Source organism: Phocoena phocoena, chromosome 17 (genome assembly GCF_963924675.1).
Source record: "Phocoena phocoena chromosome 17, mPhoPho1.1, whole genome shotgun sequence".
Taxonomy (NCBI): Eukaryota; Metazoa; Chordata; class Mammalia; order Artiodactyla; family Phocoenidae; genus Phocoena; species Phocoena phocoena.
The window spans coordinates 40,437,166-40,509,254 of NC_089235.1; the positions used below are offsets into that span (position 1 = coordinate 40,437,166).

At 40.9% G+C, this 72,089-nt stretch overlaps 1 protein-coding gene and 1 non-coding gene across 3 annotated transcripts; both read right to left on the reverse strand.

Moving 5' to 3' along the window:
* Positions 1 to 7,826: 7,826 nt before the first annotated feature.
* On the reverse strand, positions 7,827 to 28,748 carry CFAP418 (cilia and flagella associated protein 418). Of its 2 annotated transcripts, XM_065895707.1 has the most exons (6): positions 28,588 to 28,748; positions 23,808 to 23,895; positions 20,426 to 20,490; positions 19,828 to 19,893; positions 11,872 to 11,967; positions 7,827 to 7,980 (listed from the first exon to the last, which is right to left on the reverse strand). In XM_065895707.1, the coding sequence occupies exons 1-6, from the start codon at positions 28,746 to 28,748 to the stop codon at positions 7,827 to 7,829; spliced, it is 630 nt and encodes a 209-aa protein (XP_065751779.1). The 2 variants fall into 2 exon arrangements, with proteins under 2 accessions (XP_065751779.1, XP_065751780.1); XM_065895708.1 differs by lacking the exon at positions 11,872 to 11,967.
* A 480-nt stretch (positions 28,749 to 29,228) lies between these two features.
* Positions 29,229 to 29,310, reverse strand: TRNAS-AGA (transfer RNA serine (anticodon AGA)). The gene has a single exon. It is a non-coding gene; the product is annotated as a tRNA-Ser (tRNA).
* Between the last annotated feature and the right edge of the window lie 42,779 nt (positions 29,311 to 72,089).

Consider the following 72,089-nt stretch of genomic DNA (forward strand, 5'->3'; position numbering starts at 1 on the left):
CAAGAGAAGGGATCTGGAAGGCCCTTGCCGGGTCCTTCCGGGTCCAGATGCTGAGGCTGAAGAGACTTATAATGGGCTATGCCTCAATCCACTGGGAAAAATCTCGCTTAATCCCCTATCCCTTAAGAAAAATGTAAAGGTAAAACATTATATTCTTTGATAGCAAATCTTTCATAATTTCCCCTACACATCTTGTGGATGTCAATTTTAAAAGAAAAATCTTGAATACAAGATTATTATTAGTGCTGCTCTTTGCAGTGGAAGACGGTGCCAGTGGCTCACTTTCCGGAGGGCACATTTCTGAGATGCCTCTTCTAGTGGGCAAGGATCTGCACCGTCCACATTTGGAGGTTGCTATTCTTATCCATGTAAGGCGAATGAGTCGTTATGGGACTCAAACCTCAGACTCAGCACTGACCCCACGCTGTTCCTAGGTACTAAGAGAAACACTGATGACAATACACCCTGAGCCCTATATGAAATAATTACTTTAAAATGCTTACATCATGGAAAGAGATCCATGAAAATTTAATCCTGGGACGTTAAAAATCACTTAGTACAACCTCATAGTTTTATACTGGCAGTAAGAGCTCTTAGCAAATAATTTTTTTATTTTTAAAGCAAGTGAAGATACTAAAGCCCAAAGAGCAATGTGACATGCTCAAGATCTTATCACTGCTAGTGAATTATCAACCCTGGCCGTGCACTGAAATAAGTGGGAGAGTTTTTAAATAATACTGATACTTGGGCCTCACTGAAGACAAGAGTTTCTGGGCCTAGAGTCTGGTTACTGACACTTTTTTTTTTTTTTTTTTTTTTTGCTGTACGTGGGCCTCTCACTGTTGTGGCCTCTCCCATTGCAGAGCACGGGCTCCGGACGTACAGGCTCAGCGGCCATGGCTCACGGGCCCAGCTGCTCCGTGGCATGTGGGATCTTCCCGGACCGGGGCACGAACCCATGTCCCCTGCAATGGCAGGTGGACTCTCAACCACTGCGCCACCAGGGAAGCCCTGGTTACTGACACTTTTTAAAGCTCTCCAGGCAACTCAACTTAAGCCAAAGTTGAGACCCGCTGAGGCTAGACAAGAACCCAGGCCCTAATATTCTCCCAGGGTTAGCAAAATTGGGGCAGGCTCTCATTCCTCATTCCTGAGCACGTGGAAGACTTGACTAAAGAATTCTGAAACTCCTTCCTGCTGCGTCTAACCTGGCCTCCTTCTCATTGGAAGCTACCACCTGTACTTCAGTGTTGGGAGACAACCTGAAGCCTAGCTCCACCTGGGCACTCTATCTTGCTTCCTCTAAACAAAGTCATGGAAAATATCTGAAAGTATTATTCTGGTAAAGCTGGGATTGTGTATTCTCACATCCAGTGTATTCTTCAGTGAGTCGACCAGGGCTCTGCTGGGGAATACCAGGGTGAAAGCCCTGGGTTACTCAACTGAGGTTCTGCTTTAGCTCATCTTGCAGAAAGCAACTTCTCCTTTCCCTTTACACACAGATGTAGAGTCAAGTGGATCTAGGTTTGAATCCTATTCTGCTATTTACAACCTATGTGATTTTGGGCAAGTTCTTTGTGTCTCAGTTTCTTCCTCTGTAAATAAGAATAATGATAAAACTATCTCCTGAGTCCAGCTTTCTTGCCTCTCCTCTGGTATTGATCTCTAGCAAAACTGAAGCCTGGGCCAGCCGGTCTTCTTTATCTGTCTGAATCTCGATCCTTTCAGGCCCCTGAAAATAACTTGTTTTGATGAACAAATCCTTGAGAAGGAAGGCCTTACTCACTAGTATTCAGAGTTCCTATAAATGGCCTTCTGAAGACGATGACTACATTACAAAACATCTTTTCTTGGGTACTTTGTACTCTTCTAGCCAGAGATGAGCTCTGCAGTCTCCTAACAATTTGGATTTTATCAGAATCAGTTCTATTCAAACCTGAGAGTAAAGGGTAGATGGCTGATGGATGCAAGACACAGCAGTCCAGCAGCCTGGGTCATCACTCAGGGACATGAGCCTATGTCATGCATAGAAACCATCTTGCTTCTAGTTGGAACCAGAGTTTGGTTAGATCTGTGAGGCCAGCCAACCCCCCAGGTGTCTCTCCCTGTTGCTTTTTGGCTAAAATGTAAGTTCCTTCAGGCTCTCATCTCAACACTGCTCGACATCTCTAGCCATCCCCTGCTCACTCACCTCCCCCCAGTGTTGCCCCTGGGCAACTTCATTCCCCACACCTTCCAGAATGCCCTTTTGTGGTGAACTCCACATGCCCTTACACTGCCTTAACTAACAAGGCTTTCTTGGAATGGCTCCCTGAGGTACTTTCATTCTCAAAGTTTGAGATGTCATTCTTCTCCCCCTGAGTTCAGATGAGGACATGCAGTCCTCTTGGAAGGAAGGGGAAGATTAATTGTGAACAAAAGTTCCACATAAATAGTACGCGTCACTCGGAAAAAGTGTTCGTCATCTTTCTCCCTCGACTGCATCTTCCAATTAGTTCCATTTCCATCTCATGGGACTACATGGGGCAGGTTCTTAATCCAACCCTACCTCCCCAGTGCAGCTCTTATCTAACCACACCACTCTGCCATATTTACGGTATAAATCAAGCCAAAGAAATTTACTTGCAGCTCTTTAAAAACAACTTAAGAATCATTACCTACCAGAAAGAAGAGCCTCCTTCCCTCCCACTTGGATTTCAATGCCTGTGCTCTGTAAGGACCCTGATTACTTCTCTCAGAGCATTCACGGCCTCAGCAGTCAGTGGTTCACTTCTTTCTGCCACTGACTGAAAGCTCCAAGGGGATGCAGATCACGCGTTTTGGAAACCTGCATCACTCTGACCCCAGAATCTGGGCTCTTCCTCACAACACGAACGCCATCTCCCAACGTATGGCTAGCACAACACTGGACCCACAAGGCATTCTAAGAGGAACGGTATTCAAGTATCTCAAGCTGGAAGGAAACTCAAATGTCATTAAATTCAACTCACAGTTTGAATTTGAAGCCCAGGACACAGTGGCTTACCCACGGTGCACCAGGAAGTTAGTGGAACACGGTCCCAGATAGCTTCCCCTGTACCACTAGGAGATCGTTGCAGACTATAAAGAGATTGCAATCTAATCTCCAAGATGAATATAAAATAAGCACACAGATAATTATAATACAAGGCATTATATGAGAAATAGAAAGTTTGAGAGCAGATGGGAGGGGGAGAAATCACACCTTCAGGCTGGGGTGAAGTAATCAAGAATGTGCAACAGTCCTTAACCTTTTTGGTCACAGGACCCTTTTACTGTCTTAAAAATTACTGCAAACCCCAAAGAGCTTGTTTTTTTTGTGATTATATCTATTGATATTTATATTAGAAATTAAAACTGAAAACATGAAAAACTGACTGAAATCCACTGCAAATCACTTGTTCGAATCACTACTAGTCTCATCAGTAAAGTCTCGTGCTCAGATCGGTAGATACGAGTTTTCCAAAATTCTAATTTTTGCTTGAAGACTTACGTTTTGTCATTGGCATCAAATACTAACCAGTAATTTTCCTGGAGGTGACTCACTTTGTTAATTTTTGAGAAAATGTGTGCTAAGTAAGTCTGAATACCCCTAGTTTGTCAGTTGTTCTTTCAAGCAAAAGTGGATTCCATGAAAAAAGTGGTTTGTTCAGCTCACAGATTGCACAAGTGCTTTTCGTGTACTCCCCATTTAGTCACACAGAATATTTAAAAGATATGCTTTATTAATCTTACTGCCTTTATGAAGGACATTCTTAAGTGAAACTGACTTTTTCTATTGCAAGCGCATGGTGCCACTGCTTTGAATCGTAAGGTGCCAGCAGTTTTACCTATTATGTGCACCACGAGTATAAATGTCAACAAAGTGAAAACGTGTAAAAGCACTGACGTCTTAGTGTTATGAAAATAGGTTTGACCATGTGCGCCCCCTGAAAGACTCCTGGGCACTCCTCTGTGAGTGGACAACACTCTGAGAACCACTAGTGTACAAGACACAGGCTTTGAAAAAATGAGTCGGATTTTGATAGAATAAGATGAGGGAGGGCAGGAACATTAAAAGACAGTAAGATGTGAAGTATTATCTAAGGAACAGTGGGTGGGCTAGTTGGAAGAGGAGGGAAGAAGAGGCAGAAGAAGCCAAAAAGATACTGTGAAAAGCCTGGAAGGCCTTCATGAAGATCAACTAGGTTTAAACCAGACAGGAAGAAGAGGCTAGGGTGAGCAGGTGTTTTGTTTTTTGTGTTTGAAAGTTATTTCAACTTATATAAAAATAAACCTAGACATGTTTACATTTACTAGTTATAAAATAAAAGTGACAGCAGAGCTACCTTTCTCATATGGAATATTTAGGGAATGAATAAACAAACGTGGTGAAATGCTTTCCTATAAGAAACATGTTGTACTAATTAATTTAGATAGTATTACTTTTAGAAAGAAGAATGAGAGAATTTATTAAGCACTTATTCTGAACTAAAAACTATACTGTTATATTATTTTCACATGTTATATGATTTAATCCTTACAACAAGCTTACAAGAGAGGTATCACCACTCATATAGATGAGGCAAAGGAAGCCCCAAATGTTTAGTAACTTTCCACAGGACATGACTTTCGACTCTGATTTTGTAACACTTCATATTGTCACCCATTATCTTTGGGGAAAGTCTGAAAACAAATTTAATTATCAACCACATGTATATCTATATATTTCATGCAATATTTTTAAATAGGGCACATTTTGGTGTCACAAACCCAAATAAATGTGATACAATGTAAAAGTCTCTAAAGAGATTGTATATTTTGAATTTTTTCTTTCCTTCCAGAATTACCTTAAACAGTATGTAAAGCTGATTACTAGCTGGTATCAGCTGATAGAGGTTTTGTTAAAACCTAACAGCTGAAAAAAAAAATCAACATCTGAGTTACTGTTGAGCTTCATCACAATACTTACTGGATTCAAGCGCTTTTTCCCACCACATTTAAAAATATCAGATGCGTAAGAAAAGGAAGGAAAACGATTAGAAACCATAGTTTGATGCCATTTTCTTTGGCCCAAGAAAATAAGTGTTAAGTGTACTGACATCATCGTACAGGTCTGGATGCACACCACCATATCAACATGGCTCCTTCCTGCACTTGGACCTGTTCTTTCAGCTACTACACTCTTACACGTGCATGTACACACATACACGCTTACACACACACTAAAACTTATGGCATGCTTCTCTTCCCCAATGAAAATAAATAAATTCTTTGTTCAACTGGATGGTTGGAAACATTTTGTTGACATTTTAAAGGAAATTATATCAAATTAATCCCCAAATGAATATTTTATTATAAAACAAAAAAATACACCTAAATACAGAGTAAAGCTACTTATTATTTATTCATTTCTAGGCAAGATAAGTGTCTGAGAGTACAATGCAGTTCAAATAAAGTAGCTACCTGGCTTGATAAAAAATAGATACTCATTAAAGGTAGAAAATTATTATGAATATTGAAAATAAATATGCAAAACATCTTGAAAGTTTTACAGACTTTGTCCTTAAAAATTATAGTTGATTAGAAACTATACTGTTCTTCTACATTGATACTAAAATAGCTGCATTTTGGCTTAAATTACAACTGGTAATAATCTATACATTTGTATATAAACATAATATTCTTTCTACATTTTCGATTAAAAATTATACAATATTAAAAAGTTTATAAAGTAAATTGCCAACAAAAATATGAACTCATTTATACATTTCTGACATTAGAGAACTAATTATTATAATTATTATGTTATGGAATGCCAAACATGGGCAACATATCTAAGTTATAGAATAGTTATGATGAAATAATAGAAGTGGAAAAAAATTTCAAATCCATAATTTAGTAAATTTGCTCATTTAAATTAAAAAAAAATCACCATTATGATTAAATGTGCCAAATTCCATGAGGTTCTGAATGTGTGGATCTTGTTGCCTTGCTAATTTTTGAAATAGGCAACTTCAATCCAAATCCCTGTTTCCTTTTTTATTTTCTTTAAAAGGATCAATTTTTTTTTTTAATGTATTTATTTATTTGACTGCATTGGGTCTTCGTTGCTGCACGCGGGCTTTTTCTAGTTGCGGTGAGCAGGGGCTACTCTTCACTGAGGTGTGCAGGCTTCTCATTGCGGTGGCTTCTCTTGTTGCAGGGCACGGGTTCTAGGCATGTGGGCTTCAGTAGCTGTGGCATGCAGGCTCAGTAGTTGTGGCTCGCGGGTTCTAGAATGCAGGCTCAGTAGTTGTGGGACACAGGCTTAGTTGCTCCGTGGCATGTGGGATCTTCCCAGACCAGGGCTCAAAGCCATGTCTCCTGCATTGGCAGGTGGATTCTTCACCACTGCGCCACCAGGGAAGTCCCCCACTATGTTTCTGACACAATTACATTGAGATAAAAGTTTAGGGGGTAAAAAATTTTTATTGAAAGATAAGATTGGTAAACATATTCTTAATACAAAAAATGTGAGCATCTGCCACAATGAGATTTATCCTGTTGGAATACTAGACTTACTGGAGCAAGTGATCCACATATGCAAATGTGTCACGGTTAGGAGAAGGAGTTTAATGACCAGATCTTTCTTTGCCTGAGTAAAATGGCTGGAACAGATTCAGTATAAGTACGCAGATCATAACTTTGCTTCAGTTCCTCCCTTTCAGCAAGCCTGTGTCATGCATTTGAACGATATATTAGACACAGGCGGTAAAGAGCTTCTGGCAGATTGGAATCTCTTGATGGGGCTGCGAGCTGGTAATTTTGAGGTAACTGATCTTCTGAATGTGCTGCTACTGTAGGGCTCCTCAAGTCTTAGTCATATTAAGAAGGAGCCCAACAGGTTACCTGTTGGTTCAGCTATGCTTTCTTTTTTCATGTACTCACCAATAAACAGTATGTCAACCTGATCCTACCAGGAAGATCAACAGGCTGCCTGAGAAAATATTTTACTTGCTGTTCTCTTTACTTAATGGAGTTTTAGGGCATTAAAGGCAAGAAGGTACTTGGAAAATCCAAAAATGACCTGTCTGTATTAGGATTTTTCCTTGTACTTTTAGGTGCATCAAAAAAACCCACTTTTATGTAGAAATGAATACTTGCTAAAAGAGCAAACTAAATAACTTCTGATATCTAAATGAACAAAAGGAGGAGAAATAAGCTAAAACTGGTTATATATACTTACTACTGTGCATAGTACTGCTTTGAATTGGTGAAGTTAGATCAGATACAGGCAGTGTTTTCACCTACAATGTACCTATACTCCCGAAAACCCTTCAATTAGCCACTGATCACATGGTTTCTGACATGTCTAAATTATGATCTTTGCTAACAACAGATCTGACTGGAAGAGGTGATGTGTACACCCCTCAGTGACCTCTCTGCAGGGCCAGCTTTATCCCTTTTAACTGCTATAACGAGGAATGTTTATGCTAAGTATATTAGCAGTCAGTAGTACTGCAGTTGCTACTGAAAGGCTATATATTTGTATGAAACTCCACAATGAAATTTCTATTTAACAGGGGACAGGCTAGCAAAGGAGTATTTGGATAACTTGTTACCTTATTTACTAAGTGAAATGTCCATATATCAAAAAGGAATAATTCCAAAACGTTAAAGCACATTATCTTCCCAAGTCCATTTGGTCTTTGAAAATTTGTACAGCCATTAAATGAAATTTCCTGTCTTTTCCAAAGGGCATGATACTATGTACCTTTACCTAAATATTGTGACAACAGAGACTGTTCTCATGGATGCATTTGTCTGAATGTGGAAAGTCTGCATTCTTAGTGTTTACCGCAAACCCAGCGAAGGTGATGATCCGTCTGAAGGTCAGTCAGTTCTTCAATGGTTCTCCAGCTGCACTGGCAGGCGTATGCCCGTGTTCCTTTCTTCTTTACCAACTTTGTTTTTAATTTGTGGAATTCTGGCATATTGTTCCTATTAGTAAAATAAGAAGGTTTTAGCATAGTAGCTTTGTTCAGTGCTTAATGACTTAAAAAAACAAAAAAGAAATTCTAACTGCTTTATTTTCCTATCTTCACAACATCCAAACGCTAAACTACCTGGTGCTCTCACATGAAAAACAGAAGATACACTCTGGTGTTCTCTTTCTGAGGATTTCAATGTTTTTAAATGGCAATCCTCTAGGTCTGTTTATTAAGGCTGTTGTAGAACACAGTGACCTAAAGAGAAGAATTATTGATCTGTCTTATCAGAGACTACATGATATAAGAATACAGTGGAAAAGATGGTGGTTCATCTCCTACCTCAAATACTCACCTGTGCCATATTTTAAAAGCCTGCAGTGTGGAGGGGCTTCCCTGGTGGCGCAGTGGTTGAGAGTCCGCCTGCCGATGCAGGGAACACGGGTTCGTGCCCTGGTCCGGGAAGATCCCATGTGCCGCGGAGCGGCTGGGCCCGTGAGCCATGGCTGCTGAGCCTGCGCGTCCGGAGCCTGTGCTCCGCAACGGGAGAGGCCACAACAGTGAGAGGCCCATGTACCGCAAAAAAAAAAAAAAAAAAAAAAAAAGAAGCCAGCAGTGTGGCAAATGGAGGGCATATAAGAGGCATAAAGATAACAGGCTTCTGATGGGTTAACTATAGAAATTTTTCTTTATAGAGAAAAAGTGCTTGTTATTTCTATGTGTTGAATTCATATTATATCTCATTTGTTTCAATGATCTGCTTATTTACGTACACTACCAGAGACAAAACAAATGCCTATCCTGAAATAGATGTCAGTAATTTTAACATAATTAAACCTATGCGCAGAACTCATGAAAAACGATAACCATCAGACTTGAGGCTATTATAAAAAAGACTGCGGAAGTTAAATTTAATTAATAGAAAATCAATTATGATTTTCATAATCCATGTACTGAATTTATGTAAATATTCCATGACAAAAGAAAATGAAAAAATTCAAAGTGAAATGATGAAAAAATACATAGTGAAATGATGAAATACAGTGTAAGTATTTTTAAAGAAAGAAATACACTGTTAACTGTTACTTGTTGATGTCACTGCAACAGAAAGCAGGAAACAAAGTGCCCTCTGGTGGCCAATGGGCACCACATTCAGTACTGCACAAAATTCAGGCACAATTGAGGTTAGACCCTAACAAAACCTAAGAGATTTTCCAGGCCAGCTGTCTGACTTCAGGAAACTGAGACTTTGACCAGCTGAACAACTTAGCTAAGGTTACAGTGAGATAGGGGAAGAACTGAATAAGTTTTACTGCAAAGAAAAAAGCCGAACAAAACTAAATGTGTTTAATGAAAACTAAATGGCTAAATGAAGGGCTGTCCTTTATTCAATCTGCAATATATTCTGACAAACTTAACATGTGACACTTGATTGAATACTTAGAGATTTCAGGAATAGGAATCATGAAAGCCAACGAACTGTCAATAATGAATACATTTCAAGTAGTGCGTATTTTAAAAGCTGAGAAAGAAAACTTCATTATTTCCCATAGAGCAAACACAGTTTAATAGAAAAATAAGAGCATTTTATTTAGCTATTATGGCAGGATGGTCAAGTATAGCTTACACTTCTTTAAGAAAGTTCTAGAACTTGTCAAAGCTAGGATACACTTATTGCCCTCAAGTGTTTCATCTCCCCTCTACTTCCAAGCAGATCACATCTTCATTCACAAAATCAGGCAGTGAGATGTGCAAAGGCCTCCATTTCCTAGCTTTCCCCTTGAACACATCAGTATATGACCTCTTTCCACCCAGGCACAGAGGCGGCCTCTTCCTATCCAAGGCCCACTTTCCATCAGCACTCTAGACCCCAAAGCCTCTAGGACCTTGTTACTCACATGACCTTCCCTTCTCTTGTCTTCCCCACCCCCCCACAATATAAACATCAGAGCATCTCCTATCTTTTTTTTTTTAATATTTATTTATTTATTTTTGGCTGTGTCAGTTCTTAGCTGCAGCACGTGGGGTCTTTCGTTGTGGCATGCAGGCTCTTCATTGTGGTGTGTGGGCTTCTCTCTGGTTGTGGCACATGGGCCCCAGAGTGTGTGGGCTCTGTAGTTGCGGCATACAGGCTCTCTAGTTGCAGCATGTGGGCTTAGTTGCCCTGCAGCATTTGGAATCTCAGTTCCCTGACCAGAGATCGAACCAGCATTGCAAGACTGATTCTTAACCACTGGACCAGCGGTTAAGGGAACCCCTGGACCAGGGAAGTCCCAGCATCTCCTATCTTAACTAAATGATCCCTTAACTCTGCATTCACTGACAGGCTTCCAAGTCACCTTTCTGGGTAATATTATCCAGTTTCATGGTTTCATCTACCACTTTACAGTCTACATTTCTTAATCTGAGCTTCAGAGCCCCAGAGTACGGGCTCTTGACCTGGGATTTTGGGACCACACTAGGCTTTATTTGGGTTGGGTACTATGAAATCTCTCAAATTGTAATTTTTCTATGTATCTGCATATTTGAATTTTTCTGTGCGTATGTTGAGAGGATTCAGATTTTCAGAACAGTTCTTGATGTGAAAAGTTTAAAAACTCTTACATTAACACTAGGGGAGACTCCTAGAGATTTACATGAGAATGGATGCCAGAGAGGTGTGAAGAAAGCCTCTCACTGTCTTCTTTATGCTACTGAAGAGTGCTGCAATAATTCTGATGACTTGTATCTGAAAATATAGTCTTTGCTTAGGTACAGGTTTGGGGGACCAAAAATGCATGATATGTGTACTTTACTAATTTTTAGCCCTTAATTTTTATTTGAAAATGTGAATGTATGGTTCAAATATATTTTTATAACTTAAAAACATTAGGTATTCACTGAGTATTTAAGGATGTACAAATTACAAAAATATAAGTAAGATACTATCCCAACGACAAGGAGGGAGGAAGACATACACCAACCTAAGATATTTTCAGTCTTTTATTACAGTAAGTGCTATAACTGGTACAACGTGCTGTGGACACGGAAGAGGATGAGTTTACTTCCAAGTTGAGAGAGTGGTAAGGGAATCACAGAAGATGAGCAATGAACCATACCCTGAGGGACAGGTAGGGTATAGATAGATAAAATGGTGGGAAGGTAGCCCAAGAGGTGGAGGGTTTATACAAAGTCATAGGGAATGGGAGCATTATGGGAGCATTGTTTTTTTTTTTGTTGTTGTTGTTTTTGTTGTTGTTTTTTTTGCAGTATGCAGGCCTCTCACTGTTGTAACCTCTCCCGTTGCGGAGCACAGGCTCCGGACGCGTAGGCTCAGCGGCCATGGCTCACGGGCCCAGCCACTCCACGGTATGTGGGATCTTCCCGGACCGGGACACGAACCTGTGTCCCCTGCATCAGCAGGCGGACTCTCAACCACTGTGCCACCAGGGAAGCCCCGGAAGCATTGTTTTGATGTAGCTAAAATCTTGCAAAGGTGAAAAGTATACCATGGAAAGACAAACAAAGCTGGGTGATAGATAGTTGGGGACTGGATTATGGAAGGTCTTGAATGCCATGCTGAGGAATTTGGACATTATTCTGTAAGCAGAAGGGTTTTGGGCAAGAGGATGGCATACTCAGAGTTATGCTTTAATTCTCAGCAAGTGAAGGGTGGTCTGGAAGAAGAGACTGTACACAGGAAAATCAGTGAGGAGGCTACTTCTGAACTCCTGTCCAGAAGTAACATGTCCTTAACTAGGCTGACAGCAGACAGATGGAAAGAAGGAGATGATGCGAGAAATATCAAAGAGGTGGAGGCCACACAATCTGGCCAAGGCCATCAAGAGGCATTACTGCACAGTAAGAAATATAAAGTTGTATATTAAGGACATTTTTCACAGAGTGAAGTTCTTTAGAAACATACCTGAGAAACAGGTAATCACATGATTTGTCCCACCCATAGTCATCGTAGCTTACTACCCAGAAATCACAGGCTATACAACGCAGATGGTCACACGCTCTGTTCAGAGAAAAAGAACGTACATTAGAAATTACTGTTAAATTTAAATATGAAAATATGCTGATTTATTCATAGACTATACCACATATTACAGATTACCGAGTAAACAACAGAAAAGTAAAGATGAATCTGAGTATAAATTTTTATACTGTTGGTCTGATTACCGATTTGAACTTTCAGGTTAAATTTCTGCACAAACCTACCTATTCTACTAAGATCTTGCAAACTGATACATATATGCACATATGTATATTTACATATATAAAAGAAAAAAAATGGATGTGTAGATCTTTTAGTTCAATGGTTTTCAAATTTGTCTGAGGGAGATCTTCACTTAAGCTACCTTCTTTACGTGTTTCCCTTCCTAATGAAAATTTCAGGATGCTTCTATCACAGAATTTGCCACATTGTATTGAAATGCTGGGACAATATCTTATCTGTGCTGGGACAATATCTTATTTGTTTCTGTTTCCCCACTACTTGGCATTAATGTATTCATTCACTCACTTAAAAAGTATTTACTGAAAGACTACTATGTGCTGGTGAGATTCTGTCCTCAAACAGCTTAGATTCTAATTCGAGAAGAAATACTCATAAATTATGTAGCACGTTAGAAGGTAAAAAGTGCTTGAAATGAAATAAAAAGTAGAGTCGATAAAATTGAAAGTACTGGGAGGAAGTGTGTTATAATTTTAAATACAAGAGTCTGCATAGGCTTCACTGGTAAGGTACATCTAAGCAGTTTCTTTAAGTGGAGTGGTAGTTGGTAAAGGAAGTGGGGTTAAGAGCAGGTTATATTTAAGAAGGAAAAAGAGCAGGTTTGTACACTGATGGCAAAGATGCAGTGAAGGGAAAAATGTTGCTGATGAGAGAGGGTAGAACTGCTAGAACGATACTCAGCACATAACGGGTACTCAGTGACAACCTGAGGAACCGAAATGCCAAGCAAATCTCAAAATTCATATAGTACATAGTAACTTCAGGAGTAAAATGATAATATATGGTAAGAATTATGAATTGCTGCTGCAAACCATTTGATTTGTATAATAATTGTGATTTAAAGAAAACTTCTCCATTGTTTGAAGTATTTTAAAACTAGAATCAATATAGATACATTTGATCATCTAAAAAGTAAAAGGAAATAACAAGAGTTGTTAAGATACCAAAAACAAAGGGAAAAGACCAATAATAGAGTGAAAGAAAACATTTTCAACACATAGTCAAATACTTATACTGATAAAGGGTGCTTACAAATGACAACAAAGAAAATAACCCTAAAAATATAATTCTATGTCACTAATATAGGTAGCATAGATTAGTAGTTAAAGAGTGTAGATAAGATTGCCTACGTTCAAATGCTGATTCCCTAGCTGTGTAACTGTAGTCAAGTAACTTAACTTCTCTGTGACTCAGTTTCCCTATCTGTAAAATGGGAATAATAATGCACACCTCATAGAAGAATTATGAGGAGCTAACCAAGTTAATATTGATAAAGTGCTCATGACAGTGCCTGGCATACAGCATTCATTAAAAAGTTAAAATACTACATAAAGAATTAAAATTTCAAGCAACCATGAAATATTTAACCCAATTAAGTTAGCAAAAATTAGCACTCTCAGACTATATGTGAACTGCTATAACCTTTTGGGAAAAATCTTGGCATTATTTTATGATTAAAATTATACCTAGCTGCTGCACTAGCAATCCCATTTTGGGGAATATATTACATATAAATAAAAGCACCAGAGTATAGGTGTGTATCTCAAGAATAATTTCTACTGCAGTGCTGTTGAAGTGGCAAAAAACAGGATACCACCTGGATAGCTATCAAAGAGGGAAAAGACTGAATGACATTTATACTACGGAATATTAGGCAGTTGATAAAAGAGTTAATTAGATTTAACTACTGACATAGAGGTACACAACGCAAGGTACACAATAACATATATAACACGATCCTGTTTTTGTAAAAACTACCCCGCCAATTTTCCTGTATAGGTGTTTATAATAAGTTTGTAAGAACATGGAGAAAAATGTGGAAGGTAATATACCATGCAGCTATCACTGGTTGCCTCAGGAGGGCTGGGAATGGAGAGGAAGGAAGGAGAGTACTATCTTTCTCCTTATACATTTTGACTTTTTATTTTTTTCAAAAAGCATATAATACTTCTGCAATTAAAACATAAAATAAAATCCATCACTATATTTTTTTTCACTTATTTCCCTCTAAAATTCAGATAACTTAACTTCAAAATTGCAAATATATTTTGGCCTGAAAGTTTCTTTGAGAATGAATGCTTTGTATTTCTAAAAACATTAATCACAACAATAATTAAACACTTAAAATCTTAAGTTTCATAAAAATTTCGTATTTCCTTTTAAACTGTTAGCAATTTATGAAGCTGAATTTGTACATATGGAAATTCAACACAATTACATTTGTACACATTTCAACTTGGATTTTGAATGTACAAGTCAGGAAATGCAAAATGATGGTTCCCAAAGCTGCTATAACTTGCTTTCTTACGCATATGTATTTACTACATGATTGCACAGAGTGTTAACTTTAATGCCTTAATACATATGTGCAATTTGGCTGAATTACTGCTGTTGTGGGAACTATAATTTAGAATTTCCTGACATTTTGTATGTGTAAAATTTCAACCATAATGTTAAATACAGCTTTTTAATTTAAAATTTAGCAGTTTATTCAAATCTATTCACACTACCACATTTTCCTACAAACACTGTCCTTTGAGAAAAATAAAACTATCTTGCAGCTAAGAAATCATTCTGCTGCTACGATTCACTCTATTAGACCATTATTATACCAGTCTATGGAATAATCCAGGCTTGCAAGTAGTTTAAAAAATAACGAGGAGAGTAAAATTCAATTTGGCTTGAAAAATAACACCTTGGTTTTATCTATATCTTATTAATGCCACCACGCTTTGCTACTGCTCTTCCCCTTTACACCGAGTGGGTAAAAGATTCAAATCTTTACACTCTAAAATCATTCGAGATTACTCTCAAATCAGAGCTTGATCCAAAAATCAAACAAACATAACACATGAAAAATAGGCAGAACACACTCGATTTCCTTCATGCCCTAGGCATGTAAATCAGTGCTTATTTTCAGGGCTTAAATATATTTTTCTTTTATAACTATATATAAAAGAATATCTAACATAAAGTCATGGTTCCAATGAAAGATAAATTGTCAGGTCTTTCCTCTAAAATGTGAGTAAATACAAACGTGGAAGTGTCGTCAACAGCTTTGTCCTTTTATCAGGCAAGTAAGTAAAATCTTTACTATTTTAAAGATGTTAGTGGTGGGAATGTCCCAAATATAGCTCAATATAGTCTTCTACACAGACCCTGGTTCTCAGTCAAATCCTTCAGATCTACACAGTAGACTGGGGAGTCTTGCTGTTTGGGCAGCTGGAAAACAACAGCTGCAATAGCAAAAGCGGCTTCCCTCTTACATACTTATAAAAGCATCTGCAGATTGGTACACTAGAAGGCAATAATGGACTAGGCATCAAGTTACACGTTGGAGTCCTTGCCTTGGGCAAGGCACAGGGCTTGGGAGTCACTCTTGACAACTTTCTCTCGTGCCTCCAACAGCCATTTAATCACTGAATTCTGTCAATTCTATGTTCTAAATATCTCACGTGTGACCCTTTTTCCCTACAGCCACTGCCACCACTTAGGTCACAGCTGCCACCCCTGTCTCTTTCCTGGACCACCGGTACCTACTGCCTGTTGACTGGTCTCCCTGTGTTCTCTCCTGTCTTGTCCCTCCAACTTCCAATCCATTTTCCATTCTGGAACCAAAATTTCTTTCTTTAGAAACACAAATATGATTATGTCATCCCTATCTGCTTAATAAAAACCCCCAAACAACCCAATGGCTTCCACTGCTACAGGACATATTTTTCTAAAATCCTCCAGGGGACCCCAAACCAAACGTCCCCTGACTACCTCTCCAGCCCCACCAGGAGCCATTCTTTCCCCCACTCACTACACTCCAGCTCACCTGGCTGCTCCCTGTTCCTCCCACACCCCTGGCTCCATCCAGCTCAGGGATCGTCTAACACGGTGGGTCCTCTGGCTCCAACGCTCCCCTGTCTTTGCTTAATTCCTACTTATTTATCATATCATAGTCTGATTAAATGTTATTTGCTTAGGAAAGCATTCCCTAACACTTCATATTAGTTAGGATGCCAATTATCTATGCTTATAGTATTCTGTACTTACCCTTCACATTACATATTATGTAGAAATCAAATAGTTATTTGTGGAATTAAAGTCTCTTTCCTCGGCTTCCCTGGTGGCGCAGTGGTTGAGAGTCCGCCTGCCGATGCATGGGACACGGGTTCGTGCCCCGGTCCGGGAAGATCCCACATGCCGCGGAGCGGCTGGGCCCGTGAGCCATGGCCGCTGGGCCTGCGCATCCAGAGCCTGTGCTCCGCAACCGGAGAGGCCACAGCAGTGAGAGGCCCGCGCACCGCAAAAAAAAAAAAAGTCTCTTTCCTCATCTAGACTGAAAGCTCATTGAGGGCAGGGAAGTGTCTATTTATTTGTTCACCACAATGTGTTCACTCAAAGCCTAGGACTTAGCAAGGACATGATGAATTAATATGTACTTAATGAATTTAACATCAGTGCCTCAATTTCCTCATTTATAAAATGGGGTTAAAAATTCTTGCTCTATCTGCATCTTGGTTTTTCCCTGTGAAGCAGGTGAACCAATACACATATACTTACAAAAAAGTGCTCTGGACAGTATAAAGTACTTCATACATATAATATTTTACATGCACATGCGTATGTATGTGCTTATCTTTCTGTGTGTGTTGATCTATGTCATGAAGAAGGTGGTCAATGATTAGTATCTTTGTGATGGGTGAAGAAGACCTGTGAATATAAACATTTACCTGTGCATATATATGCAAATTGTATGTGTTTTCCCTTCTTGTCACTGTGCAAAAGGTAGGAATGGGGTTGAAAGATTGTGGTATTCTCATGGATCAATGTTATATAATAGACATACACTGAAATTCCATCTGGAACGAGAGTCTTCTCTGCTAGAACTAAATCAAAGTACATGTAAAAATATACTACATAAAAGAGAATCTTAATAAAATATTTACTCTTGGAAGTAAACCAGAACACACAGAGATATTTCCTGAGATAAAATGGAAAAGTAGTAGAATATAGGATTCTTGCAGCTGAGGTATAACACAATGAGGAGGCAGCACAAACAGATGAGAAATACCCACAAACAACTCCAAACAACTGTACCTATAGTAGCTAGCTGACCTGCAACATGGGCACAATTTTAATGTATTATTTCATTTAATCCTTACAATAACTCGGTTTCCTCACCCATAAAAACTAAAGTATTTATGGGTGAGGAAACTGAGGTTTTGTAAGATTACATCCCTTCTCAAGGCTTCACAGCTTGTAAGAGGCAGAGTGAACATCTGAACTTAGGTATTCTGTCATCAGAGCCCTTTTTCTTCATGCCCTGGGTATAATCATTTGTTTCTTTATCAGTTTCTCTACTGGCCAGTGTTTTATCTTTTTTTGGTATCTAGTACCTAGGACATAGAGGGCATTCAATGAATATTTAAAAAAAGAAAAGGAAAAGGAAGTTCAAACAGAATGACAAAATGAGTCTACAGTAAGTGAATTAAGCAGGTAAGACAGTGGGGACATGCATTAGGAAGGAGTGTCATTCTAGACAGGGAGTAAGCGTAAAAATACTCCGAGGTAGAAAAATATAAGTGGAAAGTAGAAGGATAACAAGTGTTCTAGTGGAAGTAGAGTATCTAGCCCAGGCTTTAACTGGAGGTGAAAGAACTAAAAAGAGAAGAGGAAGAACAACAATTTGGTAAAGCAAGCAATGAGTTTAGAGTTAATATGAGACAGATGGCAGCTCTCATTTTCCTTCTGAACAGGGGAGAGGTGCTCAAAATGTTATCTTAGGTATATTTTCTTTAATGCTCTATGTGGGTGAGACTACAGAAGATGGAAGTGGATGGTAACTAGGAAACGTTTGCCGTATAGCTCAAGGATGACTTGAGGGAAGCCTGGATTCGAGGCAGAGTGGTCTGGCAATGACTGAGACAAATCCAACTGGGTAGACACAGTAAGTCAGGATTGATAAGCAGCCAGACTGTATTCTTCTCTAAGGGCAGTGTGTGTCTCTAATCCTTTGAATAGACAGTCCTCAACGCACGACGATTCAGGTGCTATCAACTCTTTATTTACAGCCCTCACAGCAGGCATCACCCCTGTGGGGTGCTATAGCCTGTCTGCTGCCTGGTGTTCCTGGTCTAGGCTTCCCCAGATTCCCAGTTTCCCTCTGGTCCTATAGCCCTTTTTTTCCAGGCCTCCTCGGATCTAGGCCAGCTCTACCACAAGCCTCCAACAATGTCCTTTTGGATCCCACTTCCATTATTCAACATAATGGTTATCTCTCCTGAAACGTGATCAGAATGCAATCATACAGCTCAGTCTTTTACTCCTTTTATCAGAAAATGAAAAAGTGCTTTAGAAATAACTAGACAAAATATAATAATCTAGTTAAGTAGGCCTCTATAAAAATAGAACCAAACTTAACAGGACAGTAAAATGATTTGCTGAACTACTTACAACAGACAAGACATGGAAACAAACTAAATGTCCATCGACAGATGAATGGATAAAGAAGATGTGGTACGTATATACAATGGAATACTACTCAGCCATAATAAAGAATGAAATAATGTCATTTTCAGCAACATGGATGGGCCTCAAGATTATATACCAAGTGAAGTAAGTCAGAAAGAGAAAAACAAATACCATATGATATCACTTATATGTGGAATCTAAAATACAACACAAGTGAACTTATCTACGAAACAGAAATAGACTCACAGTCATAGAGAACAGACTTGTGGTTGCCAAGGGGGAGGTGGGTGGGGGAGGGATGGCTTGGGAGTTCGGGATTAGCAGACACAAACTACCATATATAAAATGGATAAACAATAAGGTCCTACTGTATAGCATACGGAACTATATTCAATATCCTGTGATAAACCATAATAGAAAAGAATATGAAAAAGAATGTATATATATGTATAACTGAATCACTCTGCTGTACAGTAGAAATTAACACAACATTGTAAATCAACTATACTTCAATAAAAAAATAAAATTGCTGAAAATCGATCTGTTTCCCCACTTTACGACAATGACAATGGAATAGGCTAGGAGTCTGAGGCTGATAGGGGCTTGGGGTAGGTAGCATCATGACCATAAGATTGCCCTGAAAGAGGTACTGAGTGAGATACTGGGTGAAAGGAGGGTTGGGGAAGAGACAACAAAAGGAGGCTTTCTCCTTTTGAAATATGTAAAATCAAGAGACTGTGCTTAAGAACTCCTTGGGTACTACAGACCCACAGCTTCTCATGCTGACTGGCCAAGGCAGTGTGGGTGACACATCATATAGTTCACCTGTCCTACTCACTGGTTTTCACTGCCTGGAAGGAAAAATGGCAAGATAGAAGCTCAACTCCTGGTGTCTTGTGGAAACCAAGCTGGGATGGAAGTGATCCAGGCACTTCAAGTGGCTCTTAAAGAAGGGTGTCAACACAATGAACAACACATACCCAACACCATAGCTTTTAACAACTATCACCCAATAATAATCAGCGTTTCAGTAAAGTGTTCTTAGTTAGACTGGCTAACAAAATATACCTTTTATTATGAAACAGACTCATGCCACGACGATAAGAACTATGTTTTAACAGGGTATCGATTTGGAAAAAACTAATTAAGAAAAAGTATAACATATTTCTGACATCTTACCTCTGTGAAGTATTTGTCCCAATCCCACATGGAACAGCGCTTCCACCAAGGTATACTGGGCTGCAGCTGGACATGTTCAACAGATGGAAGAAAAATAAAATTAAAACATAAAAGAAACATGAGAAGTTAATTTGGCCTCATTGACTCTATGTTCTTGTAATCAAATTGTATATGTTCCTGAGCAAGCCAACTATTTCAAGGAAGAGGTATTTATTTCAGGGTCAGTGTGTTATTGGATAAAACCTGTACATTCAGGAACACTCAAGGAGTTAAAATGAGTCACAGAAAAATGTGTTTGCCAAATAACGTAAGGGACAAAGTAAATACTGAAGAATATAACAGAACATTAATTTTGAGAAACCATTCACATTTTTTTTTTTATGCAGCAGAAAATTATTTACAATAGCAATAACCTCCCATTCAAGTTCCTTTACACGAAGGAGTCACAGACCATAAGAACACTGAAAAATGCTGCTGTTGGTCTGTCTCCTGAAAGCCGACCAGTGGTGCTTTGTTGCTCAATGTCGTTAAACGGTAACAAAATCTACTAGACCGTGCTCATCAGTGTGTATAATTCACCAAAGCAATCCCAACTTACCTCTTACCAGGGCCTTGAATGGAAGCTCTGACAGATGTGTTACCTGAAGATTTAGATTTTAATTTCTGTTAAAAAAAACAAAACAATAAAAGGCCAAGGGTAACTTAGAGAATTGTAACATGAAAACTAACATCCTTTATTTTATAACAAGGATATTTTTAAAATGGCTTAAAATTTCCTATGATTTTAAAGTTTCTGAAATGAAAACAATGATCAAAACCCTTTAAAGGCAAAAGGGAAGCAGACCTCCCTGAGGAATTTACGAATTACTATGCTAACGTTTAGTCTAGAAAATTGACATACTGCCATTATTAGCATGCTAAGATTTAGAGTCACTTTATAACTCTTCAGTTAATACTAGAGTTCAATGATTTAATGTGAAGGAGCTGCTGTTGAAAACTTCATCCTGGAAAAATTCAACTGAGGAGTAAAAAAACCTCAGACTCATGTGAAAGGCTCTGAATGGTACTCACCTGAGCTAAAAATAAACTAACCAAACTCCTGGGTAACTTCAGGAATATTAATTTTGATCAGATGAAATGGTATCAACCATTAGATGTCCAAGGAAAATGTAGAGCTACCTAGTCACAACCATACAGTAGTTCCTATATGGTTACATGACATCATCATTAGCAAGCATTTATTAAGTGTTAACTGGTATAAGGTACCAAACAACATGGCCGACCACATACTAGGACCACCGCCAAGGAAAGGAAGTAGGATGGAGAAAAGGCAATTTAAACTATGCAGAGACATGCCATCAATTTACCTAGTAGGTGAGGAAATTTAATGGAGGCAAAAATACTTTACTATTTCTCTTAACTCTTTTACTTGTTGAATAAAACTGATGTTAAACAGAACTGGAAACATTTTTGGTGCATAGCTGAAAAGTAATAATGTGCCTAAGTCTCTTTTTGTCTTTGGGAGCACACTCCATGTGCCATCCAGGCTTGTGTTTACAACTCAAGGCTGGCACACTGGGACATCTGCTGTTGTTTCTGGGCTTTCTTGTGTGAGTCTGAGAGCGGTTAACGAACAAAACAACCTGCAACTGATGTAATACTGTAAATCAACTATACTTAAATTAAGGAAAAAAGAAACACAACAGGATGGGCGAGCAATGGAGGAGGGACCAATACTGTCAAGAGCATCTGGCCTCTGAGGACAAGGTGGGCATATGGACGAGCAATTCACAGACACTTCCTTTCCTCATCCAATCAGTGTTTTACATTGATCTGCTTTCCTCCAGAAGTTTACTTGGGTTGCTTTCTCCCCTGCAGGCTGGAAAACTGGATATAATAACTAACTTCAAAAAGGGAGCACACAGGAGAAGTGCATAAAAGCTTATTCTTCATGATTATGAGAGCTATTTTTATTTCAGATTAGTATATCTTCTCTAATACTTCTTTAGAGAAGTATTTCCTTCTCTTTCTGAAATGCCTTGAACCGAAGAGACCAGTGCCTCACACACAGACACATACCCTGTAGTGCTTACTAAATAATGAATTGCTCAGATGATCAATGAATAACATCATGTAGTTTTTCTCCTACCACTAATTAAATTAGTATTGCTATTCAGCATTCATGATGCATTCTGTTCGCAGAGTATTCAACACCATTGCTATTGTGTTGACATGTTATTCAACTAGGCCATCAGCTTATTAATTTACCACAGATGAACTGAAAATGTTAAATGTAGAGAAATTAAGATTTTTTAAACTTGGTTTTATTTTTGTTCTTTCTTTTTCTAATTGAAGTATAATTGACCTACAACACTATGTTAGTTTCAGGGGTAAAACATACTGACTTGGTATTTCTATACATTACAAAATGATCACCACAGAAAGTCTAGTCACCACACAGAGCTATTACAGTATTATTGACTATATCCCTCATGCTGTACATTTCATCTCTGTGACTCATGTATTTTGTAACTGCAAGTTTGTACATCCATCATGTATTTCACTCACCTCTCCCACTCCTCTCCCCTCTGGCACACAGAAATACAAAGCTTAAGATCTATACCAGTCACTTAAATTTTAGTCTGACAAAAAAAGAAGTGGCCCATATCCATAATCTTAACACAATCACTGCCTAGTTATTTTTAGTCCGCTGTCTTGCTTTAATCTTCCCTACCTTAAAAACAAACAAACCAACCCTCTTTGGTATTATATTTATTTCTTAGATTTTTTTCCTTGTGCTCCTTGTAATTTAGACTTCCATTTGGTCTCTTTCTAACAAGTATATATATATCTAACAAATATATTCTGTGCCTACCAAACTGGTAAAAATGAAAGTATATACATTCTCATCACTGCTGGTGAGAAGAATACAAATAAGACAGTCGCTTTGGGAAACATTTTGGCAATGGGTAGAAAAGTTGAAGATGAGCACACCTTGCGACTTCCTAGGTTTATATATCCTAGAGAAACTCTTATACATGGGTTAAAAAAAAAAGACATACAAAGATATTTGATGAAGCACTGTTTGTAAGAGCAACAACTTGGCATAATCAAAATGTCTAATCACCAGGGATGTAGATAAACTGTGGTGGAGTTACGTAAGGGACTGCTATACATTAGTTAAAATTGTTTATGGTTACATACATACGTAATAAAAGTATAAAAGTAGGGATGGAAAGGCTAATGGTTACCTTTGGGAAGGAAGGCAGTAGAATAAGATTTGGAGAGTTCTTAAACTATAATTTTTATTTCTTTAAAAAAAGTCCAGGGAGTTCCCTGGCGATCCAGTGGTTGGGACTCAGTGCTTTCACTGCTGTGCCCTGGGTTCAATGCCCGGTCAGGCAACTAAAATCCCACAAATCACATGGTGTGGCCAAAAAAAAAAAAAAAAAATTCAGAGGAGCAAATCTGGCAAAATGTTAAGATACGTTCAGTATGACCAGTAAATATATAGGTGGCTGTTATATTATTTTATGAGCTTTTATACAGTTGATATAGATATATAAGCATTTAAAAAAATAAAATACTACCAACTTAACTGATTAGTTCATGGGATGAGAGCAACGGCAAAGCATTTGAGATGCTAAGCACATTCCTATAATGAAAGCTGATTTTGTTTGGTCTTTTAGAAAAGTATTCTTAGAGTATACAAATAAATACAAGTAACCAACTTCATCTGCAAGTTGACTTTTGTTCAACGGCTTTTCTAATTTCTCATTCTTGCTGAGAAATGAAAAACAAAACACAGTTTCTAATTCTTTTCTTATTTAAATCTAAGTGGAATAATTTCTTTAAATGATTGTATTTCTCAGAATTCAAAGGACTATAGAGACTTGTGTATTCTAATAAGTTTTCAGACTATTCTAAACATGTCTTGGGATAATGCAAGAATTACTGTACATTTAGAACATTTGACTTACAAAGCATTTTTTGTCAAAGTTGGGCTCTTCAAATATTTCGTTAATAAGACTGTCAAGATCATGTTCTTTTTTAAATGTTTCTGTTGATCTGAAAAAACAAACAACAAACAAACAAGAAAACAGCTGAAGCTTAAGTGCGGATAGAGTCAGCCAGCATCAGAAGAGTTTTGTTTAAATAAAGTCCATTACTAGAGTTCATAACAGAAGTACAAATGTGATGTTCTTTTTTTCCTACTATGGACATAGCCTAGGATTCTTGAGAAAAAGGATGTAGTTCATCAGGTACAAATTCCCATGTGTACTTTTACATACTTAAAATATAATGTTTAAAGCTGTACGTTGTATATAAGAGAAAGGTGGGTATGCACTTTTCTAAATTACATCAACCGTTTATTTAAGAATACAAAATATGTACAATTATAAGTAGAACCTGAGAATTATAAACAAAGATAATTTTAATATGTCTAATTTTCCCCTAAGGGTTCCATTGTAAGTCAAATAATCATACCTCTTTACTACAGGAGCCAAAGGTTATATAACCAAATGATTAATTACACACATACACACAAAAAAGTGATATTTGCTTGACAGAGTATCTCTACCTCTTTACCTTCTGCGGGTAAAATCATCACAGGATTACTGACAAACTGTTACTGCATGAAACTCCTATTTAATAACTAACATTTACTGAATACTTTACATAGATGAAGATATAGGGACTGAGAGATTCAAAAACTCGCCAAGGTCATATAAATAGTGGGAGGAGAGGCTTGGAATTGAGTCTAGGGCAGTCTAGACACCTAACACTAAATGAGATTAACTCTCTTTAGAGTTTACGTTACAGATGCTGTATATCATTATAACTTTATAACTTCATTGGATCATTAAATTATTTGTTTTAAAAGACAGGTTTTTTAAGACGAACTCTCTATTTCTAGAAACATATTTGCTCCAAAACTGTTAACATAAGGATTATAGCCCTCCTTTGATACTGCTTAGAGTAAGATAATCAACCTGATGTAAGAAAATGCAGAGGCTACTGCCTAACACTGAATGTCTGATTCCATCTGTGCCCAGACTTTGCCTCTTCAGTTTTTCCCTTTCTAACTTTTACCCTTAATATCTTCCACTGTATACTGGTTTCTTCCCAAGTATGCTAAGTATGCTTTCCTCTTCAAAGAAACATTCCAAAACCCCTCTTGAAGCTGCCACCCTATTTTACTCACTATTGAAGAGTAGTCTATATCCATTATTTCTACTTCCTTACAAGTATATTGGATTTAGCATCTGCTGGTGATCTGGATAAGGGTTTCTTAACCTTAGAAATACTGACATTTGGGACCAGATAATTCGTTGGTGTGTGTGTGTGTGTGTGTGTGTGATCACAGTGACAGGGGCAGGCTATGGTGCACTGTAGGATGTTTTACAGCATCCCTGCTTCTACCCACTAGATGCCAGTAGCACACCCTTCCCCAGTTATGACAATCAAAAATGTCAAGACATTGCCAAATGCCCCTTGAGTGGTAAAGTCATCACCTGTTGAGAACTACGCACCTAGTTTAAATTATTTAACCTCTCTGAACCTCAGACATTTTATATGTAAAGAGGAAATCTAGACAACTATTTAAAACTTCTTCCAGGTGTAATATTCCATCTCTGGCCTCTATATTCCTCAACTATAGTGAAACTCTTTTTTTCAAAGTCACTACTGCCCAAATCACTACATGGCCTTTCTCAGTTCCAATTCGCTTTAATCTTCAGAAGCACCTGACACTTGTGTACCAATTCCTTCAATTTCTTTCACGACAGCAGGTTGCTAAGATGTCCTCTAGAAATTCTCTCCTCTGGTTTTCATGATGTACTCTCTGGGTTCCCCTCTCTCATGCAATTTCACAATTTCAAGAATCAGATGCATTCAAACTTTACCAGTCTACTCAGTACTGTTAGGGATCCAAACTATCAGCTTCCATAAGATTCTGGTCTGTTATTAGATCACACAATTTCATGATGCCTACACTTGCCTATGCTTTGCTACAGAAATGGGAAAAAAATTCCATCATTTCATTGAGAAAGCATATAAGCAGTATACTTTTTGTCTTTTGATGCTGTAATACAATAGTCTTAATCAAAGGTTAATAAACATTTATTGGTTCCCTACTTAACTTTGCTTACTATATTGAATCTTGATTTAAGATATAGTTTCTGTCAAAAATAAAATATATATTCTAAATAAAATAAATGTAAACACTTGAAACCCACAATTAAATGTGAAAGGTATAAAAGCTTAAATCTGGATGTACAATACATAAAAGCTTAAATCTGGATGTACAATGTCCTGGTAGATTTGGAAATATGAACTTGGGCAGGCAACTATTCTTCTAGGTCTTGGTCAGTGAAATGGGCATAATAATAGTATTCACCATGTAGGGATGCGGAGATTAAATGAAATAACACATATAAGGCATATAAAAAGGACTCAATAAGTATTGGCTATTATTATAGATATCATCTATGAGTTTATGATATTATCTCTAAATATTCCCATCTGTATCATCCTGAACCACTTTATTCTTATTGCAGTTCAATTCACATCAGTCTTTTTTTTAAAAAAAAAACTAATCACATATTTCTCTTTATCATTTTGAACTCTTCATCAAGTTGTATATGTTCTGACCATTTATATTAGCAGTAGTTCCTGGTATCCAGATGTGTCATGGTCATTTATTATCTGCAGAGCTATCATTTTTAAGGGACAATTTTGGTATTTTAACTCTTTTAAGAAAAAGAGATACAGGCTATATCACTACACAATTGGCAGGTAGTCTCCTATTAATAAATTCATAATGTAAATCAGTTCCTAACTTTTAGGTATCAATTTTGGCTCAGGACAAAATTTTAATATTTGACATTATATACTACATTTGTTATTAAGTTTAGGGTCTTTGTTGCTGGTTTTTTTTGCATAATTTACAACTACACTGCCAAATGAAGTGAATGACAACACTTGAATTCAACACATGAGTGGCAACAGTACTGGTTTGTTACAGCTTCTATAAATGTATTATTGAAAAATCTGAGGTAGTAACGTGGGATGGGATGCTACGAGGATTATGGATGGATTTTAGTAGTATAACAACAGGCTACGGAGAGAGGTACAAAAGGACCTGTGCTTGGAGAGGATCCGTCCACCTTAGTAACCCTTTCCATTTTCAGCAGCCTGCTCCAAGACATCCTATCCCTCTGTGCTAGTTCTCCTAAGATGAATAGGCTCTGGAAGGCTCTTTGATAAATTTTCTCCATGCCCCAAAGGAATAAATAAAAAGAACAAAAGAACTTGCAAGGTAACATTGTTGTAGGATAGGAATGGTAGATGTGCTGGGAATGAGTACATAAGAATGTCCAGCATTCAAGATAATAATATACAAATTAGTGAGAGTGATATTTGCATAAACAGTCAAATGAGCGTTAGCTCATTCAAAGCAGTCATCTTTTTTGGCCGAGTCCCCACTAGGGATGAACCCATGCCCCCTGCATTGGGAGCTTGGAGTCTTAACCACCGAACCGCCAGGGAAGTCCCCAAAGCAGTCATTTTAGTCAACTGTAAATAACTCTACAGTTATTTTTTAGAATGCTGCCAAGTACTCAACTAATTTTTAGAACTTCTGTTTCTAAATTTTAGACTCTTTTCAATGTTTTTATTTTCTGAGGGTGAATTTTTATAAACAAATGTCATTAGAGGTAAGTCTTGTAAATTGGGTAGCAATGGTGTTGGGTTCTGGGAAATCACACACAGGTGCGCAAAAACAAAACAAAACCCACAGATGCAGCCATAAATAAACAAGATTGACTTTCTTGGGTTGTTCCAAAGCTGCCTCTGTGTAATTCCACAAGCGTCTCCAAGAGATTCAAGCAAGAGTCACTGCAGAGGCTCCCAAGCCATCACTTTGAAGGACAATACTCACTCTGGCAAAAATTTTGTTTTTTTGGAATTGAGGGGAGAAATGAGATAAAGAAGAAAGTCCTATTATTGAATAATTACACAGAAGAAAAATGACTGACAAATTTGAAAGATACTTTTTCTGGATAAAAAGCCAAGACTTAAGAAAATTCCCCAAATTTCAATTTGGATGCCTGAGATCATCTGGTACCCTTAGCTGGGGCCATGGGGAGAAGGAAGGTGGCTGGATTAATAAAGGCAGTGTTACCAATAATTAAACCTTTTAATCTTAAATCTAATCTCATTCAATTATCTGAGCTTAAAAAAAAATCAACTAATGATGGAATAGAATGGATTCGTTTTCTCCAACAACTGGCCCAAGAATTGTTCTGCCTTGGGAATGGGGTCCCAAGAGGACCAGAGGCAATAGGATGAGGTGCGGGCATCTCAAAAGCGGAAAAGAATCGCTCACGGAAACGGAAGCCCGGGTCACTGTGACCCCCTCGGGGCTCAAGAGAGAGAGCCTAAGCCGCACCCCCTCTCTCGCAACGGAACCTGAGCGAAGCCGCGGGCTCTCAGAGGCGGGGTATCAGCGGGGCCCGTCCTCTGGGGCTTGCTCGGGGGGCGGAGTCGGGCCTTGGGAAGAGATGTTAGGATCCTCCAGGCCGGTGGGCTGAAGTGTGTGCGGCCCCGGAAGTGGGGAATTGACAGTCTGGGCCCTAGTAGGGAGAGGAGCTGGAGGTCGCGGGCGGGGGTACATTTCTTTGGGTCCGGCGGCGGAGGGGTGGCTTTAGGACCTGAAGCAGGCTTCACCAGAACAGCCCACCCCTCCCGCCTGTTAACCTGAGATTCTCTTTCGCCTCGACTCGGTTCTGGTCGTTGCTGAGGATGCCACCGCCACCGCCTCCGCCTCTGGGCCGTTCGACCATACCCAGTCTCAGTGGGTCTGGTCTGCAAAACTTGGACTCGACCTCATCCAAGAGCTCGTCCAGGTCCTTCGCCATCTTGAATCGTCATGTCCTTCCCTTGCTCTGGTAGCTACAGCACCGTGTGGTTTCCAGGGGCAACGCGAGGATCCGCAGGGCGCGCTGGCCACCCCAGCGCATGCGCGAGCCATTCCGAGGCTGTCCTAGGAGCTCGCGATGCCGGGGCGCTGACGCGCTCGCGCGGAAGGATGCAGTGGGGTAGCGAGGCCCCGGGGCACAGGCTTTCCCGCGGGGCGAGAGGTCTGACGGAACTGTCCATTCCTACTTCGCGACGCTTTGCTTTTCTTTGTTCCAGATTGTCTGGCGTGTTTTGTCCCATCTCCCTCTTCTGGACTCAAGTTGTAACCACAATCACACGACTGCCTAGCTCCCTCATCCGCTCTTCATCTTGCCCCATTGGGGTCCCAGTTGTATTCCTGCAGTTCATAAATTCTTTAAATAATCTGTGGAGAAGCCTGCAAAAGGAAAACAAGGATTTGTACCAAAAGGCTGGCGGACCGTAGTCGGCAGGATTCGAACCTGCGCGGGGAGACCCCAATGGATTTCTAGTCCATCGCCTTAACCACTCGGCCACGACTACTGTTGACGTTATTTTTGGCAATGAGATCTATGTAGTCTGCACACAAGTATCTACTCCAGTAACAGGTATGTTTAGATCGTGAGGAAAACATTGCAAAGCTGTTCTGCCAGATAAGAGCATATTTGAATGTTATGGCTCTAATAATTTTACCTTCTTGAAGGGCTCTTAGAGCATATCTCGTCCAACCTTTTACTCCCCATCAGAAAAAACTGAATTTTAGTAAAATCGCTAAAGTTAGCGTCAGAAAACAAGAGGTAAGGAAGAAAGCCTGGTGCTGCTGTACACCTGCTTGCAGAGGTGTGCATTTGCAGGAGGGAACCGGCAACTGTGGGGCCACCGACCAGCCTCCGGGCTTCCTTGACGGGCTCCCAGCTCCACCCCTGCCCCTCTCTCTTGGACAAACAGCTTCCAAGGACTCTTTTTACCCACTAGGCACTAAAATGCTGTTGCCCACTGATTTAAATTCACTATGCAGGGCCAGACTGTCCCACAGTGCCGTAAAAACACTACTTTGAAAAGTGTGATACGTGATAAAATGCAAGGTATTGTCATTTCATGGTACTGCTGTAAATACTGTGCATACCGAAACCTGAACTTTTGAGTATTTCTAACGTGGGATAGCAAAGAGGTTGGCAGCCTTGGAAACTCTGGAGCTAGTTTAATCGAGTTGAATTAGTAGCTTCATTTATTTGGTTTGTTGTTTGTTCAGAATATCTTTAATGTCCCTGAAGAGCAACATGAAGTGGTGTGATGGAGCGAATGTAGAGCCTACCTTTAAATATTCGACTTTTGGGAGCCAGCTGTTAAATGCAACCATTATTAAAAAATTAGATTAAATATATTAAAAAACAAAAGCAATACTCAAAATTCACTACAGTCTAGTTATTTACCTACATTTTACTATAATTTATGCTGCTGAGGTTATTTACATCTATTGTATCTGAAATACTATACAGTGGGTTGTTATTGTGAATCTCTTCCTAACTTCCTGTTAGTGATGTCACTTGGGTAGCTTGGAATCAGCCTTCATGAGTGTACTTGCTCCAGGGAAATTGCACATGCTACAAAATACTTTTCTCACTAGAGTTAGTTGTCAAGCATTTACCAGCACATCACTAATGTTTACCATCAGACCAACCTTGAATATTCCCAGCAAGGCAACATTCCACTTACCTGTCTGGCTGCCCTGGTTATACTCCCTGAAGCTTTCTTTGTTTTAGCTATCAGAATCCTAGCATATTGTATGACTTCCCACTCAATATTTAGAAGTTTTGTTTTGTTTTTCCCTAACTTGCTTTGCTGGGTGATGGTGCTTGGAACTGGCCTCCAAAAAAAGACAGGAATAAGCCACTTGATACTGAAATTGCCCTTGCAATATGGTTCTGGGGGAGTTATGCATAGTTGCCATACAGTTTAATAGGCTTAAATTAATAATTTGATTTTTCTCTATTAAAGATGAAATCTGAGGTATACCACCAGTGGCTGAAAGAATCTTTTAGCATGTAGAAGATTTGCATGAAGGACTATGAAAAGATAAAAGAGGACATGTTTCTAGTTGTGTGTTTTGTTTACATGAATATTGGAAAAAATTGGAGCTTGTTTCCTTCTTCCACTCCCACTCCGGTTTTAATAGAATATCATGTGTAGATCATCCAGAGGTTTGGTGTTTTGAGAATTTCACTTACAGCTTGTTCAACTGTTCATTGGGTCTTCTGACCTCAGTTGTGTTGTCTTTCTGGTTTGCGTTAGAGTGAGAAAAGTCAAGTTCAGTGTCTACAGTGAGAAACGCCACATATCACATATGTGTATGGCTGTTTGATAAATGGGATGATGATAGCATACTATTAAAAATCTGCAGGGAGTTCCCTGGTGGCCTAGTGGTTAGGATTTCAGGCTTTACTGCTGTGGCCCAGATTTAGTCCTTGGTGAGGTAACTGAGATCCCACAAGCCACAGCGGCAAAAAAAAAAAAAAAAATCTCCAGATGTCAGGAGCGATACCAGGTGAACTTCAGCGGCCTCTAAGCAATGGAGGTGGATGTACGTGATGAATGTATACTTGGCTTTGGAAGAGTCTGCGTTTGTGCAAATCATATTAGAAGATAATTAAAAAATATATTGTATATTCCTTTGGTCTTTTTGTTTTCCAAAGTGAAGAATCTTATTTATTCTCTCTATAGTTGTTAATATGTGTAGACAGTGATGTGAATCCTTGTCCCTTAACTCTTTCCCAGTCTTGGAAAGCATGCCGAGTGTCAGATGTTTCATAAAGGAGTATAGCCAAGAGTCTTCAGACAATACAATTATTAAACACGGTAAAAGTGGCGTGCTGTGTATTATTACATTTACTTAGCATTCCAAGGAAGTATTTTAGGGAAAAGGTGTCCATGATAAGAAAACAAAGCCCCGTTGACTTTCCCAAGTAAATAGATAGATAGATAGATACCCACCGCTGGGCAGTGACAGTGGCGTGGGTGTGAGGGGGGAGGCGTCTTCACAGAACAGTCGCCAGCTTCCCAGCAGCTAATGCTATAGAAGAAATGGAAATAGCACTGGGAGCAGCTCTTTTAAGATTCTTTTAAGTCGTCCTGAGTTAGGCCTTGATGCCGTGTAGGTAAATTCAGTCCATAACACGCAGAATCTTTATTGGAATTTGTACATTCATCTCTCACAGCTGTGGAGAGTTTAGACTAGTCACAACTCTCACTGGGATACTATCATCTTTGTAATTTGAAAAAGGATCAGGAGCCTGCAGGCTTGGAACATCTTGAGAAAGCTCTGGCCCTGAAATACCTCATCACACGTGGGGGACACCACTTGCGGCATCATCGCAGAGAGCTTAGGAATGCCGAAATCAAGTACTTCTCTGGCATGATTTCAAATGGCCTGAGAACTGTTTTTTTTTTTTAACTGCAAAACAGATTCTTTCCTCTTCCATCAACCCCGTTGCTGTCAATGTGTCCAGTGTTAGGTGCCAGAAATGAGAATAGCCTCTTAACAATAACAATGACAAAGTTAACACGGCCGCCGGGGGGATCTCTCAAGAATCTGTTAGGGTGTATTTGGATCCACAGGCACGTTCTGAAGATGTGCACCTCTTCAGTCTTTCTAGCCTAAGTACATTTCTCTTCGGCAGCCTGGACAAAACCTGTCACTTTTTTGCCAGACCTTCTCATGCTTTCAGGCCCCTCGGCCACTATTTTTCACGGACCCCCGTGTGTCCATATGGTAGGGCTAGGCTCAAAGTTGGTATATGGGAAGCAGCCTCTGACAGCACGGAGGCCTGGTGAACTATAGTCATTTGTTCAAAAGGCCAGTACTTACAGATGTGCTCTAAGAGGGTCATACAATTTTTGATCCCACCCAAATGGACATTTTAGCACCATGCACATAGCAACCAACAAACAGATCAGCGCGAAGAGGCAAGTGCTAATGTATGTGGCGCAAACCCATCATCCCTCTGAGAAGTCAGTAGTCGAGCCTTTGTTTGAGGCTTTGACGTTAAAATAATTTTTTCACTTCTGTAGTTCTGTGAGTCCAACTCCCTCTTCCCTCCTCCTTGTTTCATATCATTTTTTACTTTATGATTTTCAGCCTTCAGAAAGTTAAACCTGATTCAAGCAAAAGAAAAAAGGATCAGTTGAGGAACCATGTGGGGCAGTAGGAATTTCAGCTAGGCGTTATAACAAAAGCAAATTGAGAACCAAATGGATGGAGGCCATCAGAAATGTCTCACAGGCCAGGGCTTAGGTTTAGTGCCTCGTAGTCTTCCGTGTCCCCGATTGGCCATAGTGCCTCATAGGAAGGAGGTCCGGGTTTTAAGCTGACCAGTTTGCTCCATTTCCTCAGTCACACTTCCACCTATCAATCAATCTTTATAGTTTTAAAAAAGATGCCTGCAGGTTTCTGAAAATCCAAAAGCTCTCCACGTACATGAAAAGCTCACAGAAGTCCCTAAGGATAAAGCCAACAGAACTGTCTCCCTTACAGTGAACTGCCCAAGGAATATTATAGGGGGATGGAAAGGACTTTAGTGATTGTGTATAAAACTCTTTCATTTTACAGACGAAGCAGTTAAGGCCAGAGAAGTGAAGCAATTTAGAAATTCTTTAATTAAGAGATTTTCATTGCAACCATTACATTGTCTTATTTCATTATCATACTGGTTATCCTGGATAATACTGCTTTTAGTGGCTATAAAATTAATGATATAAATTTAATATCAGATTGCCACATTTTGGAATCCTTTCATGCCCAGATTGACCGTATCAACAAAAGCTATTTTACCCCCTCTAGTTCTTTGTCTCTGATTGCCTGTGTCATTTGGAGGTACCCACTGCTCTGTAGTTTTAAGTGATTATGTCTAGACCTCATATTGCATATGAGGACACAAACTCCTGAAGGACAGGGGCTGGAACTGATGCGTATTTGTTTCTCCTGTAGTGCCTAGGAAGGTGGGGGAGAAGTGTGGCCTTTGAGAACATTTAAATTGAAATCCTCTTATACTACTTTTGGGGACTAGGAAATCCCCACCGTATGCTAACAGTGAGGCTGACTCAACGACCTGTGAATTAGAAGCCTGTAGAGATGCTAAGGTCTTCCTTCCCCCATTCCTGCTAATATGGGCACAGAATGGTCTGTTCAAGCCACAGAAACTCTTGGCTGAAGGAGAATGAGTCTTCTGAGCGTGCAGGGAGGTCTCAGCTCCAGGAGAGGCTGTGGAAGCTACAGAGGAGGGCCAGAGCAGACCTTGAGCTCACCTCTGTGCCCCCGGTGCTGGCATGGGCCTGGCCTTTGAATGAAGGGACAGATTCCTTCCATAGAAGGAGCAGCATATTTTCTGGCCTTTGGCTTTTTTTCTTATGAAATGGACATCATCTCAGACTGCACGCAGTCATATTCTGTGAGTTATTTATCATTTATTGACAGAACGTCTCTGATTGCTCTGTCAGTTCCTGTTTGCCCTGCTTGGCTGTGGGTACTGAAATATCCCACCTGCAGGATGAACCCCACCAGCCCCTGAGCCGTCCCAGGACTTGCTCAGTCTTCTTCATCATGGTTAAATCTGGAATTAGTCTGGGATGGCCTAAGTCTGATATCCAGTGAGCAAAATGCCACATTGATGTCTGCCCCATGAACCCCTGTGTGACGGACTTCTACTTTTAGATTGAACTCCATTTCTATTCTTGGGCTGAAACTTTATCCAAACCCCAAACCCTTGTCCAGGGCTCTAGTAGTTCCCTAGGGCTTCCAAAGATAAATTGCTACAAACTTGGTGGATTAAAAGAACAGAAATTTATTCTCTCAGTACTGAAGGCCAGAAGTCTGAAATCAAGGTGTGGGCAGGACCACACTCCCTCTGAAGGTTCCAAGGGACAATCTGTTCCTTGCCTCTTCCAGCTTCTGGTGGCTTTTAGCATTCCTTGACTTGTAGCCTCATCACTCCAATCTCTGCCTCTGTCTTGACATAGCCTTCCCTGTGTGTCTTCTCTGTGTGTCTATTTTATGAGGATCCATCTGATTGCCTTTAGGACTCACCCAGATTATCCAGGATAAGCCCCTCCTTTCAAGATCCTAAAGTTAATCATGTCTGTAAAGATCCCTTTTCCAAATAACATAACATTAATAGATTCCAGGGATTTGACATGGATATCTTTTTTTGGGGGGGTCATTACTTAGTTTACAAAGGCCCTGATAGCTCCTGGCCCATGTTGGCCCCTGCTCCTGGGAGATGGGCCCCTTGTCTTTCTTGTTTCTGGCTAAGTTTCAACATGAATGAGTCTGTCTGGAATTCTGTCACCCACTTGACAGTATCTCCACAGCTGTGGACACATCTTGCGAGTATCTCCACAGCTCCCACGTTCTTACTGCCTTTCTAGGCCTCCAGTTCTAGCCCCTTGGGTATAAGTGTCAGGCTGGATCAGATCCAAGCTTGCCTTTAAATAATGTGATTTTGCCTGGTGGACTCCTTTCCCACAAATAAGCCCAAGGGCAGGTCAGTTCTCTTAGCCTGAGTCGTACTGGAATGGTTTCCATCCTCTTGTCAACCTGGCATTGAGGTCTCAGAATGCCTCATGGCAATGCCTGTGTCAGGTATAGTATTCTCATGTCTATAGTATAATTCATTGCACACCTGCCATATTCTGAGCTCTTTGTATAACTTATTTTATTGAATTGTCACATGTGAAGAAATAGGGACAGAGAGCTAAAGTTACTTGCCCAAGGTCAAACAACCTGGGTTTTGAACTTGGGTCTAACTGCAAAATTCATGTTCATTTTTTTGTGCCATACTACATTTTATGTGTTTTCATTATTTATCTTAAGGTTATCTTCTCTCCTCTCATGGCTAGTGATATCTTTAGCTTTCTATGGTATAATCAACTAAAATAAAAATTTAAAAAGATAACTTTCTTAATCTAAAGGAAACATAATTTAATGAAAGGCAGCATACTAATGGCGGTGAACATGTGGCTTTAGAAGTCACATGGGCCTTGGTTTCAGTCTCACTTCCCCAGTTTACTAGCTGAGGATGGGGGTACTTGAAGGCATTCTTTATCTTCTCTGTCAGTTTCTTCATATGTTAAAAAATGGGGTTAGTAATACAGTAATGGCTTGGCAAGGATGTTGAGAGGGTGGAATGGGAGCCCAAGGTGGAGGCGACAGAATTGCAGAGCTACTGAGAGAGCAGGACAGCCTCTAACAATGAGCCCAGTGGAAAAGACCATCTTTATGGCCTAGCACCTCTCTGGGCTTGCCTAATGTTTTCTCCTTAAATTGATTCCTAATAAGTAGTGACCCACTGTTTGAAGTGTTCTGTCCTTAGAGCATTACTCTTATTATGTCCTTAGTTTCTTACTAAAGCTCTGATGGTCTTACATTGCTTTCCATATGAAGTCTGAATCCTTAGCCTGGAAGGCTCCTAGTGCCCCCTCAGATCCCCCTGGCAGGAGGCAGCAGACTTGGGGCTTTGGAGTCAGGTGGGCCAGAACCGAAGGCCGGTCTATGGCACTCAGAAGTACTGTGGCCGTGGACAAGTTAACTTAATTTTTTATATCCCTGAACCTTCCCTTGTGAGAGGGAATAATGATGCCTACCTCACTGGGCTGTTGTGAGGGTCAGATGAGAGCACACACAGTAAGTGCTCAGTAAAAATTAGTGGTGAGGTTTTCTGCCCAGTATGTGCTCTGGTTCCCAACATACTCCACTTCTGGCTGTTTTCCAGAAGAATTTGGTGCCCTCCTGTATCTGTGCATTTGCTCATTCTATTACTCCTTCCCTGACCTGACTGCCTTTTTTGGGGAAGTCTAATCAATCTTTCTTGACTCAGCCAAAATGTCACCATTTTAGTTTCAGCTGATCGATGAATGAAAAGTGGTCCACTCCTCCCTTGAGTATCTGTAGCCCTATAACCATGTTGTGGCACTTATTGTCTGTCATAGTTATTTCTAGTGTCCCTTACAAGAATGTGAGATGCATGAGGATGGGGAATGTGTTCACCCCATGTGTACTCTCCCAATGTACATCCCCTCAAAACACTTAGCACAAATAATATATTGAATGATTAAGTGTGTAAAATTGCCACTTGCTGTAGGAAGCTGGGATGAATATGGCTCTAAGTTTTCTAGTTAAAATAGAATGTTGGATAACTGTGTATATAACTGAGGATGTCTTGCCTATCCTATATTTTTAATTCCATCAGAAATAAAAATAATCCTTGGTTGATCTGAACCTTTCATATATACATAGACTGCTCATGTAAGTGACCAGCTTGGGCTGTTTTTTTTTGGCTGCATTGGGTCTTTGTTGCTGTGCGTGGGCCTTCTCTAGTTGTGGCAAGCGGGGGCTACTCTTTGTTGCGGTGGCTTCTCTTGTTGTGGAGCATGGGCTCTAGACGCGTGGGCTTCAGTTGATGCAGCACGTGGGCTCAGTAGTTGTGGTGCGCGGGCTCTAGGGCATGCAGGCTTCAGTAGTTGTGGCTCGCAGTCTCAGTAGTTGTGGCTTGTGGGCTCTAGAGCGCAGTCTCAGCAGTTGTGGCACACGGGCTTAGTTGCTCCGTGACATGTGGGATCCTCCTGGACCAGGGATCGAACCCATGTCCCCTGAAATGGCAGGCAGATTCTTAAACACTGCGCCACCAGGGAAGTCCCTCAGGCTGGTTTTTTTATCAGTGATATCAATGTGGTTAATGACCATTCCCAGAATTATCTTGTATGCACGTGTCTGTGTGTGCTTTAATTCTTATATCAGTGCATGGTAGGGGAAAATTAGTTAACAAAATAACAGACTGGTATAGTTCTAGAAGAAATCCTGGCTTAGGAGTACAGCGTGGTGGTTATGAGTACAGGCTCTGGACTTAAACCTCCTGAATTTAAACCCTATTTAAATAGAGTTCATCTATTTACTGGTTGTGCTATTTAATCTATTTAATCTCTCTATGTATCTATGTCCTCATCTGTATAAGTGGGGGCTAATAAGAGTACCTACATTTTTAGGACTCTTGTGAGGATTAAAAGAGTTAATACATGTGAAGTACTTAAATAGTATCTGGTCAGCATCTACCCGTTGAACACTATGCATACCCTATGTTCTAGAAATTCCGCTTCTAGGTATATACCCAATAGATATGAGTACATATATTTACCAAGAGACATTTACTGGAATGTTCACAGTAGCATGATTTATTGATATAATAGCCCCAAACTGGAAGCTACCCCAATGCCCATCAACAGTACAATGGATAAATAAATTCCATTATATGTAAATAATAGGATGTTATATAGCAATGAAAATGAATACACTTTATGTGCATGTAACATGGATGAATCTTACAAACATAATATAGAGTAAAAGTAGCCAGGTATGAAAAAGTAAATACTGTTTACGATTCCTTTATATTAAGATCAAAAACAGGCAAAACTAGAAAATAGAATAATGACTGCCCTAGTTGTGGAGGATGACTAGAAAGTAGCATGAGGAGAGTATCTGGGAGTGCTGGATATGTTGACTTTTTGTTGTGTATACTGACTATGTGGGTGTGCTCAGTTTGTGAAAATTCACCAAGCTGTATACTTGTGATTTCTATACTTTTATGTATGTAAATTATTTTTTAAAAGTTTTTAAAAGCACTGTTGACCTGAACTTAATGGATCACCAGATATTTCTCCAGCAAAGATGGGTTTATTCAGGATTGGCAGAGAATTGCAATTTTGGCTCTGCAACCATGGCAAGCCATGTGCAAGTCCCCACACGACAAGGGAAGAATGCTTTCATAGAGGGAAGAAATAAGTTGGGAGGACTATTGTAAACAAAAGTCCATGGCTTTTTATTGACTGAGTCCTTTCCAGGGAAGAAGAGGAGTCATTCTTGTTCCTTTTGGGCTCTGCTATCGTTGTAGGGCATGGGAGCTCCCTCTTCTGGTCTCCCAAATCTATTTAATTGAGGTTTCTGTTTATTAATTTTTTATATTTCCCCCTTTTGATCAAGATCTTTCTCTGAAAGCATCCCTGATCAAGAGTCAGATTTTCAAGTTTCAGAGGCTTTTTGTCTCTCAGTGTTAAGAAAGATGTAGTGTCTCAGGTTGGAGGGAAAGTGAACAGATTGAAAACTTATTAAGGTCACATTCGAGACAAGGAGGGTTGGAGGGAGAACTCTCAGGCACTTTTAATCTAAAGTCTATATGTTATCAAGATTATAGATGTTAGAGATCATCTGAAGTGTTGTACAATCTCAAAGGTTTGGCAATAAACTTCCAGGAGGCCTGGTCTAGATATCTTGGGAAAGCTGTGTCATCAATTGTCTTCTCCTTCAATTCCAGGAAGTCTTAACTTTCAGGTCACCAGATGATGTGAAAGTCGAGTCACGTTTCATTGCTTTATTTAGGTGTTTCATGTGAATCCAAGAGTCTATTCCCTAGAATTTGGTGGCATGTGGGTTACTTAGCAATACCTGAAAGGGGCCTTTCCAGCAAGGTTGAAGAAGTTTCTTCTGGAGGTGTCTTTTCTAATAACCAAAATCTCCAGGTTGCAAGGTGTGGCACTTAAGGTCTTTATCTCCCGACATATTTTTAATAGAAGCAATTAGGCCTTTGCAATATTAGACTATCTCTACTTTCATCAGTTGTGGGTCAAAAGAAGCAGTAGCCAAGTACACTGGGCATCCCATGACTATCTCAAAAGCTGAGAGTTTATGAGTTCCAAAAGGTGTGGATCTGAGATTTAGAAGCATTAATGGCAATGTTTTGGCCAAGGTATTTGAAAGACCTCTACAAATTTTGCCAATTGAGTCTTAATAATGCCATTAGTGTGTTTGAAAAACCAGAGGATTGAGGGTGCTCAGCATAACAAAAGTGTTATAAAACCAGAAAGCAGTGCAGACCTGTTGAAGTACATGGCCAGTAAAATGCATCTCTCAATCACTATGAAGTTTTAGAGGAGTTCCCCAGATAGGAATAATCTTTTCCAAAAGGACTTTAGCCACAGGAGAGGCAGTAGTCTGAAAGGGAAGGCTTCAGTCCAGTATGAAAACATACAGACCGTGACTAAAACAGATTTATATCCATTAGACAGAGAAAGTTGTATGAAATCCATTTGCCAGACCTCTAGGCTGTTTGCAGTGTTTGGGAGCAGTATGAACAGGCTTCCCTGGTTTGTATCAGACAAGTGTAGGCACTTACTACAAGCATAGTAAGGTAGGCACTTTTTGTGGGCTGGTTAATATTTTCCCTGCAATATTGGTTCAATAAGGCTATCATTTTGTCAGTAGACCAGTGGTTTAATGCATGTACTGGGGTGAGGAGTGGAAATTTAGTCTCCAGTAGGACTAGGTTGATATTTGGTCTAAACCAGAGCTTTCCCTTTTTGTCAAACCAACAGTTGAATTTCCAATCTTTTTTTTTCCTGAGGCCAATTGTTGGGCTTCTCTAAGTCAGTTTTTCTAAGTTATCATTTGGTGAACTATCCCTCTAGACCATGACAGAGGTTTGTTGTTGGTCCCTTTAAAAAGGCAGCATTCCTTGTGGAAATATTAGCAAGGCAATTTGCCTTAGCTTCCAGAGAGTCAAGTTTAGAATGGCTTGGAATCTTAAAAATAGCTAAAGCGGCAGGTAAAGGTATTGCATTCAGTAATTTCTGAATGTAGGAGCCATTTTTAATTTAATTTCCACTGGAAGTAAGAAAGTTACGTTGCTTCCACAACATTCCAAAATCATGAGCTACTCCAAAAGCATATCTACTATCAATAGAAGTATTGGCAGTTTGGTCCTTGGCTAAAGTACAAGCTTGTGTAAGAGCAGATAATACAACCTGTTGGGCTGGAGTAGCCATAGGTAAAGATGCTGACTCAACAACATCAAAAGGAGTTGTAATAGCATACCCAGCACAGTATTTGCTATTTAATCTTTTAAATAAGGGACATGAGTGAACCATTAGAAGTCAGCATTACCCAAAAGATTTTCCTGCAGATTATCACGAGGAATCAGGAAATGGTCTGTTAGGCAGTGGTGAGGGACTTTGTCAGTGACAGAGGGGAGAAGGGTAGCTGGGTAAGGTTATTACATAAAAGAGTTATGTCAGGAGCAGTTTACAAAAGGACTTCATAGGAGGTGAGGCAACTAGCTGAGAAATACTGAATATGAAAAGCATTCAGGAGGACTTCTACAGCATGAGGTACAAAAATGGTTAAAGGGATCCCACAATGATTTTCTCAGTGGCCTTAACCAAAAGGGCAGTGGCAGTAATGGCTCTAAGGCAAGGGGTGTATCCCCATGTCACAGGGTCCAGTTGCTGGTCCAGTTGGTGGGCCTTGTGTTTTTAGGTGAGTACCCAAAGGGCATTTCCTTCCTTTTCCTATATAAAAAGGAAAAAGGGAATTTGATAATTGGGATGCCAAGGGCAGGTAGGTTCATCAAACTCTTCTTTTAGGCACTGAAGTCTGTGTCTCCAGTTCTTCCCATAAAATTGGGTCAGGGATGTTATTTTTGAGTAAAACATGTAGAGGTTTGGCCATAAAAGAGAAATTTGAAATTTAATTTCAGTAATAACTAACTAGCCCAAGAAAACCTCCAAGTTTTCTAAGTTGGCACTTAGTTTTGGGTTTTGGGAAACTTAGGACACCATGAAGTCTATCTGGATCTAGGTGTAACCCTGTTCTGATATCAGATGCTCTAAATATTGAACCTGGGTTTGGACAAACTGCAGTTTTTCCTTGGCGACCTTATATCCCTTTAACATGAAAAGCTTTATCAAGTGGATGCCGCCTTCCTGAGGAGGCTTGAGAAGGAGGGCACAGAAGCAAATCATCGATATCAGCAGTCTCCAACCTTTTCGGTACCAGGGACTGCTTTTGTGGAAGACAATTTTTCCACAGACCAGGGTGGGGGGATGGTTTGGGGATGATTCACGTGCATTACATTTATTATGCACTTTATTATTATTACATTGTAATATATAATGAAATAATTATACAGCTCACCATAACGCAGAATCAGTGGGAGCCCTGAGCTTGTTTTCCTGCAACTAGATGGTCCCATCTGGGGGTGATGGGAGACAGTGACACCCGAAGTGTGTTGCTATGTCCAGTCTACTCTGTAATCTCGTTTTGGTTGCTGTCACTGCAGAAAAACCCTGCCTCACAAAGAAAGGATGTTGGAAATGGAAGCAGGCTTTTCAGTGCTTTTGTGGCAATCTCAGGATATTCTGCTTTGACTTTAATTCAAACATGTGGAGATTTGAAGTTGTCTCAAACATACTTTTAAGGGCACCGTCATTTGCGATCTCAAGCAGTTGATCCTCTTCCAGCACGGGCAAAGTCAATTCACCTGGCTTATTCACAAATGGGTTGCGGATCCATTCCTTCCCAGTTTGGGGATCTTTTGTGGTTGGGAAGTAATGCTCAAATTCTTTTGAAAGCTGAGATAGGTGATAGCTGGGAGAAAGAAGGCCCTGGCTCAGTCTCTTTCCAAATCTCTGCTAATGTTGTTTTTTTTTTTTTTTTTGCGGTACGCGGGCCTCTCACTGTTATGGCCTCTCCCGTTGCGGAGCACAGGCTCCAGACGCGCAGGCTCAGCGGGCCATGGCTCATGGGCCTAACCGCTCTGCAGCATGTGGGATCTTCCCGGACCGGGGCACGAACCCGTGTCCCCTGCATCGGCAGGCGGACTCTCAACCACTGCGCCACCAGGGAAGCCCTTGTCTTTTAAGGTAGGGCACTTGGTCTCCACGTGGCAAAGCACTTTTGAAGGTTTCACGGCTTTGTTGGATAGTGGGCTTGGAGAATGTGAATCACCTGTTGCAATGAACCTGTAATTTAAGTAGGACTCTTGGTATTTTCTTTTAAATGCAGCTTTCTTTTTGTTGGCACTCTTAGTATATGTGCTGCCGAAGCGAGCACTTTGTTGGCACTCTTAGAGTCTTCTGCTGTCTCATCATTGGGTCTTTCCCCCTTTTCAAAGAAGCTCTCCAGCGATATTTGTTTTTTACTCATTTTGACTAGGGTTAGCGTGTGGGCTTACCAAAACTGTGACTGAGACAAGCGCGCAGGGTGGGAAAGAGGCGCGGACAGAAGTGGAAATTAAAATAATGCGCGGGCCATGCACAGACAAAAATAAGTGTCGGATTCTGACTTAAAGCCTGCCACCAGATGCAGATGTACAACTGAAGTTCATCATCTCACTTGCCACCATAAAGCCTGCTACTAGCAGGCTTTTTTGTCTGCTTTTTTTTTTTGTTAATGCAGCTTAATTGTCACTTGCCACTCACTGATAGGGTTTTGATATGGATCTGCAAGCAATTGATTTATTATGGTCTCTGTGCCATCAAACCTCTCTGCTAACGATAATCTGTATTTGCAGCTGTTCCCCAGTGCTAGCATCACCGCTCAGCTCCACCTCTGATCATCAGGCATTAGATTCTCATAAGGAGCATGAAACCTAGATCCCTCGCATACGCAGTTCACAGTAGGGTTCACGCTCCTATGAGAATATAATGCCGTCACTGATCTGACAGGAGGCGGAACTCAGGCGGTAATGTGAGTGATGGGGAGCGGCTGTAAATACAGATGAAGCTTTGCTCGCCCTCCGCTCACCTCCTGCTGTGTGACCTGGTTCCTAACAGGCCACGGACTGGTACTGGTCTGTGGCCTGGGGGTTGGGGACCCCTGATCTACATATTGCAACAAAGTAGAATCTCTAGGGAACTTTATATCATCCAGATTAGCCTTCAGGATTTGCAAGAAATAATAAGGACTTAGTAAAACCCTGAGGCATTACTGTCCAGGTGAATTATTTTTCTTCCCAAGTGAAGGCAAAAAAAAAAAAAAAAAAAATTGGCTAACTTCATCAACTGGAATACTAAAGAATGCACTGCATAAATCAGTTACAGTAAAGAATTGGCCTCTGGTGTAGACGGATGTTAGTAGTGTTCGAGGGTTAGGAACAACAGGGTGCCGAGGGGTAACAATGTTGTTTATTGCTTGGAGGTCCTGGATAAACCTACACTCTCGGCCCTTAGGTTTTCTCACTGGTGAAATGGGAGTGTTACAGGGATTACTACAAGGGATAATGAGGCCTTGAGCCTTGTAATCTTCTAGTATGGGTTTTATACCTTGAAGGTCTTTTTTTACTTACAGAGTATTGATTAATTTTGGGGAGAGATTTTGAGGGGTCTGTTTGAATCTTGGTGGGAGGTACATCATGAATTTTGCCACCATCAGTTGGAGATTTTTCCCGATAGGAAACTGGTAACTGATTCAATAGGGACAGATGATCAGTGTTTCTAGAATCAGCTCTAATATCATCAGAGGCCGAAGAAATAAAAGATGTCAAAGGTATCATTTAATTCACCTGGTTGGTTACTTCCATGACTACTTTAAAATTCTAGATTTATTTCCCCCTTTGGGAGAAAGGAATTCCAGCATAATACTTCTCTAAGAAGTCTCAGTCTAATAAATGGATAGGGGCAGAGGAACTAAGGAGAAAAGGGTGATGTATCTCTCAAAGGGCTCAGAGGCAGGAACCTCTTGAGGTTTATTGGAGATCCCCACTCTTTGAATTATTTGAGTACTCCAAGGCAAGGGCTGTTTTAAGGTAGTGGGCACTGAGTGTGGCTCCAGTGTCAATTAGGACTGGAAGAGAAACATTTCTCTTCCCCAATCTGGAGAACTGTTTCTCCAAGCTGATTAAGAGGGAGAATTGGGAAGAGCCCCTGCACGTCCTTGGAGGCCCGTCATTGAGAATCGGGAGGATGTTGGAAAGGCTGGTTAGAGGGCTGAAAGTGCCTAAAGCGCTTAAATTTGTAAAGAGCTCTTTTCCAGTACCCTAGATCTTTGCACTAATAGCAGAAGCTAGGAGGGTTTGGTTTCATTTAGGAGGCTTCATTTGCTACAGGTGAAGATTAAGAATTTTGGTGGCCTTCCTTTGAGGACATTCATCTAGGAGGAGAGAGAGCTGGTTTGCCAGATTAACTAAATCTGGCGGGAGGTAGTTTCCCATTCCATTCTGGTCCTTTTTACTAGAAGGGCAAGGTCTCAGTTCAGTCCATCAATAAAAATAGAGCAAAAGCTAGCCATGTGGACTCAACATCTGAAGGAAGACCAGAATTTTCCTTAAAAATAAACTGAAGTTGAGTGTAATAATCATGAACACGTTCATCAGATTTTTGTGTGCGAGACTGAATTTTATTCCAATCAACAGGCTTTGGAAAAGCCCTAGGAATTGCTCAATGAAGTCGCTCGCAGTTGCGCAAGCCTGACTATAATAAGCAGGCCAGTCTCCTAGTTGTAATTCTAGAGACCTTTCAGGGTTTTCTCAATTAGCAGTTCCCATCCAGTGTTGAGCCTGGCCTTTACCGACAAGCATATGAATTAGGTGATATAAGTCAGAGAAACCAGTTTGATTAGTTTGAACGACTGTGTTAACATTTCTCAGCGAATCTGTGAAGATCTTTGGTTACTTTGGGAAAATCTTTGACTATGGCTTGCAGTTAGGCTTCAGTCCAGAGAGTATAAGAAATAAAGGGCTTAGCCTCTCAATCCTCAGGACGCTTAATTTTAAAGGGACAGGTTCTGAAAAGTTCAGAGGAAGAGGGAGTGCGGAGAATTTCAGAGAAAAGGGGAAGTTGGGTGAGAGAATTAGTATGGCAGTATTGAAGTTGAAAAGGAGGTGTCGGCAGGGTAGAAAGGAGGGAGGAAAATGGCACTAGAGGCAGAGTCTGGGTTTGAGGAGCAGGGGAAGAGAGACAAGGTGGCTCTGGAGGCGGAGCCTGAGACAGAGAAGCCTAGGAAGAAGAGCCTGAGGCTTCAGGGGCCACTTTATTTTTCTTAAATCGATTGTTTGCCTCAGTTAATCTTAAAATTTTATTTTACAGAGAGGCAATTTTAGATTCCTGATAACACTGGGAAACCTCAAAATCCAACTGAAATAAGCATTCCACTAAATTCTGGAAAATTTTGAGCTATTGTAGTCCAATTTGGTTTTAAGGAAATTAAGTTTGAGGATTTCAGAAAGTTCCCCATAATGGCTATTGATACTTTAGATTGCCTTTGGCTAGGTTGGTCCTTTTAGTTAGAAATGTGCATGAGGAAGGACATAAAATTGGCAGGAGTCATTGTGTGGGTGCACCCTCAAAATATTTAGATAACTGGGATCCCATTTCTCAGAGGTTTTTCTCTAGTCTAAAAGCACAGTTTTCAAATGGTTCAAATAGCTTATAGTTCAAGTCCAACAGCTTGCAAGCCTGAATACCAGCCAATTCAAAGGCAATAGCCTTGTCCCGGAGGAATAGCCAGGCTGAAGTCTTTTCCAGCCAGTTTTTGGAAGATAGCCCCTTCCTGAGGAATAGGCTGAAGGCTGAATGGCCACAGTTTCATTTGAAGCAACTTATTCCTGAAGGATGAGCCAAAGTTTGTTGATACAGTTTGACCTCAAGATCAGACCAAAGTGCTAAATGAGTACTCATATACAAAACAAGGCCTTAACCAGAAAGATGAAACCTTAAAATAGAGCCCAAGTAAAACCTGGAAATCTTTGAATGAAAGAGGGAGTGAGCTTGGATTGAGGATAAAGATGTACCTTCAAACTGCAGGGTTGGTGAGAAATGTAGTGAGCGACAGTGGGCTCGCTTGTGGGTATTGTCCCTGTTTGCTTGTTCGACCCAGAGCTGTCAAGGGTCTTCTCTGGTTCCCATATGGGCTACTAAGATGTTGACCTGAAATTGACTGCTAGACATTTCTCCAGCAAAGATGGGTTTATTCAAGATCAGCAAAGAACTGTAACTTGGGGACTGCAACCATGGCGAACCACATGGTTGGGAAGGGAAGGAGAACACTTTTATGGACGGGAAAAGAAAGTTGGGAGGGCTAGAGAAAATGAAGAGCCCATGGCTTTTCATTGTTTGAGTCCTTGCTGGGAAAGAAGAGGAGTTGTTCTTATTCCTGTTGGGCTCTGCTATAGTCACGTATGGGAATAGCCCCTTCTGGTCTTTCAAGTCTATTTAATTGAGGTTTCTGTTTATTAATTTTTTAAAAAATTTATTTATTTTGGCTGCGTTGGGTTTTCATTGCTGGGCACGGGCTTTCTCTGGCTGCGGTGAGCCGGGGTTACTCTTCACTGTAGTGTGCGGGCTTCTCATTGTGGTCGCCTCTCTTGTTGCAGAGCACAGGCTCTAGGCACGTGGGCTTCAGTAGTTGTGGCACACAGGCTCAGTAGTTGTGGCTTGTAGGCTCTAGAGCACAGGCTCAGCAGTTGTGGTGCATGGGCTTAGTTGCTCCACGGCCTGTGGGATCTTCCCAGACCAGGGCTCGAACCCGTGTCCCCTACACTGGCAGGCGGACTCTTAACCACTGTGCCACCAGGGAAGTCCCTGTTTATTTTTTTAAAGATTTTTTTTTTGATGTGGACCATTTTTCAAGTCTTTATTGAATTTGTTACAATATTACTTCTGTTTTTTGTTTCTTTTTGGCTGTGAGGCATGTGGGATCTTAGCTCCCCGACCAGGGATTGAACCTGCACCCCCTGGACCACCAGGGAAGTCTCTGTTTATTAATTTTTTACAGTATACAGTGAATAAAAAGTGCTCAATAAAGGTTATTATTATTATTGTTAGCCAGAAAGACCAGGTTTTGAATCCTGGCTCTATGATCATTGAGACTAGGGTGTTTCTTAAACTCTCCATTCTTTAAAACAATAAACAGAGATGATGATAATGATACTTGCCTTGAAGAGATGTTAGGTGTTATTGAAAACTGCTGAGATGAGATGTTTAAAATGGTGCCAGCCTCTTTAATAGCCAGCAACAGCCTTGGAGCAGAGTTATTATAATAGGAAAAATCACTTGAGTTAATCCCTTTGCTGTAAAAATGTAAGGCCAGTAGATATCTCTTATCCCTGGGGTAATATTATCAAGGGATTTTTTTTTTTATGGTCTGACAGAGGTAGCCCCCTCACCATAGCCCTTGGTATATAGAACTGGTCTTGAGTAGGAGTTGGTAATTTTTCTAAGTAGCCAAGGAACCCCCTGGAAGCAAAGGGATAAAGTCCTTGGTCCTTCTCTTTTGAGAGTTAATGTCATTAGACATTGATGTACTGGGCTAATATTTGTTGGAAATAAAGAACACCAAGGGGCCTAGAGTGGAATTCACCATGGGCATATCTAGCTTGGATTCAGAATCTGGGTCAGGGCTTAATGGGGCCCTTGGACTGTGAGAAGGGGTGGTTCTACAGCACTTGGGTGAGGCAGGACCTTTCTACACCCAGCCAGCTGGGCATTGTTTCATGCTTAGAGATGATGACTGAGTGAATCCATTTGACTTGAAAGGTTGGGTGGAGGCTTGACGGTGGCCTGAGCAAAGCAAAGTCTTCTCCGACTTCTCTGAGATAATCAGCCATTGGACTGGGTGGGACCAGTGTCTGGTATGACCATGAGGTAGCCACCAAGCGGTGGTACTGGTGAGCTAGTAGAAACTTTCTAGTTATTTCTCTCACCTGGCATTTGGAAGTACGACTGACTCTTTAGAACTGAGAAAGGCCCTAGGATGTTGTACTCTATAGGGATGAAAGAATGGATAAGGCCTCAAAGAAGGAATTTCAGACTTCATGCTGGTAAGGTCTTTGGGCCTTAAGCAATTTACTAGAAGAATAGAATAAATGAAACAGTATTTGTATTTTAAGCTTGTGAAGCATACATCCTGGTTAATAATAATAGCTGTAATAATAGCTATCATTTATTGGGCATTTTATGTCTGGCATGGAGACTGATCTTTGTTCACCAAAATTTGTCCTCTCCTTCTTCCCAGACATGATTAAACTAGCTATCCCAATATCCTTTGAGTCAGATGTGGTCCTGTGACTAATTTCAGAAAAGAAACATTGTGTAGCACTTCTGATCTTAGGCCTCAGGACAATAGGTTTTCCTACAGTGCTCTCCTTCCCTGCTGCTGGTCGGAACCCAGAGTGGTCCAGCTTTGACCAGGTCGATGTTAGCAATGTCCTAGGGGATGACAGAGCGACAAAAAGGAAGGAACCGGGATCCTAAATGACTGTGTGGAGGAGGGCTTCCCTGCTACCCTGGACTGCCAGCCCTGTAACTCTTCTGTGAGGAAAAATAAGCTTTTTTTGGTCATCTAAGCTTACAAATTTTAATGGGCACATGGCTCACCTGGAGATCTTGTTAAAATGCAAATCCTGATTTAGTAGGCCTTGAATGGGGGCTTGAGTGGGGCTTGAGATTCTGCATTTCTAACAAATTCCTAAGTGATGTTAGTGATGTTGGTTCAGGATCTATAATTTAAGTCTCTCTCCCAGGAATTCTGATTTAATTGGTTGCAGTGGAGCTCTGGGACAACTGAAAAAAAAAAACACCCCACCCAGGTGATTCCAATCTACAGATAGGGTTGAGACCCACTGCATGGGAGAACATTTTTTGGGGATGCAGGAATCCTTTCCTGGTGCCCTTCAGCAGAGGAGACAATTCCTTCTAGCTTTTCTAAACAGCCTTGTCATCCTGTCTTCTTATTTATTAACCACTTATGGATAATGCTTCTGGTTGCTTGTGTGCACTGCTGGGAGTACTTGTTTTCCTAAACTTCATTTCAGCCAGAAACTTCTTTTTTTTGACTTCTTGTTTGACATCTTGTTTGGGACGCTGAGCTTTGTGTTTGAACAAAATAATTCAAGATGATAATGTATAGAGAAGCTGATTGTTGGCTCTTCCCAGAATCTGTCTTTAGGGACCACATATGGAACATTTGATCTTCAACACTACAGCAGTGGTTTAACTTGAGCTTTCAGCCCTAAGACAGACAGACGCTCACCATTACTGAGATGGATGATGTAATAATTAAACTACTATTTTGTGCAATCAGTTTCACTTGACGGTTTCAAAGCCTTAAGAACATCTGGTGGCAATTTGTAGTTAACACAACATTATTTTGCATTTATTAAGTGTTGATAATGCAATAGGTGTTGTACAGAATACAGTCCCTGCTCAGAGGTCAGGAGAGGGCAAATATGTCCCAAAGAAAGAATGTGATACTTATAATAGTTAAGGATTTTTCCTAAAAACCCCATGTTAGTTGAAACTTTATAATTTTGGAAAAAGCTGTCACTTGTATAACTTTTCTGCAGTTTATAAAATGCTTTTACATAGATTAGTTTAATCTTTACTTTAGCCTTGTTGCATTGTGATGTAGTCAGTAGCTTACAGTGACTGGTTTGGGTTCCTGGACCAAAGGAAGGGTGGGGTTACTGTGATTGGCATAGACCAGTCAGGATCCTCTCCTGGAGCTGGGCTGGGAGTCAGTTTCCCATGGGCCACGTGGAGGGGGTGGATGAATGCACAAAGTCAGGTCTCTGTTGGGAAATAAGCAGAGGGGAACGGATGCTGGTAGCACTCAGCAGGGTTTAGTGCCAGCATTTGGGGCTGATTTATAGAGGAAAAACCTGAGGGTTATGGAAGTTGAATGACTGCCCAAGATCTCACAGTTAAGTGGTGGCAGAACGGACACTTCTAATTGTAAATCTGTTGTCCACTTTAGCAGTAGAACCAACCCAAGACAATAGTCAAAGCAGAGGTTTGTCTGCAGTACTTCCCTACCCCCTTCTTCCCCTCCTCTCTTATCCTCTTTCCCTTACAATTTAGAAAAAAGGACTCACCGGCCTTGTTGTGGGGTCCCAGCCCATTGATAGTGATGCTCTCCGCCAAGAATGCGTGGGGCACTCGGCAGGCCTGACCAGCATTACTTGTAGGGAAACCCCCAAAGATATTGCCCCCAACCCGGGCCAGTGTTGTGGGTGGACCAGCCCTTGTGGTTCTTATTGTAATCGCAGGATGCACTTCAGCCAAGCCATCAGGGAACTGTGCTGAACAAGATTTATTACTCGTGAGTCCTGGAGGGTACAGGGCACACCTGATGGCTACACAGCCAAGTTGGGGGAATGGGGAAGAGAGAGAGAGAGAGAGAGAATGAGAGACAGGACCTGGGGCTGTGCATACGTTAGGGCCCAAGGGTGGGATGTTGAGGGTTTTGTAAGTTCACTATTGGCTAATTTAAAGCATAACAAAGGGAATTAGGGCACAGGAAGGGAGAAGCGAAGTCACTCACGTGGTCGGTTATCTAGGTTACCCAGGGCTTTCTGAAAGAGGGACCTTCATGGGTGAGGGCAGCCTAACTCCTTATCTGATTTTTTGATAGTAGCGGTGTCAGACAGCTGGTAATGTAATTATTAAATGCGGACGTCTTTGAAATGGATGCCTTGACAATCAAAAGCTTAATATCAGGCACTTACATTAGAGTAATGACGATACCATTTCTGCACTGTCCTGAACCCTAGAACCTTGGCCACAGTTATTTTGTTTCTTTGGGCTTCTATTCTTCAAGGAAGGAATTAGAACTGTTGTGGCATTTGCTAAGAACTCTAATTTTCATGAATTTTACAACTCTTTTCTCCCTCTTCCCCTGTTTCCCCTGGAGACTCTTCTTATCAGTGGTTTCAAACTTTTTTGGTAAATACACACAGTGAGATGTGTATTTTCTGTAACGACGCACATATACTGTGAATTAAAAGTATCATTGGACAATGTTTACCCTCGGTACAGAATGCGATGCCCTCTTCTAGTATAATCTACTGTAGTCTATATCTTATCTCAACCTTCCTAGCTTATTTTATTTTTTAAAATTCTGCAGAAAAAGGACTACATTGATTTCATGACCCTTCCGTGGATCTCAACCCTTAGTAAAGCTGTCAGGGTCAACCTTCAACTGACTCTTTGGGCCTTAGCTAGGCAAGTCTTCAATTCTCCCGATCTCCCCATCCACTACCCGACTCCCAGTAAAATTTCTCCACCTTACATCTCATCTCCTTGGGATCCTGGCTCCTGCTTTCCCCTGTGACAGTCGTCACTTAGATATTCTGACATTTAGCTCAGCTACACACTCTTTATTCTGCCCAACCCTCTCTGGCCCAAGCGATTATGAAATCTCTTAGATCTAGTGACCTCAGATTTCTGTACAATCAGATTCTCTTCTCTTTCTACCTCTCCCTCCTGTCTCTCTCCCTTCCTCCCTTCCATCTTTTCTTCTCTTCAGAGCGAGGTGCTCAAGTCTAAGACTTAGTAATGGTTCGTCCCACTTAAATACTAAACCTCTTTACCACAAATGTTTGACGTTAGCTCTGCCCGTAGAACTGTAGCTCTGCCCAGAATCCCTGCAGAAATGCTGAATTTGTCCAGGTTCACCAGCAACTTTCACCCCCAGAAATCACGTCCAGTCTAGCTCTTCATAAGTACATAAATCATTTTAGGGAAGGTGAAAGTTCATCTGGCCCAATATTTCTCCTCTGTTTTTGGTTTATCTTAATCCCGTTTTGCTATTTTTTCACCACGCCCTCAATCTTCTCTGTCTCCAAAAGAAGCATAACGGCCCCTCCTCAACTTTTACAAATTCTGTTAGAGCCACTTTCTTCAATAACTTATTCCATATGTTGCAGACATAAGCTCCATCAGGATCCTCCCTTCCCCCGCCACTTCCTCATTTTTGTCTGGCATCCCTCAGTGTTTGAATCATTACAAGTAAAAGGAGAAGATACTCTCCAGTCCCATACCAGTGGGGCCTTTCTCCTTAGTGCATTCTGTGTGTTGCATCATTTCAAAGGTTTTGTGGGCGTTTAACCCAGTGAGAAAGAGCTGCTCTGCCTTTACTGTCCTTCTTCTTCCCCTGAAAGCCCCACGTGGCTTGGGCGATGCTGCCCTTCCCTGCTCAGGACACCGTGCTTCCTAGGATAAAGGACAAAAAAGGCCTCCATCTTCCCTGGTGGGGTCCAATGAGAACTCGGAGCAGACAGAGGACACCTCTCTGGTTTTCCAGTCAATTTCCTCTGCAGACACGCTCTCAGATTTTAGCTGTTTTTAACTGCAGCTGAGCATAGGGCTTTTGATTTTTTTTTAAACAGATTTTTTCTTTGTGTAAATAACTCCACTTATCTCCATTCTAGTTATTTTTCTGATCTGTGCCCAGATTTGACTGTTTCGTGAGAAATGTACTCTTGTTCTTGGTTCTCTGCTCCCAGACTAATTATTTCCCTTTTCACTGATAATAATTACTTTTACCTTTGTTGACCTGAAATGGATAGACTGCCAGCTATTTCTTCAGCAAAGATGGGTTTATTCAGGATCAGCAGAGAATTGCAGTTCAGGGTCTGCAACCGTGGCGAGCCACGTGCAGTTCCCCCCATAGCGAGGGAAGGAGAACGCTTTTATAGAGGGGAAAAGAAGGTTGGGAGGGCTAGAGAAAATGAAGAGTCGTGGCTTTTCATTGGCTGAGTCCTTGCCAGGAAAGATGAGAAGTCTTCTTCCTATTGGGCTCTGCTATCATTACAGGGTATGGGAGCTCCCCCTTCTGGTCTTCCAGCTCTATTTAACTGAGGTTTCTGTTTTATTAATATTTTTATACCTTTCAGGTGGATATAGCTTTTCTTTGTGATGAGATCCTTTCTGTGCACCCACAGGCTTTACAACCTTTTACCTTTTTCCACATCTCTCTGAAAGCAGAGAGGGAGCCTTGCCTGCTTTGCCCTGGGGTCAGGGCCCCACAGGCGCTAGGACCTGTAAACAGTTCACAGGAGGGAGGGCTGCGGGTAGGGAGCTGCACGTCATTGTTGTTAATTTGTAAGTTTGACCTTTCTTGCAAAGGTCAGCTGCCAGGAAGCTGCTTTAGAGTGTTGGCCATGCCTCCGAGGCATGGCACCCTGTGGATGTGGTGGCTGTGCCAGCATCCATGAAAGGGAGAGTGTTGCATGCTGAGTATTTTTTTGCAGTACCAATTTCTTCCTTTTCCCCCCCTTTCCAGCCTTTTGAAGATGTCATTGGGTTTGCTCCACAGCTCCAAATGACCACCTCTTTGCAAACACTGGCCTTATGTGCACTGACACCTATCGTTGGAGGCACTTCTAAGCCAAAGGGGACTTGATAGATTCCTTTGTCTCTCATTCGACCCCATAGTGCATTATTTAAGGGGTTTCTTTGTCTGGCCCCATAATGCAGTATTCAAGTAAATAAACTCTGATGCCATACTGCCTGGATAAAATATTACAGCTGAGCTATCTGTTCACTGTGGATCTTGGGGAAATTACTTAATCTTTCTGTGCCTCAGTTTTCTCTTCTGTAATATGGAGCCGATAATGCTACTCTCCTGAGAATGAAATGAGTTAATGTATGGGAGTGCTTAAGAAGAGTGCCTGACACATTGTAAGCATCCAGAATATATCGGCTTTCATTATTTGGCACTTCTGTATTCTGACTCCATTCTCCAAACCCCCCACCCTTGGACCACTTCTATGAATGGACAGTTAGGAGACATTGGTCCTTGGAACTGTATTCTTTTATTTATTTCTTTATTTATTTTTTGCGGTACGTGGGCCTCTCACTGTTGTGGCCTCTCCCGTTGCAGAGCACAGGCTCTGGACGCGCAGGCTCAGTGGGCCATGGCTCATGGGCCTAACCGCTCCGCGGCATGTGGGATCTTCCTGGACCGGGGCACGAACCCGTGTTCCCTGCATCGGCAGGTGGACTCTCAACCACTGCGCCACCAGGGAAGCCCCCTGTATTCTTTTTTTAAATCTCCGGTTTTATTTTGCCAACTTCTGAGATCCTATATCTATGCATAGAATGGACATAGGATTTTTGCATTTGGAGCTCCTCTGATGGACACAGTGACTCCCAGCAGGGAGAACAAAAGAGGCACCCCTGTCTGTGCCTCTCCTGGGAAGACAGCTGTATCACTTCCCCGAGTGCCTTGAGGGAATCAGTAGGAACCAGTTCCATCCAGTTGTCCCTTCCTTTTTTTTTTTTTTTATTAATTAATTTATTTATTGTTGGCTGTGTTGGGTCTTCGTTGCTGCACGCAGGCTGTCTCTAGTTGTGTCGAGCGGGGGCTACTTTGTTGCAGTGCACGGGCTTCTCATTGCAGTGGCTTCTCTTGTTGCAGAGCACCGGCTCTAGGCACGTGGGCTTCAGTAGCTGTGGCATGCGGGCTCAGTAGTTGTGGCTCACGGGCCCTGGAACGCACGCTCAGTAGTGGCACATGGGCTTAGTTGCTCCGCGACATGTGGTATCTTCCCGGACCAGGGTTCGAACCCATGTCCCCTGTGTTGGCAGGCAGATTCTTAACCACTGTGCCACCAGGGAAGTCCGAGTTATTCCTTTTTTATTGCCCATATTACCTGCTCCGATTTAGCTATGACTTTGGTATTTATTAATTATGCTGTGGCTGACCTTTAAGGTATGTCTTTTTTTTATGCAACTTAGCCAAAATCACATTTTGGGGCAACACTAATTATAGTAATACTGGCAGGTGCTATTACTTGGCTTTCTAAGCTCTTTCCATACCTAATTTTTAGCCCGTATTGGTAATTTTATGAAATGGGGTAATCACTTTCTAACTCTTGTTATCTTTCCCTGGGTGAACTTATATTTTAATTTTTTTGGCAAGTGAGCTACAGATAAAGCCTGGGATTATAGCAAAACATATTTAAACACTTTGAATTGAACACAAAGTTAACTGAATCTTTTACTAAGTTGGCAAGTTAATTGAACGACTGATTAACTGGTTCCTTCAGTCAACTTGCTTGAATACTGTGTCTGTTATCATATAGGTAGAGCCTGCAACAGTTTCACTTCCCTAACCCTATGCAAACACAAGTATTATTTTGCTGTGGTTCTTTGTCAAGCAGTACTTGCTCTTAAAACCCTGCTACTGGGGATATTTTCAGGTAACATTACATGGATTGTCTTTGCAACTCTTCTTATTCCATGTGTGAATCAGCTCAGCAGAATAACAGATTTGTCTGAACTCCCAGATTGTTTCTGTGCCTTGAATCACTTGCCAAGTGGTTTTGACCTTGAAGGGCAAAACTTAGTATTGGTTTGTGTCCTTTCTTTATCACCAAGCAGACCAACAACCAATTCCGCAGGGCCTTGGGGGGCAAGAGACGTCTCAGAGGCTGGTTTATTTCTCAGCTTGGGTCTGCTAGTGTGGCAGTCCTTGGGGGTAACTCATTTCTTATAGTTACAGGGTCTGCCTCCTAGATTTATAGGCCTCAACATTTATTTTATTAATTTCCAGGCAGTAATATAATGACTACTACGTAACTCTTACAGCGTGCAGGCGCAGCTCTAAGTACTTTAGATATATTACTCCACTTAATGCTTTCAACAGCCATATGAGGTAAGCTCTATTATTACACCCACTTCACAGATGAGGAAACAAAAAGCGCTTCACACAGATGAGGTTCTTGCCTGAGGTCCCATAGCAAGAGAGTGGTAATATCCAAGGTCCCAGAGCTGGTGACGGTAGAGGATTTAAAAAACCTGGTTCTGGAGTCATAACTATTACACTCTACTGAGCATGGACTTTAACTTTTGCTGAAACCAGAGTGGAAATTGATTTATTTACAACAAGAGATATAATAACCACGATAATAAACATTGATTATTTTCTCTGGTCACTCCTTCCTACTTAAGTGAGCAAATCCACTTAAAAGTCCAAATCATGATCAACTGTTGTCAGATGAGCATAAAACCAGCACAAAGAAATTTTAAAAATTAATCAGATTGTGTGGGTAGGGAACCAGGGAGCATTGTTGGTCCCTCTGGGCTCCAGGTTACACGGCCTCAGCCATTTTTTCGCAGATACATCAGTGTTTGGAGCTGAGAGGTGACGCCTAAATCTTGCTCCATGATGTCTTAGGTCAGTGTCAGGAGTCTGGGGCACAATTACCAGCTCCACCATAGGAAATAAGTAGAGAAGGAGCCAAGATGAGATGCCAAGAGAACTAAGAACCATGTGTGATGTGTGAGAAGGCTCCAAGCAGGCTATGGGGAGGCATTCTGGAAGAATTTCCTGAGCTAGAGTCCAGTGTTTGCCATGGATTCTTATGTGTGTCTCTGGTGTGGGCATCCTGGGAAGAGTTAAAAGAGCCACCAAAGAGGAGGCTTGATTTCTAGGACTCTAGGAAGCTGCATAGATCACCCTTTCTCCTTCTAGGGATGTGCTTAGAACTCTGACAGTGCCAAGAATCAGCCTGCCTTCCATCTTGGGTGGATCAGAGTCACAATAACATTCTTAACTCTCAAATTACTTAAAAAATCTTTTTATTTTGAAATAATTACAGATCCATAGGAAGTTGTAAAAACAGTGCAGAGAGGTGCTTTACCCAGTTTCCCCTAGTGGTACTCTTACCTAACTAGAGTACAGTATCAAACCAGGAAATTGACATTGGTACAATCCACTAGAACTTTTTCAGATTTCACCAGTTTTACATGCACTTACTTGTGTGTGTGTGTGTGTGTGTGTGTGTGTGTGTGTGTGTGAGAGAGAGAGAGAGAGAGAGAATAGTTCTATGTAGTTTTTTCACATGTGTAGATTTGTGTATTATATCACCACCGTAATCAAGATACAGAACTCTTCCATCCCCACAAAGATCCTTGAATTCTTTTTAAAGAAGAAAAATCTATTCCTGAAAGCACTATTAGCTCAAGTTGCTACAATACAATTGAGCAGTGTAGAGTTTTCTTTATATCCTTTACATTTTATTAATATTTTTGTGTGAATACATCCTATTCACCTCTAAGCACCTAACAACACTTGGATCTTTTTGACTGGATTGGGAAGTTATGTTGCTTCCATTTCCAACATACCCTTTGGTAAGCCACCTAAGGAGGTGGGAGATTGGTCTGTCTTGTTTACCACAGTCTATCTAGCACCTAGAACAGGGCCTAGCACACAGAAGGCACCCAATAAACATTTCTGAAATGAATTAACTCATTCTATCTTGATTCTTACTACTAATGCTGTCAGTGAGGGGGCCTCCAACAACCCCATACAGTCTTTTAAAAAAATTTTTTCTTGCTTTACAAAGTTGTGTTAGTTTCTGCTGTATAACAGAGTAAATCAGCTATATGTATACATATATCCCCTGTTTTTTGGATTTCCTTCCCATTTAGGTCACCACAGAGCACTGAGTAGAGTTCCCTGTGCTAGACAGCATGTTCTCAGTAGTTGTCTATTTTACACATAGTATCAATACTGTATATATATCAATCCCAATCTCCCAGTTCATCCCACCCCACCCGCCTTTCCCCCTTGGTATCCATATGTTTGTTCTCTACGTCTGTGTCTCTATTTCTGCTTTGTAAATAAGATTGTCTATACCAATTTTTTCAGATTCCACATATATGTGTTAATATACCATATTTGTTTTTCTCTTTCTGACTTACTTCACTCTGTATGACGCTCTCTAGGTCCATTCAGTTCTCTATAAATGACCCAATTCCATTCCTTTTTATGGCTAAGTAATATTCCATTGCATATATGTACCACATCTTCTTTATCCATTCCTCTGTTGATGGACATTTAGCTGGCTTCCATGTCCTGGCTATTGTAAATAGTGCTGCAATGAACATTGGGGTACATGTGTGTTTTTGAATTATGGTTTTCTCTGGGTGTATGCCCAGTAGTGGAATTGTTGGGTCACATGGTAGTTCTATTTTTAGTTTTTTAAGGAACCTCCATACTGTTCTCCCTAGTGGCTGTACCAATTTGCATTCCCACCAAGAGGGTTACCTTTTCTCCACACCCTCTCCAGCATTTACTGTTTGTAGATTTTTTTTTTTTTTTTTTTTTTGCAGTACGCGGACCTCTCACTGTTGTGGCCTCTCCTGTTGCGGAGCACAGGCTCCGGATGTGCAGTCTCAGCGGCCATGGCTCACGGGCCCAGCTGCTCTGTGGCACGTGGGATCCTCCCGGACCAGGGCACGCACCCGTGTCCCCTGCATCAGCAGGCAGACTCTCAACCACTGTGCAACCAGGGAAGTCCTAAACTGCTCTTTGAACTAGCTTTCCTTTCAGGTATTCTCAGTTTGGCCAGAGGCATTACCTTTCTCTTGTTCTGATAGTTGATACCTGGTTGAAATTCTCTGTGTTTAGTATATTAATTGCCATTGGTTCTTCCTCTGACACAGCCTTCATCTAATGTCTGGATTCTTAAAACTAAATGTCTAAATGCTACCCTGACTTCCGAAACCACCTCTCCCTGCTTACACCCCTCTCCATGCTGCCCATTATTTTTATTTATTTTTTGGCTGCATCGGGTCTTAGTTGCGGCATGTGGGATCTTCGTTGAGGCACTGGGATCTTTGTTGCGGTACGCGGGCTTCTCTCTAGTTGTGTGGGCTCCAGAGCACGTAGGCTCTGTAGTTTGCGGCATGGGGCTCTCTCGTTGAGGCACACGAGCTCAGTAGTTGTGGTGCGCAGGCTTAGTTACCCTGTGGCATGTGATATCTTAGTTCCCCAATCAGGGATCGAACCCATGTCCCCTGCATTGGAAGGAGGATTCTTTACCACTGGACCACCAGGGAGACAAGAATGAGAGAAAGCAGCTGGGATTAACTGGGGAGAGAGAGTGCCCTGGGGACTTGCCTTGGTGGGACAGCAGGAGCGTGAACTGTGAGAAGGAGTTAATGCTTCGTCATGAACAGACTCACCACCTGCATCAGTGCATCCTAGGTGAAGATAGGCAGGGCTACGAGGATGAAATTCCAAGGAGGATGCTGCCTTCTCCCCAGGCAGTGGTAGAATTTGCAAATGGATGGACTGCAGAGCTGGAACTGCAGGAGAGGTAAGAAGACCTTCCAATCCCTGTGGTTGGGCTCATAGGTGAAGTAAGGGGCCAGGGTTCAGAACCGTGAAGCTGAAGGGAAGAAACCAGGGTCTTGCAGGACAGGGATGAGGGTTGGGAAGTGATGTGTGGGAGGACTAGAAAGTGAGCTAGTTTGGGGTTTGCTCTTTGGGGCCAACAAGAGGGAAATGCCTAGGCCCAGATTTCAGGACCCTTGATGCGGTAGACAAACCCACCAGCCCAAACTCTGGCCCTTCTGAGGCTTATCTGGTGCCAGAGCTGCTCCAAGGTCCCAGGCAGAGCCAGGGCTGGAACAATTGCTGTTTTCCTAGGGTCGGTGGTGGGAGGGCAGGGGCGGAGGCAACGGCTGTGAACCCTGCCCCTCCACTTGCTGCCCTTCCCCCACCCCCGGCATTTTTAAAGTTCCGTCTTGGACCAGAAGCGTACCTCAGCCGTAAGCACATCGTGAGTCTTTAGTTCTCTGATAAGAACTTGAGGTTTGTGTAATGAAGATAAAAGTAGCTGTGTTTGAAGTGGTTGCCATGATATGGGAATAGATGGGGAAAGGCCTCTTGTCACAAGGCAAGGGGCTGCCAGAAAGTGAAGACTAGTCTCTTGGAATGTGTGAGGTGCAAGGAGAAAAGCTGCTGTTCTATCCTGGGAGCTTGGTGCCCCAGGAGAATGGGTGAGAATTAAACCTTCTTCCTGCCTTTTAATCTTTTTTATTTTCTATGTTACTGCATTGGTCTGATTCCACTTTCCTTCTTCCTTGTTGTTTCCTTCCTCCCCTTCCATCCTTCCTTCCTTCCTTTTGATGAAGGAGAAGGGGATCTGGCTAATAACCTGACATGATGAAATCTGCCATGCTGTTTAAGAAAATGTGACCTAAATAATTATAAATAATATATCATAATATTAAATTAGTAAAATGGAATTGTTATGGAAATAACATGTGCTGGGATTGGTTAATGTGAACAAGCCCTATTTCAGCTTTGAGGAAAAGCTACAGCTTGCGGTGGGAGGTGGATAAACACAGCATGTAGTACATCATATATGCCCATGCAGTGAAATGAGCCAGATGGGCAGGCTCTCAGAAAAGATGAAATGAATTAGAGGTTAGCGCTTGAAAAGGTAAAAGGGACCGTCTAATTGTCTTCAAGTAGTTGAAGATGATCAAATCTCAAGAAGAGTGTTTCAGGGAATTTACGAAGGCACAGGAAAACCAGTATTTTAAGGGCATTTCTTGGCTGGTGGGCTTGGCTAGTAGATTACATTTATGGTTTAGTAGCTAGGAAATAAAGTGCCAAATTGTTTATATCCATTGAAATTTCCATAATTTTCTCAGAAAAGCTAGAAGCTGAATTTTATGAATGGTTCCCTGAGTCAGTACCCTGGAGTCAGATAGGCTAGGTTCAAATTCACCTACTAGGGTGCTTGATCCCAGGGTAAGTTATTTCTCTGAACTTCAGTTTTCTCATCTTTGAAATGGGGATGATTATGGGAATTAAATGAGGTAATAATGTATATGATTGTGGTTTTCAAGGTGCTATTCAATACTAGTTGTTATTCTTCCCAAGTCCTATCTCCTAGACTAGAAGGTTTAGTGCAACACCCTGCAGGGTCGCACGTGTTTGCTTTTTACCTCCACTCAGAGGCTTACATGCAGTGTATTCCAGTATCCTTACCCAAGTGCCATGGAACCTCTGGGACCTGAGCCTATATTTCTCCCCCTTCTCTATTAATGATAACAAAATGAACAGTCATAGTCATTGCAGAATCCAGTTAAAGCCAGGCTTTTTCTTTCCCCCACCTTGAGCTCTTTGGGCTGGGAGCTTGTATGGGGATAGTGGGAAGGCTTGGCTGGCTCCTGTGTTTCCCTGTCTTGTTCTTTTACTTCCACCCCACTCCCTCTGGTGTCCTGGGTGAGAGTGGGAGGAGGAGGAGGAAGGAGAAAGGGCTTGGAAGGTCTTACTTGAAAGAACAGTTGTAACTGGCATTGGGGCACCTGAGTGGCTTGGGTGCCACAGTGCTGATGCCGACTCTTGTGGGGAGAGGTCGTTCAGGGACTCTGGCCCTAGCATTTTCCCACCTGTAGCTCCCTTGATACTGGCGGTGGCTCCTGCAGCTGGACATTTGTGAGTCTCTCCTCAGTTCTTGACTATCATCTCTCTGTTGGATCACCTTGACCTTCCAGGTGGTCCATTTAAAGCTCACCCGTTGTTCTCTTCCATGGAAGAAAGAACAACGGTTCTCTTTCTCTCTTTCCAGTGAGAAACCTATGAACATCTTTGCCCCACCAAACTCTAGGAAAGCTGGCTGTTCCCTTTGTTGTCTTGCCTCTTTGCCACCAGACAGGATGCTCCAGCCAGCTTCTTACCTTTAACATTTGGGGAACGAGTCAGATGTCAGTCCTGCCATCACTAGGGAACAAATGACAAACTCTTGAAGTTCTTCTCTTAAAGAACCCTTCATTTGGCATAAGGTGGGGTTTGGGGAGAGGCACTGTCTTCTCTTTGTTCACAGTGGGAGGACTCTTGGGTTACCAACAACTCTCTTCAAAGAAAATCCCAACTACCTCCTAGCTTCTTCCTGCCCTAATGAATTTGTACATTGCTTTTTACAATGTATTTTTTGGAGGGGGCTGATGAGCTCCCCTTGGAAGAACAATATTTTTGGTCACCCCCTTGTAAATCCTGCAGGATGGCCTTGGCCTCTGTCTTCTAAGCTTTGAGGCATGGTCCACGCTCAGAGATGGGAAGGGTCCCATCTGAACACTGTTTCACCAGGGTGAGGTTAAATGTTCACAAAGATGGGGCTGTAAACAGAATTTTTTTAAGGGCCCTTCTGCTGCCCCTGGATACCTAGAGGCCCCTGGACCTCAGGGCCTCCTTCTGTGTACCGGCCCCAGAATCCTTAATACAAGTCATAAAGCTCTCATTCCCAACTAATCCCGAACAAAGTTGTTAGACAAAGCCAGTCTGGTTCAAGGAAATCGCTTAAAGCAAATGCAAAACCAGTGCAGTTAAAAGGAAAGGAAAATTCACGAAGGGAAAAAAAAAAAAATCCTAGGAGAATTTCAGCATAGAGTTTTTGGCAGATGAAACCAACATTCTGTCCCGTTATAGCCACCCTGTCTGAGCTGGGGGCAAGGAGAGGGGAGCTCTCTTTCCCTGGAGGGGTTCTCTTTTTGCCTCCCCCCGCCTCCACCAGTAGTTTGAAGTACCTGTCCCTTCTATTAACACTGGGTCATCGCCAGTAGGACTCATAGGTTTTCTCTGTAAGCTTGTAACCAAGATGGTATATGTACCAAAATGTTACCCAATTTGAAGGGTATGTGGGAAAACCCCCCAACCCTAGCACATAATTATCCTCTCAGCATCATTTAGAAAGTCACAGCCCTTCCCTCCATTCCCTCAACCTCTAACATGACCAGTAGGGGGCACTGCAGGGTGAGATTCCCAGCAGTACCCCCGCCTCTCTACCAAGTTATTGGAACATGAAGTATGGAACATAATCTACTTATTTTAGCGATAGTAGTATACTTTTAGCTACAGTCATTCTTGCTGAGCCATTATCTATGAATTGAAGATCTCAGTTGCTCTTGGGATGTGATAAGCTAAAGAAGGACGTTTTAGCTTGAAGGATATGGGATACATTCTGACTGGGTGTTAGGAAGATGTGAAGCAATGGGCCCTAGTGATTGTCCCTGGAAGAATGGTTCAGAGACGACCACTGGGGACCATGATGCATTTGGCTAGGGCACTGAGAGAAGGGTCTGGCAGCCTTAGATGCGGATGTGAGGGAGCCAGAGACGTGAAAGCTGAGTGTTTTAAAACCTCAGGAAGCAGCTATCTTCTACGCCTGACTTTATTGGATACTGTGAACTTGGGCAACTGAACTTAAAGCCAACAGTGAGTTTATTATAAAATAAATAAAGGCACAAATAGTTCTTTTTGTCAAGGAAGGGAAATTGAGGGAAGAGTGGAGAGTAAAGAGAAAACAAATCATAGATTTTAAAAGAGTCGCAGATACTAAAACAAAAATCCAAGGCAGATTTGGAAACTAGGGCTTTTTTATTTAAAACAAAATTATTTTTCAATCAGGGAATTTAGGTGATTCAAATAAAAAAGTATGAAGCGGTTGAAAATGAGAGGTCTACCCCTTTCTATGAGGCACCGTTTTCCCCTCTCCATGGCTTTCTAGAGATACTTCATGCATATATACAAGTGATACATCATTCTAGTTTCCTTTTTTAATATGACTGTAACTTGGAGATAATTCCTTTCTAGTCCTGAAGTGTTTCTTCGTTCTTTTTTATTGCTGTAAAATATTTCGTTGTCTGTGGATAGACATCTGGGTTCTTTTCAGTCATTTCCTACTACAGATGAGGATTTGTTGGACATCCTTATACAGGAAGCCGGAGCTGTGGGGAGAACACTAAAGTTCTCCACAGTGGCCAATTCAGAATCAGGCTGCTTTGAGGGGACTACCAGGGTGGGGTACATTCCCAGGAGGAGACAAGGACCCAAAAAGTTCTTTATATACCTACCAACCCAAGGTTGTAAAAGTTTATGAATCTGTGACCTCACCTCTGCTCCAAGACCATTTATAGTTTTTGTAAAGTTTTACTTATACCATGGTCTTCCTGTGTAGATCCCGAGGAACTTTCTGATTTTCATCCTATTCCTTTGTCTCCTCTGGGCCTCAGTTTATTCATCTGGAAAATCAGAAAGGTGGACTTTAAGATGTTCTCAAACTTTTCCTTAAGCCACAGTACTTTTATTTTTTTTTTCTGCCAGATGAAATTTAGGAGGAACTCTAATAAACGGTCCAGATAAAAACAAGGAATGGTATGATTTCATAGTCTCTTAATTATTTCTTGGCAGATAGTTTTCTGTGGAACCCCTGAAGTAGCTCTGAAAAGCTGTGGGCATCTATGGAAGATTGGATGAAAAGAAACAGATACCACCTTGAAAGGTTTTTGTTTATGTCTGTGATAACATTATAATAATGGCTGGTTACCTTGATTCATAGGGGCACAAGATTCTATTGAGATTCTATCATCTACTAGCTTCTATATAAATTATGACATTAGATACATTGACCAAAAGGGAAAAGGCCAGGAACATAGAACATGAAAAGTAGGTCTGGGTGGTGGTGGTGGTGGGGAGGTGGGTGAGAAGGAAAGAGAGGAAAGGGAACAACTAGGGAGATTAAAGAAGAAAAGATGTTCACATGACCTTTAGATTAATGCACTGAGCTGTACCTTTTGTGAGCTGATTCCTGAATGTGGGAGTCTCTGAGGTGGGAAAGGACCATATATAGGAAGCAGAGAGATTGAGATACTTACAATTTAGTTGAGATTTTAAAGATACAACATGTAGATATTGACATTTTCCAGCAGCGTAAATAACTTCATCTCTGGATTTTAGACAGGTTGGAAAGATTCTAAACATGGTATGGTTAAATAGCCTGGGGGAAGCACATTTCAATCTTGTCTCGTCTTCTGGAGGAGGAATCATGATGGGGGTGTGTCTTTGTCATGTTGCAGGCAGGCTGAACCATCAACGCTAGGCTGGTGTTTGGCACCATTCTCCTCTTAGGAACATCCCCTGTGGGTCTGTGGCATCTGGGGAGATTTCTCTGTGGCAGGCAGAGTTCAGTGGAGGTTTAGCCCTAAAAATTCTTCAGAATGAATACTTGTGGCCCTGGTCCATTGAATGATAGCAGAGGAATCACAAAAGCGATTTGATCTGTGAGTCATGTCTAAAAGTCCCTCAGCAGCCTCATTTTCCTCATAATCATAGCAAACTGTCCCCCACATCTAATTTAAAAAAAAAACCCCAGCATTGATAAGCTAAGTAGTTATCCTGTTTAAAAAATGTATGAAATGTGAATAAGTATAATACAAATATAATAATATAAATATAATGACAATAAAATCAGGGTTCTATGGGCTCATAATTTTTAATATTTTTCTAGCTTTGAGACTTTGAGTTTATATCTGAATTTAATATAAGTCAGAAGAGGGAATTGGAAGTGCAAGGTGTGTGTGTGTGTGGGGGGGTGGGTGGGTAGGTGTTGGTGTGGGTGTGTAGCAGGCAAGAAAAGAGTATGGCCTCAAACTTTATTCAGGGTTTCCTGAGTTTATAAAGATAGCAGTAACAAAGCTTGGTGGTTCAGATATTCTGTCCCTCCTGACCTTTAATACCCTTTGGGATTTTAAGAGGTGCTGGAACTGTTTTGTTTTGTTTTGTTTTTTCCTGCAAATAGGTGGGAAATTTTGTGGATTTTCAAAGTAGGAATTAAAATCACTGTTTTCTGTACTGTCTGATGTCTGCTAGAAGCTATCCTATCCAAGAAATTCTTCATCACAGTGCAGGGATTTCTGAAGTCTTTTGAATGAAATGAGTTTGCGTAGACAAATGACGGGTCACAGCGGGAATGCAGGAGATGAACCTGCCCTGAAAGGTCATAGATTCACCAGTCAGCCTCTGAACTTAAGGGTAGGGAACTGAGAAGGCTAAGGGTAGTGGTCTGATCTCCTTAGAGGCTATTAATGGGTTTGCCAACCCCAGAAAGTGATCGCTGCTGCTGGTCACAGGTAGGTTCAGTGAGAATCTCATCATTCCCATTGAAAGTCTGGTTCAAAATTGTTACTAATGCTGGGTCAATGATGTCATCTCTGTATAAAGAGAAAATACTATGGTCGAAGAGACACAGCTAGTCAAATGGCTTATCAAATTAACCGTCTAATTTGAGAAGTGTCTTAGAATGATTACAATAATTTTGAACAAGCAAATCAAGTATGCTTTGACCTGATACCTGTCCATCTATGCCTCCTGACCATTGGCAACTGCAGGATTGGTATCCAATTGTGGCTGATAAAGGATAATAATCTACACCTCAGCAAATTCTGATGAACAGAGAAGAGGGTAACTTCCTTTTTTCTCTGAGGATAGTGAAAAATCTGAATTTTTAAAAAGACTTCTTTGATAAAGAGATTGTAAGCACCTAGAAGGGTAGGGACATCATATATATATATATATATATATATATATATATATATATATATATATATATATATATATATTTACACATATATATATAAATTATATATAAATTAAAAAAAATCCCATCACCTCCTCTTATTCCTTCAGGTGTGGTTCTATGGACAGAGTGAACAGCTATTAAGTGTAATTGACAAAATGATGTAGCTTTCACTATTTGAAATGAGTCATCCTTAAAGATCTCAAAAGGCTGTGGTGATGGAGACAGTGTTATAAAGGGTATGTAGGTTTTGAAAGGACATAGAGAACTTTGAGAATGTTTCTAAGAGAGGCAAAAGCATCTTGGAAATGCTAGAAGAAAAGATCCTAACCAATTTGATCTTGCTGAGCTATCTCTTTATCCCTCAGCTGTGTGATTGTGGGGAAGTTGTTTAAACGCTCAGTACCTTGGTTTCCTCATCCGTAAAACTGGAAGAATAATGTATCTACAATACAGGGTTGTTCCTAGAATTAAATGAGCTAACATATCAGAACTTGGAACAATGATCGGCAGTAGGAATTGCTCAACAAATGTTAACAATTACTATCACTTTCATTAAAGACCTTGGGGGAAAGGATAAATTAGCTTCTCTCCTCCCCCCAAATGTAAAATATTTGACTCACATACTTTCAATTTAACATTCTTTTAATGTCAGAGAGAGAGAGTTTTGTGAACCTTCCAGCATAGTAATTTACAGTTGTGGAGTCTGTCATGCTTTCCCCTTTGCTTCAGCTTCAGCTACTTTGATTTCTCTGTGGGAGACCTGAATAGACATTTCTCCAAAGAAGACATACAGATGGTCAACAGGAATGTGAAAAAATGCTGAACACCACTAATTATTAGAGAAATTCAAATCAAAACTACAATGAGTTATCACCTCACTCTGGTCAGAATGGCCATCACCAAAAAGTTCACAAATAATAAATGCTGGAGAGGGTGTGGAGAAAAAGGAAACCTCCGGCGCTGTTGGTGGGAATGTAAATTAGTGCAGCCACTAGGGAGGTTCATTAAAAAACTAAAAATAGAGCTACCATATATAATCCTGCAATCCCACTCCTGGGCATATATCTGGAGAAAACCATAATTCAAAAAAGATACATGCACTCTAATATTCATTGCAGCACTATTTACAATAGCCCAGACATGCAAACAACCTAAATGTCCACCAACAGATGAATGGATAAATAATATGCGGTATATTTATACAATGGAATACGATTCGGCCATAAAAAAGAATAAAATAATGCCATTTGCAGCAACATCGATGGACCTAGAGATTATCATACTAAGTGAAGTAAGACAGAGAAAGACAAATATCATATAATATTGCTTATATGTGGAATCTAAAAAAAAAAAAAGATACAAATGAACTCATTTACAAAACAGAAAGAGACTCACAGACATAGAAAACAAACTTATGGTTACCAAAGGGGAAAGGGGGAAAGGGATAAGTTAAGAGGTTAGGATTAACATATATGCATTACTATATGTGCTTTTCACCACTGAAAATAACACGAGATTGTAAATCAACTATACTTCAATAAAAAATAAATTAATTTAAAAATACATATGGAATTTTAATGAAATAACACTGGTAATGTAACAAATGTGACTTTTTATACATGCCAACGAGTACTGTCTCATTAAAATGTGTTCATCGTGAGAGGCAAATGACACCCATAACATTCAAAATAATTTGGTGTTCCTTTCAGAACTGTCTTCAGATTCATGGATTAAAGCCAGTCTCATAACTTTATATCACACTTTAAACTTTTTAATTAAAAAAACTTTTTAGTTTAAAATAATTTGACTCACAAAAAAGTTGCAAAAACAGTTCAAAGAATTTCCACATACTCTTCATCCAAATTCCCCAGATATCAACACCTTATACAACCACAGTATAATCACGAAAAGCAGGTAATATAATACTAATGTACACTTTTTATTCAAATTTCACAAACTGTCCTACTGATGTCCTTTTTCTGGCCCAGGTCAGGGCACACATTGCATTTAGTTGTATTACCTTAGTTTCCTTTAATCTGGAACATTTTCTTGGTCTTTCTCTTGTCTGATGTTGACACTTTTGAAGAGGATTGACCAGTTATTTTACAGAATCTCCCTCAGTTTGGGTTTGTCTGATGTTTCCTCATAATTAAAGTTGTGAATTTTTGGCAAGAATACCATAGACACGACCCTGTGGCCTTCTCAGTACATTGTATCAGGAGGTGCAGGATATCAGTTTATTACTGATTACTGGCCATATTAACTTTGCTTACTTGGTTGAGGTGGTGTCTGCTAGGCTTCTCCACTGTAAAGTTACTACTTACCCCTTTGTAAATAAGTCTCTTATAGGGAGATATTTTGAGACTATGTAAGTATCCCCTTTCTCATTCATTATCTAATTTTAGCATTGTATTAGAGTTCTCCAGAGAAACAGAAACAGTAGGATATATATATGTGTGTGTAATGTGTATTTACATATATTCATTATGAGGAATTGGCTCACATGATTATGGAGGCTGAGAAGTCCTATGATGTGCCTTCTGCAAGCTCGAGACCCAGGAAACTGGGTGGTATAGTTCCGGTCTGAGTCCAAAGGCCTGAGAAGCAGGGGAGATGATAATGTAAGTCCCAGTCCAAGAGTAAGAGAAGACCAACATCCCAGCTCAGGCAGGCAGGCAGGCAGGAAGAAAAAGGGATGAATTCCGCCTTCCTCTGCCTTTTTGTTCTGTTCAGGCCTTGAATGGATTGAATGATACCCACACACACTGGGGAAGGCCATCTACTTTACAGAGTCCACCCACTCAAATGCTGATCTCATCTGGAAACACCCTCACAGATACACCCAGAAATAATATTTAATCTGGGCACCTCATAGTACAGTCAAGTTGACACATAAAATTAACCTTCACAACCTCTATCTATAATTCTTGCCTGGAACAATGATTACTTAGATGTTTGCCCAAATGGTCACATTTTTTTTTTTAAACTCCAAACCAGTATGTCTAGATGGGCAGTTCACTTTTACACACTTGAATGGGCGACAGGGTGACTGTGGGTTGTTCCCACATTCAAATCCAATGTCTGTAAGTGCTGTACTTCTTTTCCTCCTCCCATTCCTCCCTGTTCTACTATGTTTTACAGTGCCTGCACAGAGGCTTCTCAGACAGAGGAAAGCACATGTTATTTGGAAACAGACAGATCTGGATTTGAATCCTACACCCACCACATACCAGTTGGGTAACCTATTCAAGTAACTTAATCTCTGGGTTTCAGGTGCCTCCTAAGTGAAAAGAGTATTCCACTTCATGGGCTGTTTTAAAGGGTATATAAGCTACCACGTATAAAATTTTCTGCATCAAGCATGATGTGAGGCTCTTTAATGAAAGTTGGCTCTTTGTTGTTCTTTTTCCAATGAAAGCAATCAGATAGTCACGGTAGATACAAAGGCTGAATTTTGATTTCATGAATTTAGATTGAGGCCAGCTTTAAAAAAAATCTCTTCAGGTGATTCTAATGTGCACCCAGAGTTGAGCACCACCGAATTAGATGCTCACTTAAGGCCTTACTGATTTAAAACTCTAAGATAAAAGAAAACTGAATATAGCTTTACTTTTGTAATTTTAGCATGGTATCGTTAGAGGTATGGACAATAAAAATAATAAAATATTGTATAAAGGGGAAAATTTTGTGAAAAGGGGCAATTTGAGGTATTGGTTCACTCATCCACTTAGGTAGTCAGTGGTTTCTTGAACCCCTATGTTTAGATGGTGTGCTGAGCACTGGGGCATATAAAGATGAAATGGGCACAGTCAAGCAGTTACAGCACAGTACACTGTGATGCAAGCTATAGTGGAGGGAGGTATACAGTGGTCTAATACGTCACAAATACTATGCATGGTGTTTGCCATGTGAAGGAGTTCAGTTTTTATTTCATCAGTGTTTGACAACTTATAAAGACTACTGAGTGGGTAGGGGCACCATGATTTGCTAGAAATATTACTCTGGTGTGTTTGGAATGGGTGAGCAAGGAGATAGGGTGATCAGGAGAGAGAAGAGCGAGGGGGAGGGAGGGGGAAGAGGCTGGGTGCTTAATGCTGGGATATGACAGTGGGGATGAAAATGAGGGGCTTGACTTGTGAGATATGTTAGGGGTGGAATGACAGGACTTGAAGACCAGTTATGTGAGGGGGAGGCTTTGATGTCTTCCAGGTGCGTATGTAGATGGTACCCTCATTCACTGAACTAGGGGAAGGGCATGGTTGTGGATGGGGATCTAGTGAGTTCAGTTTTGAATCTGTTATGAATTGAGGCATTTGGGAATATGTTATCTCACTAGATGGTGGTTGATATATGGATCTGGAACTTGGGAAAGGAACCTCCATTAGAGAGAAAGATGAGGAACTATACAGTTGGTATCTGTAGCCACTGGTATGGATGCAACCGTCCAGATAGAACATGTAGAAGACTAAGAGAAAAGTCAAGGACAGAGCTTAGGAATAATTAGTGTTAAGTGGAAGGTGGGTGGAAAAGGAGCCAGAGAGGAGAGTCTGAGGAGAGGCAGAGAGCATGACGAGGACCAGAAGGGGAGCATCTCAGGGACATCAGGAGTAAGACATTTGAAGAAGGGCAAACTGGTCATTAAAAGTGACAGAAGCATCAAATAAAGTAAGTTCTGGACTGAGCTAAAAGAATTGGATGTGGCCTCTAGGTGGGCATAGGAGACTTTATTGTATTTGTCTAATGAAATTTGTAGAGTTTCTGAGAACAGGTTGAAATGTCCCCTGCTTTCAAGAAAACTTCCATGACTAATTCCACACCACCCTGCTCACTCAACACATTAAGAACATTGAATACATCCTCCCTGAGCTGGAAGTCACTTTGTAGGTCATTTAACCTAGGCCTTACTGAACAGGTAAGGAAATTAACGCCCAGAAAAGTCATTACTTGCCTGGGGTCAAGTGACAGATTTAAGACATTAATCCAGGGTTTTTCCACAGACATTGGCATTGGTGCAATTACTTTGTACTAATTTACTACTTGTTCATATGTTGCCTGTTTACACACTGGTTGTTTTGTATTTATGTAGTTTTGGGGTTTTGCAGTTTCCCAAGGTTGTAGGAACTACATATATACTACTTTATTACCTTCTTTCTTTCTCACTGTTGACCTTTTGCCTTCATGGGCTATTTTAAAGAATAAATAAACTATGATCTTGGGCGGAAGGATCCTACAAAGCAACCCATAGAGCCTAGGAGAAGGAGCCTGAAAAGTGTTTCTTAGCAAGTCGCTCAGCAGGGGATCAAAGCCTGATGTCCCAGTCTGGTTTGTCTCTTTGTGTCCTTTTACTGCAGAAAATCAAGCTCTGGCCAACATGCATTTTGCTGTCCCATGTAAGGCATTGCTCGGCAAAGCCCTGTCTCCTCCACTCTACCATTCCCTTGGCTAAGTGGCCTTGGGGGCTACCGAGAGGATGGCAGGAGAGCTGAGGAAACAGCAGCCCAATCACTTTCTGACTCTGAGACTCAGGACCTAGTGTCTGAGAAATTTCATCTAGAGAACTCCTTGTCT

Excerpts from the sequence above, each read along its gene's own strand:
- CFAP418 (XM_065895707.1), bottom strand. The coding sequence starts at position 28,748 with ATGGCGAAGGACCTGGACGAGCTCTTGGATGAGGTCGAGTCCAAGTTT. Across the intron at positions 20,491-23,807 it reads ACTTTGACAAAAAATGCTTT|AAATTAAAATCTAAATCTTC; the intron begins GTAAGTCAAATG and ends TTTTTTTAACAG. Across the intron at positions 11,968-19,827 it reads GGGACAAATACTTCACAGAG|AGCGTGTGACCATCTGCGTT; the intron begins GTAAGATGTCAG and ends TTCTCTGAACAG.